This window comes from Apium graveolens, chromosome 11 (assembly GCF_009905375.1).
Source record: "Apium graveolens cultivar Ventura chromosome 11, ASM990537v1, whole genome shotgun sequence".
In the NCBI taxonomy this organism is placed as follows: domain Eukaryota; kingdom Viridiplantae; phylum Streptophyta; class Magnoliopsida; order Apiales; family Apiaceae; genus Apium; species Apium graveolens.
The window spans coordinates 173,780,380-173,850,023 of record NC_133657.1 but is presented as its reverse complement, the minus strand read 5'-3'; the positions used below and the strand labels follow the sequence as shown (position 1 = coordinate 173,850,023).

General features: G+C 34.2%; 2 protein-coding genes, 1 non-coding gene and 1 pseudogene across 6 annotated transcripts; 2 read left to right on the top strand and 2 right to left on the bottom strand.

The window, feature by feature from the left end:
- Positions 1–9,009: 9,009 nt before the first annotated feature.
- LOC141699550 (small nucleolar RNA R71) lies at positions 9,010–9,116 on the bottom strand. The gene has a single exon (XR_012566002.1). It is a non-coding gene; the product is annotated as a small nucleolar RNA R71 (small nucleolar RNA).
- Positions 9,117–22,694: 13,578 nt separating this feature from the next.
- Positions 22,695–28,051, top strand: LOC141696863 (putative receptor-like protein kinase At1g49730). Its single transcript, XM_074500996.1, has 7 exons — positions 22,695–22,959; positions 25,006–25,261; positions 26,191–26,243; positions 26,317–26,384; positions 27,228–27,317; positions 27,464–27,521; positions 27,594–28,051. The coding sequence occupies exons 1-7, from the start codon at positions 22,899–22,901 to the stop codon at positions 27,905–27,907; spliced, it is 900 nt and encodes a 299-aa protein (XP_074357097.1). The 5' UTR covers positions 22,695–22,898; the 3' UTR covers positions 27,908–28,051.
- A 214-nt stretch (positions 28,052–28,265) lies between these two features.
- Positions 28,266–33,602, top strand: LOC141696862 (glycosyltransferase BC10-like). Of its 4 annotated transcripts, none has more exons than XR_012564514.1 (3): positions 28,266–29,530; positions 31,500–31,585; positions 33,483–33,602. XR_012564514.1 is itself a non-coding variant. In XM_074500995.1 (2 exons), exon 1 carries the CDS (start codon positions 28,466–28,468, stop codon positions 29,516–29,518), a length of 1,053 nt encoding a protein of 350 aa, XP_074357096.1. In that variant the 5' UTR covers positions 28,266–28,465; the 3' UTR covers positions 29,519–29,530; positions 31,500–32,690. The 4 variants fall into 4 exon arrangements, 1 of the variants encoding a protein (XP_074357096.1); XR_012564513.1 differs by lacking the exon at positions 33,483–33,602 and adding an exon at positions 32,752–32,985; XR_012564512.1 differs by lacking the exon at positions 33,483–33,602 and adding an exon at positions 31,766–32,696.
- On the bottom strand, positions 33,098–36,199 carry LOC141696861 (aluminum-activated malate transporter 2-like; annotated as a pseudogene).
- Positions 36,200–69,644: the final 33,445 nt, after the last annotated feature.

The window sequence follows — 69,644 nt, the reverse complement described above, 5'->3', positions numbered from 1 at the left end:
TAAGAAAGTAACCATAGTTACTTCACAAATAGTGAGCTAACCATAGGATGATCAGCAAGCTAGCCAAATAGTGTGCTAAGGAACCTAACACATGTTTAGCTTGTAAGCTAGCAAGCTACTTAATTTGTCCCCAAGATTGCAACAAGGAATAAAACCTAGGATTCTATACTAGGAAGAATAAAAATCAAGTGAAAGATATCATACCCCATTTCCTAGAAGCAACCAAGAGAAGCAAGCATAACCCCCCCCCTTCCACATTGCTTCATTCAGCCATTTCATCCAAGCCAAGAAATCCAATTCAAAATCTCAAGTTCTACCATGGTAAAATCATCCATATCTCAAGCTTCCTAAAAATTAAACTAAGGTAAGAAAAATTCTTTCATCTCTTTTTATCAAAGTTGATGGGTGAAATAAAATCAAGAAAGTCACTAGTGAATAGTATGAATAGTAACTCCTCTTTGGTTTCTTGATTTCCATGGGTTGGTTTCAGTTCCAAAAATCATACCAAGCACTTTCAAGACTCCTCATCCTCAAGAAATCGCAAGCTTTCAATAATGGTAAAAATCTTTGGCCCAACTTTATTTAAGATTCATTTTCAAGATCCATTTAGTATGTAGTTATAAACCTAGTTTTAGAAGTGGTAGTGATAAAATCTTGATATTTAGTTAAGTATATTTAAGTTTGTTGTTTTAGCCTCAAGAAACATGATGTTCTTGAGAGGCGGTTTGTGTGTTGATGATGAAATGAGATTGGTGTGGTTGTGTTAAGAGTTAGGGCGTAAACGAAACCCGATCGTAAAGTAATTTCGTTTAAAACCAACAAATCGTAACTTTAAGGTTCTGCAGAAATTCCGGAGATGTAAACTCCGGTTTCTGAAAACTAACCCTTTTTTTATGATAGACAATTTTATAAGAATGTTAGGCGCTTGAATCGCTTGATCCAATTACGGATCAAAAGTTATGGTGTTTTACTTAAAGTGATTACGCGACAAAAACTGCTACGAATTACGAACTTTGAAAAATATAAAGGGTCGACTTAAAAGTGTCATAAATCATGAAATTTTTACAGAGAGTAACATATGGTTCCTAACTGCCATAAAAAATTCAAGTAAAAATATGATTTTTCAGTTTTATAAAATATCGAAGCCGAGGCCACGCGATTAGAAATCTAGAATCCATAAGCGGAGACGACGACGAAATGAAAATGAACCTAAGATACTTAGAAAAATAAAGCGACCATGAGGTGAATAATGACTTAAAGGAATATAAGGGTAATACAAGTTGAGAGGGTGCATAATAAGTAGCACATGAGTACGAGTCGCCGTAAATTAGAACGGGACTAACGAAGCGAACTTGTGTTTATGGTTATAGATTTCCGAGCGGAACATAGGCATCCTCCACCTCGAGATACCAGGCAAGTTTACGAACCCAACTCTATTTTCTGTTATGTTGTGAAAGGATGTTTTACTATCATATCATAAATACCATTCTTGCCATGATACGTAGTTGCTGAATTTTCGCATAATGTAGCGATGTTGTACGATAATTATATATCGTAAATATGTAATTCCGCTTTAAGCGTGACGTATGAGTATAAGACCGAGAGTCGGTCGGGATTTAAGATGAAAACCGGATCATTTCGGTGATATTATTGGACGATTACAAGTCCATAACAAGTCCAAATAATGTTTTAAAGGGACTTAACGTCCACTTACGAAATATTAAAAATACCTCGAACTTTTACTAAAACGATTTCCCAAACGATCATATTCCCTCAACTATTTTATTGTTCGAATAATAAATACTATATACCATTCCTTTATTATGGGAGTAGTATACTCCAACGATTATTTCAAACCTGATTAAACATTAAAGATTATTAACTACGTACACATAAACTAGTTGGGGAATATTATTTTAATATTCTTTTAGAGAGTAAAATCATTCGAGGTTTATTATTTATTGATTATTATTTAATTAATTATTATTCATAAAGGGTTATTATTGATTTAAAAATCATAGATCCTGATTTAAAATATACTTCCTGATTTCGGAACATCATTCGAATAATTTCTGATCGCGGTGAATATTATCCCGACTTATTTTAATATTTGAATATAGTTTCAAGGAGAAAATTTTCCCCTTATTTAATTCTGTTGACAACGGTCAACTCACATCCTTAGTACTTCCTCCAAAAATCTCGGAAGTACGTATATACATATACACTTATATTTTAGTGAGATAAGTTGTTTCTATCAACAAGCAAAACGCTTGGGGAACTTTGATGTGGTTCGAGTTCTCGAGATTGATAGAATTCTTTAAAGGAAAAGGGAGGGTAGACTCTGGTACTATGTGTGCTAGATGGACTACCAAAGGTACTGCAGGCGAAGGTACTCTGTGTACTCAGGAACTTGTGAAGTATGTGTATACCCAAAAATGGGACATGTAGCCCGAATGCGGCAAGGGTGATAACCGGGATACGAATGTGTCGTCCTTCTACTAGTAGAAAAGGTTACTATTATCATATTACGATGATCATCTTATACTGTGGCTTCAACGAGTGCCCTAATTTCTTCCAATTAGAATTGTGAGCAATACCGTAACCCAAGCCTAGGTGTTGGGTTTCCTATTAAGGTATTCGCAGGATATAAAAATCCCCTAAAAGAACTGTTTTCATTAGAAGGTGTGTATCACCAAGGGAAAACTATTTTCGAATAAAACATAATTATCACATATGATGTTTTACATAGGTTATCATATAGTCATTTTCATATTGTACATTATTATGTTGGGCATTATAGCTCACAATTATTTTCTTAAATTAACATAACACAACAGTGAATCAAGATGCCTGCCATGAGAACCACAGCCCCGAAACGGGTAGGAAATGGCCAGCTGTCACGTAGATTGTTTGGTGTTATACCACAGGTAGTTCGAATAAGCTGGATTAGTTTTCAGTTATTTTTAGTTCGGCTTATTTATAAGTATGACTTATGTAAGGTAATAAACAAGAAACGTATATTTGGTCGGCGGACCAGCCTTACTTAAACGTTACTCTCGGTAAGACTTAATCACTTTTGGGTTGTAATAATTATCACTTGATGGTTGAATTACTCTAGTTATGAATGGTTCGTTTCCAAGATAATAACCTGTAAGTGTGTGTGTGTGTATGATAAGTGTGGGGTCGTGAAGCATGAGTATTTATATATGTGTGAGTTGTGTGGTTGTAGTAGTTTAGATGGCATGGCCTCCGAGATTCCTTACCCCGGATTTTGGGGCGCCACAAGTATCAAAGCTAGCCATCAGTGCATAGCATGTTTTTCATTTTTGGAATCAGTGGATTCCACCAATCCTTGCTTGATGTAATCAAGACTTTGTTCTTCCCTTTGTCATGCTTTGTCTTTTTGTACTCTGTAGCAAAGTGACCAGGTTCATCACAGTTGTAGCACTTAATTTTCAACCTGTCGACTTTTCCGGCTTTAGAGTCCTTCCCTTCTCTTCTTCCTGATGACTTCCTTTCTCCTTTAGTGAAATTTTCTTGAAGTTTCTATTCTTCTGAGACTTCCTGAATTGTATCTTCTTGAAGCCTTAGCTAGCAATGCAGCCATTTGCATGACATCAGAATTTGTCATGTTCTCGTCAGTTTTCAGAACCAGTATCATCATCAGGATTTGATGATGAATCATCAGTATCTGATTCTGGCAGATTGTTCTTTTTTCTTGTAGCTTCAACTGACCTTTCTTTTGAAGCTTTAGCATTCACTTTCAAAGCAACTGATTTTCCCTTGTTATTTTTCCTCTCTTTCCTTTGCTGAACTTCCAGATCATGAGTTCTCAGCATGCCATAGACTTCATCCAGGGTGATTATTTCCAAATCATACTGATGTCATATGATTGAAGTCTGAGTCTCTCATTCCTCATTTAAGGCTCTCAGAAACTTGATGTTTGAATCCTCCCGATCATACACTTTCCCACCAAGGATAGGTTGTTGAGAAGGGTGAGAAACCTTTCATAGATGTCAGTGAGGCTTTCATCAGGTTTGGACTCAAAATGTTCATATTCTTGAATTAGAACAGCCCTTCTGTTCTTCTTGATGGCCATGGTTCCTTGACATTGAGTTTCAAGGCATCCTAGATCTTCTTGGCAGTTTTGTAAGCTATAACCGTGTTTGACATCACAGAATCATGATTGTTATGCAAATGTTTCTTAACTTTGCATCTTTCAGCACATCTACTTTCTTTTCTGGTGTCCACTCACTCTTCTCCTTAAACTGATAGTGTTCAGCAATAGTAGGAGTTGCAGGCACCAGTTTTGTTGGCATGTAGGGTCCATAATTGATTACGTCGAGATAGTCTGGATCTGTAGCCTCCAGGTGCATGAGTATCTTCTCCTTCTATGTAGGATATTCATCATTTTTCAGAATGGGGATTTTAATACTTTCATACTTGTTTAGAGTCATGTTTAGATCGTTTCTGATTGTAAATTTATCAGTTTGCTCTGATACCAATTGTTGCACAGTAATGATATAATTATTTAAGGGGGTTGGATACAATTGTATAAATATTTCGAATAAGTATAAAAATATAACAGTTCTTTATATTTCTGATAAAAACTGTTACAAACTCTCTCAAGAAATACTGATGTTCTTGAGAGCTGCTAGGTCGTACAATGCTCGAATTAATCACTATGTGATGACCTAAACTGTGTTTATATAATACACAGCTACTACAAATCAGTTTAGGATATGCATTATCAATTACTAATAGAAAATGATACATATCTTCAGCTGAATACATAAAGTCCAATCACTTAGAACGAAGAGATATCCATCTCTCAAAATAAGGAACATACTTAATCTTCACAACAGACTATCTTCAGATGATGATGTTCTGCAGATACTGATGATGCATTAAATCTTGATAGCACATCAAATCCTAATGATATCCAAAATAGTCATATCATGAGCTCCTCCTGATAATTGAGAATCAGCACGTAGCAAGACAATTTTCAGGAGAAGAGGATAATGGTCAATATAAATGACTCTGCGGTAGATAGGTGTATGCAGGTATCCCTCAATTATCTTATCTCAAGGAGGGCATCTGAGTTGGATATTCTGATAAACAAAGTCAGAGTTGTGATTTATGAAGACACTTTATTGCTAGCTGAACTGAAAAATGCTCAAGTGGCTGCTTTTCCAGAAGCATACCTACAGCCAAGCAATGGAGTGTCATACATCTGTCCTACCACCAAACACTTTAAACGCTTTCAAATCCCTAAACAATGTGTCATGGTCAACAAGAATCTAATCATGACTTTGGAAATTGCTTCAAAGGTAAAGAAGAATAAGTATTTTGAAGATGAAGAGATGATTAAGCTATTGGGGAGATATCTAAGGGATGCTGAAGCCAACTTGCCCAAAACTTAAATCAACAAGGATAACTTGGATGATGATGAGCAGAAGAAAGATGATAAAAAAAACCTTCTGGCTCAAATCCAAGTCAATCCAGTAAGGCAATTGGAAGCAAGGGTGGAGAGAGGAAGGAAGATGAGAAGAAGGATGGTGAAAGTAAGAGGAGAGGTGAAAAAAGGAGCAAACAAAGACATGATGGCTCAGAACCACACCAAACCCTAAAAATCCAAACACAACTAACTCAACCTTTGGCTCAACCTTCAAAGTCAACTCTCTCAAACATCAAACCACCTCAAGCCTCTAAGCCCAAATTTTTATACAGACAAACTGCTAACTCTTTTCTAAAAATTCCAATCACCACAAGCCAAACATCTCTTAAGAAAATCTCAACCTTACCTTTTGTCAAACCATCACACAAAACTCATTTCAAGTCTGTTGGGAGAAAACCTAAGAAAGCTAAGCCTACTGAAAAAGTTGAAGTTACTGAAAGGGCCATCTGGAATTGTTTCAAACAAAATGATTTTCTATCCTTAAAGAGGTACAGTTTAGATGAAGACTATTTTCAACAACTGACTGAGAAAATAGTTGGAGTCTGGGTTGTTACTCTAAAGGAAGTAAGAATCTACTTTCAAGATGGGTCCTTTACTTTTCTAGGCAGCAATTTGATGGACACTCTCTCTCCAACAGAAATTAAGAGAGTGATAAGTTTGTTGAAGGACAAGGATACTGCTGCAAGAGCATGAAGATCAGTTCTAGATGAATGGTTGATTACAAGGAAGGAGAGAAGAGCAAGGAGTGAAGCAGAATATGAGGAGGAAAAGGAGAAAGTATGATGAGGAGACTGAAATATATATCAAAAGATCAGATAAACTTAAAGCAAAAGAGATGAGCAGAATCTCCAAAGATGGAAAATTATTAAATATAAAAGTTGGCTCATTTTCAAATTTCAGAATTGAAATGTTAGATGGTTATCCAAAGCAAGACAGACTCAAACTGATAGAAGCTCTAACAGGGACTCCAATCATAGAGGAACTTGAAATTCTTGTATATTTAAAAGACCTCATTAGAGCAAAATCAGAAGTACCAATCTTTTTCTAATGCTTGTTAATACTCAAACTCAAAATCATCTAATGTACAATTCTTGTAATTGTGTCAATTTTTATATTAGTCTTATTTTCCATTATAACTTGGGGTTAGTCTTGTTAACAGGCATAAATTTATGTTAAGCAATCTTCTCACAAATTGGGGGAGATTGTTGTGCAAGACATGCCTGTACAATAACAAGACTAAGTCAAATTGACAATTCTAAGTAAGTTGTATTGTAATCTTAGTTTCTATTTTATACTTGTAATATTTAAAGTCTATAAAAATGTTAAAAGAGCAGACTGGAGTCTTTTTCTTTAAACAGTATCAAGCCTAAGAATTCAATCTGGAAGAAGATCATGCCTCAGAAGAATTATGAAAAAGCTTGGAGTTGAATAAATCTGTTTTGGGAAAATGTTTGTTAAGCGGCATTTATGTCCATTTATTATGTCCTATAAAGGCTTGAATTGGTGTTTTGTACTCCAGCTATTTGTGTTTTTGATGTGTTTTGTAGTATTTTTGCATTTCAGGCTTATATCAGAAACTCAGGAGAATTGGCTTTGTTTTGATGCTAATTTGGTGTGTCAAGAAGATTGCTCGTGAAAAGACCAACTCAAAACAGCAAGAAAAGCAGAAGTTAGGATTTTCTCCATAGAGTCAGCGTGCCCGCGCTGTATTAGCGCGCGCCCACGCCAGGATTGTAGAAGTGTAGCGCGCCCGCGCTGTAGTAGCACGCGGCCGACCCGGGTCGAATTTCAGGAATCTTGTTTCTACTCTGATTTTGATCCGAAAGACTTCTAATCTACATGGGCTGCTATATATACATAACTTATGATCATTTTTCATAACAAGACGTACCGGAGCTTAAGGAGAAGGCGTAAGAAGACCATAGAGCACAATTCAACTAAGGCGAAGAGGATCTAGTTTATTCTTGTAATTCTTTATTTTAAGTTGTAACTTTGGATGCTAGTTTTCTTACTTGTAAATCTATACTCATGTTTCATACTTGGTTTTATTATTTATTCAGTGTAAAGACTATGTTTAATACACCATGCTTTTATCGGAACCCACGTTGAAGATGAGTCCGATTATGGGCTAATCGTTATCGTGTGATTCTACCGGATTTACTTATGGATTTCTTTAGCTAATTTGTTTTGATGCCTTAGTGTGGGGTGATTGTATGATATCCTAGTATTGGTTGTGCTTATTCGTCTTATGAGTGTCGCGAACTTATAAGATAGCGTGTTAATCTTTAATGAAGCGAAAATGAATTTAGGGGTTTAGAACTTGCCATGCCACCATAGGTTCATGTATTTGATATGCATGATTCGTAGGTAATTTTAACCATCTTACTTTCCTTATGTAATCATGATAGATAATTGTGCATTAAATTGTTATATTGTCAAATTATATAGACATATAGGGTCTCAATATAATTGGTGTATATTCAGCTTCTATCTCTTTTTGGATGTTTGGTAGTATGGTATTCGTGCAACGAAAGTTGGCGTTTATCAGTTTCGTGTAATCTGATTAGTGTCATCACCATTGCATGCTAAGGTTAAAATAAAAAGGCTATTGAATGAAGTATTTAATGAAGTTAGAATCTCATGTTTGTGTTATATACTAATCAATCCTTTTTAAATCTCTTAGTTAATGTTCTTTAGTATAATATCTTAGTTAATCGTAGTTATAAACAACCTCAATTTGTTATTCGTTTTAGCATTGGATAATAACCATACCATTGTTGCATAAGTGCATTGATTAAAATTTACTTAAACCCGTCCTTGTGGGAATGAACTAGAATTAATTCTATATTGCGATCACGTATACTTGCGTGAATATTAGCGCGTGTTTTCATCCTAACAATTTTTTGGCGCCGCTGCCGGGGACTCGGTGTTAATATTAGTTTATGTGTTTGTCATCAGTGTTCGTTAAAGTTCAATGACTCATATATTTTACTTACTTGTTTCCTTGTCGTGTTCAGGTACTCTAGCGAGCGTGTATGCATACACGTTCTCGGTCTCGTAAGAGAACACTGGATCAAGGTGAGGAAGAAGTTGTAATAGTTAAGGAAGTTTTCGAGGAAGTTCTTGTCGAGGAGAAAGTTGAAGAAGAAGCACTTATTGCAATGGGAGAACCAGAAGCGAATCAGAAGGCTTTGATGGATTACTCTCAACCGAAGATTAATGATATTCAGTCTAGCATTATTCGACCAGCCATCTCGGCTAATACCTTTGAGATCAAGTTAAGCACGATTCAGATGATACAGAACTCAGTTTAGTTTGGGGGTTCTCCGACAGAAGACCCCAACACGCATATCAGAGATTTCATCGAGATCTGCGACACTTTCAAGTTCAATGGAGTTTCTGAAGTGACTATTAAGTTGTGGCTTTTCCCATTCTCTCTGCGGGATAAAGCTAAGTGTTAGTTACATTCTCTACCACCAGGGTCTATCATCAAATGGGAGGATCTTGCTCAAAAGTTCTTAACTAAATTCTTTCCTATGGCAAAGACTGCTGCAATCAGGAACGCACTTACTCAATTTGCTCAACAATCTGGAGAATCTTTATGTGAAGCTAGGGATCGCTATAAGGAGATGTTTAGGAAGTGCCCTCACCATGGGATGCCTGACTGGATGATTATTAACTGCTTCTATAATGGTTTGGTTGCTACTTCTAGACCCATGCTTGATGCAGCATCAGGAGGAGCCTTGTGGGCTAAAAGCTATAATGAAGCTTATGAATTGATTGAACTGATGGCTGCGAATGAATACCAGAATCCTACTCAAAGACTATCTCAGGGCAACATAGCTGGAATTCTGGAGTTAGATGCAGCTACTGCTATAGCTCCTCAGCTTAAGGCTTTGACGATGAAGGTGGATTCTTTGGTTTTTTATGGAGTTAATCAGATCACTAGTGTCTGTAAGCTTTGTGTTGTGCCCATGAGATGGAGTAGCGTGCTATTTTTAGTGAATCGGCTCAGTTCATGAGCAACTTTCAGAGGTCGCAGCAGCCTGTGCCAGCCACCTATCATCCTAACAACCGCAATCATCCTAACTTTAGTTGAAGCAATTCTCAGAATGCAGTTCAACAGCCTTATCAGCAGTATCCAGCAAAGTAGTACAACCCTCCTGGTTTTCAGCAACCGCAGTATGTACCAAGGCAACAATTCCAGCTGCAACAGTCCAATGAAAAATCTGAATTGGAAGAGTTGAGGCTCATGTGCAAGAGGCAAGCGGTTTCTATCAAGACCTTGGAAAATCAAATTGAACAAATTGCCAATACCTTGCTAAATCATCAACTAGATACACTCCCTAATGACACTGAAGTGCCAGGAAAGAGGGAAGCTAAGGAGCAGGTAAAGGCAATTACATTGAGGTCTGGGAAGGTTGTAAATCCCGAACACTCTCAAGTTTCGGATGAAGAAGCTGTGGCTGAAGAAGAAGAAGTACAGAAGGAAGATGAAGGAACTAAGGAAGACTACTGTTAAACACACTCCTCCTGAGGGTAATACAGAGGAGAAGCAGATCTATCCTCCACCTCCCTTTCCTAAGAGGCTGCAGAAGAAAAAGCTGGATAAGTAGTTTGAGAAGTTTCTGGAGGTGTTCAAGAAACTTCATATCAACATACCTTTCGCTGAAGCTCTTGAATAGATGCCTAGTTATGCGAAGTTTATGAAAGGTATTCTTTCTCAGAAAGTAAAGCTTAATGACTTAGAGACCATCGCTCTCACAGAGGAATGCAATGTTGTGCTGCAACAGAAGTTACCTCTGAAGCTTAAAGATCCTGGAAGCTTCACTATTCCTTGCACCATCGGAAAAGTGTCATTTGACAAATGCTTATGTGACTTGGGAGCTAGTATCAATCTGATGCCCTTGTCAATCGTCAAGAAGTTGGACCTACCTGATCCAAAGCCTACTTATATGACCTTGCAGTTGGCCGATCGTTCTATTACATACCCACGAGGCATTATAGAGGATGTTTTGGTCAAGGTTGATAAACTCATATTTCCTGCTGATTTTGTAATTCTTGATTTCAGGAGGATAAGAAGATTCCAATAATCTTGGGAAGACCATTCTTGGCTACTGGCCGAACATTGATTGATGTGTAGAAGGGTGAGCTTACTATTCGAGTGCTGGATCAGGATGTGACCTTCAATGTGTTCAATGCCATGAAATTCCCCACTGAAAATGAGGAGTGCTTAAAAGTGGAGTTGGTCGATTCTGTGGTTACTGCTGAACTTGATCAATTGCTAAGGCCTGATGCCATAGAAAATGCCTTGTTGGGGAATTCAGATAGTGAAGATGATGAAGGTGATGAGCAGTTGCAATTTCTGAATGCTACTCCTTGGAAGTGGAAGATGGATATGCCTTTTGAATCTCTTGGAATTGAGGAACTGAACAAATCTCCAAAACACCTCAAGTCATCTATTGAGGAGGCCCCTACATTTGAGCTTAAACCATGGACTGAACATTTAAGGTATGATTTTTTAGGTGATGCATCTACTTTGCCAGTTATTATTGCATCTGACCTTTCAGGTAGTGATGAGGAGAAGCTCTTAAAAATTATGAGAGAGTTCAAATTGGCAATTGGATGGACTATAGCAGATATTAAGGGAATCAACCCTTCTTATTTCTTGCATAAAATTCTGCTAGAAGAAGGTAGCAAGCCTACTGCTGAGTAGCAGAGAATGTTTAATCCGATCATGAAAGAAGTTGTGAAGAAGGAAATTCTCAAATGGCTAGATGCAGGGATCATCTATCCCATTTCTGGCAGTTCTTGGGTGAGTCTAGTTCATTGTGTGCCGAAGAAGGGAGGTATCACAGTTGTTGCTAATGAGAAGAATGAGCTCATTCCTACTCGAACAATCACGGGGTGGAGAGTTTGCATGGACTATAGAAAGCTGAACAAGGCCACGAGAAAGGATCACTTTCCTCTTCCTTTTATTGATCAGATGCTTGACCTGTTGGCTGGGCATGAGTACTACTGTCTTCTGGATGGCTATTCGGGCTATAATCAGATTTGCATTGCTCTAGAAGATCAGGAAAAGACTACTTTCACTTGTCCATTTGGTACTTTCACCTTCAGAAGAGTTTCTTTTGGTTTATGTGGAGCACTTGCCACATTTCAAAGATGCATGATGGTTATCTTCTCTAACATGATTGGTCAGAATATGGAGGTGTTTATGGATGATTTCTCTGTATTTGGTGATTCTTTTGATGAGTGCTTGCAGAATCTTGGCGCAGTTCTTAAAAGGTTTGTTGAGACCAATCTGGTTCTCAATAAGGTATCTAATAAGGGTCTTGAGGTGGACAAAGCCAAGGTGGGGGTCATTGAAAATCTTCCTCCACCAATTTCTATTAAGAGAGTTCGCAGCTTTCTTGGTCATGCGGGTTTCTATAGGCGGTTCATCAAGGACTTCTCTAAAATCTCTAAACCCTTGTGAAATCTTCTAGAGAAGGATGTCCCATTCAATTTTGATGACTAGTGCCTAGCTGCTTTTGAGTTCTTGAAGAAGAGTTTGATCACGGCACCTGTCATAACTACACCTGATTGGAATGAACCTTTTGAGATGATGTGCGATGTAAGTGACTATGCAGTTGGAGCAGTTCTTGGGTAGAGAAAGAACAACATATTTCATGTGGTCTACTATGCTAGTAAGAGCCTCAATGGTGCTCAACTGAATTATACTACTACTGAGAAAGAACTTTTGGCCATTGTCTATGGTTTTGAGAAGTTTCGATCTTATTTGTTTGGGACGAAGGTGACAGTTTTCACTGATCACGCTGCAATTCGATATCTCATCTCGAAGAAGGACTCAAAGCCTAGATTGATTAGATGGGTTCTTTTGCTTCAGGAATTTGAATTAAAGATCAAGGACATAAAAGGTACTGAGAATCAAGTCATTGATCATCTCTCGCGTTTGGAAGACCCAAGTACAACTTCACAGGATAAGACATTGATAAATGAGTCTTTTCCCGATGAGCAGCTGTTTGGGGTACAAGAAGAAGAACCGTGGTTTGCAGACATTGTGAACTACCTTGTGAGCAATATCATGCCTCCGGATTTATCTTATGCTCAAAAGATGAAGTTTCTTCATCAGGTGAAGTGGTACATGTGGGATGAACCATATCTGTTTAGGCAAGGAGCTGACCAAAATATCAGGAGATGTATTTCATACAGCGAAACGGGAGGGGGGGATCTTGCAAGATTGTCATTCGACTATTTATGGAGACCACTATGATGGAGAGAAGACAACAGCTCGTGTCCTTCAAGCGGGATTCTTCTGGCCTACATTGTTTAAGGATGCACATCAGTTTGTTTTTAAAGTGCGATCGATGCCAGCGTGTAGGCAATATGTCCAAGAGGGATGAGATGCCTCTTAATGTGCTTCTCGAGGTTGAGGTCTTTGATGTTCAGGGAATCGACTTCATGGGGCCGTTTGTCTCATCTTGTAATAATCAGTATATCTTGTTGGCAGTTGATTATGTATCGAAATGGGTGAAAGTCAAGGTTGTGCCGATAAATGATGCGAAGGTAGTGCTTAATTTTCTTCATAAGCAGATATTCACACGATTTGGGACTCCCAGAATCATAATCAGTGACGAGGGATCTCATTTCTGCAATCGCAATTTCACTGCTATAATGTAAAGGTATAATGTAAATCATCGCATTGCTACATCCTACCATCCTCAGACTAATGGTCAAGCTGAGGTGTCTAATAGAGAGATCAAGCGTATACTAGAGAAAGTTGTGTGTCCATCAAGGAAGGACTGGTCTTTGAAGCTTGATGAAGCTGTTTGGGCATATAGAACAGCATACAACACTCCGTTAGGTATGTCGCCATTTCAGTTGGTGTACGGTCATGGTTGTCATTTGTCTGTGGAGCTCGAGCATAAATCGTATTGGGCTTTGAAGAAGTTAAACCTTGATTTGGATGCAGCTGGTAAAAAAGAATGCTTCAATTGAATGAACTCAATGAATTTCGACTTCAAGCGTATGAAAACAACAAAATATATAAGAAGAAAGTCAAGAGGTGGCACGATAGGGGTCTAGTGCTCAAATTATTTATGCCGGGGCAGCAATTTATTTTGTTCAACTCTCGTCTCCGTCTTTTTCCTGGAAAATTGAAGTCGAGGGGGTCCAGGTCTTTCATAATCAAAACCATGTTTCTGCATGGAGCTGTGGAGATTTTTGAGAATGATCTAGGCCAAGCATTCAAGTGAATGGATAGAGATTGAAGCACTACTATGGGGATACGAAAAACCGTGAGGTGGTTAGTGCTGTTTTATTGTCTACCTGATCTCAAGATTTTACGTCAAGCTAACGATATAAACCAAGCGCTTTTTGGAAGGCAACCCAAGCTTGTTGTACATTAGTAGATAGAGGAAGAAGGAAAAAAAAGAAAAACACAAAAAAATCAGAAAATCAGAAAAATTCAGTGCCAACTACAGTAGCACGGCGCGCCCGCGCTGGGTCCCTGGTTCTAAAAAAAATATTAAACAGAAATTCGGGAATTTGAAGGCAAAATCAATTCCTACCCAAATTTTACTCTCCCACATCCTATATTTCCCTCTCCAAATCAAACCCATTATTCCCATAATCAATTCCCACTCCTTTTCCATAACTAATTCTCTCCCAATCTCCTATATATACATACACTTATACACAACTCCTCCATCACTTCTCAAACTCTCAAACACACAAATCTTTCTTATAAACTTATATTCTCTCAAGCTTATTCAATATCAATGGCACCAAAAAGACAACGAACCCAAGTTAGCAGCAGCACCACTGATTCTTCAAGTGCTAGGGGTGTGAGGCCTGGTTTTGCAACTCCCGAGGCTGAGGCAGAGTATACGAGACTACTTTCGAAGCCTATACCCAAGGAGCGTGGTTTTCTGCCATCACGGAAAGATGGTAAGTTGTTGGAGATGATCTTGGAGATGGGCTGGGTTGCTTTTTGCGAGACACCCGCTGCTATGCGCATGAGTGTGGTGCGTGAGTTCTATGTGAATGTTAAGGCGGGGAAGAACGGTTTCACGGTGGTTAGGGGAATGACGGTGGAGTATAGTGTTGAGGCTATTCATAGGGCGATTGAGCATCCCGAGAGGAGGCCAGAACAGGAGAATTGAAATGAGAAGACGTCGGAGGAGTTTAACTTGGATTTGATTGTTGCTATCCTGTGTGTACCTGAGACTCATTGGAAGTTCAAGAAGGGCACGAACGAGTATGCCACTTTCCATGCATCGTGCATGAACAGGTTTGCACATGCATGGAATTCTTTTATTTGTGCTAACATCATTCCATCTTCTCACGTGCATGATGTTACTATGGAGCGTGCATGTTTGTTGTAGTGGATTCTTCAGGGAGACTATGTGGATCTTGGGATGGTGATTCATCAGGGTATTCTGAGGTTCTTGCGAGGGAGTACTACAGGTTCGATACCCTATGCGTCCATAGTGATGAAGCTGTATGTTGCAGCTGCTGTGTGAGACTCATTGGCCCACACATGAGCAGCTGCAGCTCCCGAGTGCTCCGGTTGATAGTTCGACACTGTTGAGTATGCATGAGTGATATGATGGTAAGCCCGATCCTAAGGGGCTTGGATATTCTTATGACCATCTGCCAGGTGGAAGGCCAGCTCCTCAGGCATATGCCGGTAGCACAATGCAGGCGAGTAGAGCAACTTGGAGAGCTGAGTTGGGTGAGGAGGTCGGTCCTTCGGGATCACAGCAGCAGCAGGAGGAAGCACAGGGCAGTGCTAGGATGAGTTCAACGCAGTATAGGCGCTTGTTGAGGAGGATGGATGTGATGCATGATATCCATAGTCGCTTTGCACATCACCTTATCCAGGCATTGGGGAATGCATTCAGAGCCACAGGAGTTGACATCCGGTGGCCAGTATTCGGTGAGAATTCTGTATATCAGCCTCCAGACACTCCTGACACTCCACCCCTTGAGGGTGATGAACCTGATTCTGAGTAGGTATTCCTGAATCCTTGCTATTACCTTCATTGAGGACAGTGAATATATTAAGTTTGGGGGTAGTAGTTAAGGATTATATGTTTTGTGTGAGTCGCATATAGTTTGCATATTCATGCTAGTTTAGTTCATATAGTTGCATATTTTCCAGGTGGTAGTTTTTTTTTGTAGTTTTTTTATTATGATAGTTTGTTCATATTGTTTCATGAATTTGTATTATAACATGATCCCTTAGATATTTTTCCGATTGATTTGTGATATTAATGCTAGTGTAGTGATGTCGTGCTTAATGACGTTAAGTCTTACCGAGTTGATTTGCATGCTAGAGACAATTGTATTTCACTAAGTCTAATAGGTTGCTTGAGTGCTAGATCATGGTCATGGTTTGTTTGTTTGTCGAGGTTTAATCGCTTGTTTATATTTAGAATTTAGGATATTCTCCTAATGATAAATTAACATGGATATTTAAAAATTGGAGAAAATTGGATTCCATTGCTAGTTGTTGTGGCTAGGTGTCAAATGGCTAGTAGCCGACTCATTTTATATGAGTAGTCTAGGGTTGAACGAGATGGAGCGAAACACACTCGTTCAGAAATTATGTGAAAAGAAACAAAAAGAAAAAATTGTGTTTATGCATAATTGATCACGAGTGGGCTCTTTAATACTCGAGTTATTAAGTTCTTAGGGGACTTTGTGCCTAGTGACCTAAGGCTTTTTAAAGTCTGGGATCCGCTAACCTAACGCTCGCTACATGGATATTATTGTATAAGTCTTTTGTGAACCTCACTCATTGCACGGTCGAATAAGCATATTTGTGTTGTTTATGTGTTGAGAATAAAAGCATGTATCCATGTATAACTCCGATATAAGAATTGAAGTGTTATAAGTTATTTGAGTTTAGATTTTATTCTATTTATAATCTTGTGATTGTCTTGGTGAGTAGTGAGTCATGATTATTGATCTAGTTGCGATAGTATATCTGTAAGCATTTGCACACACGCACGTTTCTGGCTTGTAAGTTGATTTGTGGGATTTGATTGATCTTTGTGCGAATAATTGCATTTGTTGAGATGTTGCTTGTCGGTTGGTTAAGTTATTCTATGGGGATCGTTGCATTCATATAGTTTGCATTCATGTATTTTTATTCCTTATTCTTTGAGTCTGTTTATGCTTGAGGACAAGCATCGGTTCAAGTTTGGGGGGTGCTAAGTGGCATTTATGTCCATTTATTATGTCCTATAAAGGCTTGAATTGGTGTTTTGTACTCAAGTTATTTGTGTTTTTGATGCGTTTTGTAGTATTTTTGCATTTCAGGCTTATATCAGGAACTCAGGAGAATTGACTTTATTTTGATGCTAATTTGGTGTGTCAAGAAGATTGCTCGTAAAAAGACCAACTCAAAACAGCAAGAAAAGCAGAAGTTATGATTTTCTCCAGAGAGTCAGCGTGCCCCCTCTGTAGTAGCGCGCGGCCGCACCAGGATTGCAGAAGTGCAGCGCACCCGCGCTGTAGTAGCACGCGACCGTGCCGGGTTGAATTCCAGGAATCCTGTTTCTACTCTGATTTTGATCCGAAAGACTTCTAATCTGCATGGGCTGCTATATATACATAACTTATGATCATTTTTCATAACAAGATGTACGAGAGCTTAAGGAGAAGGCGTAAGAAGACCATAGAGCATAATTCAACCAAGGCAAAGAGGATCTAGTTTATTCTTGTGATTCTTTATTTTAAGTTGTAACTTTGGATGCTAGTTTTCTTACTTGTAAACCTATACTCTTATTTCGTACTTGGTTTTATTATTTATTCAGTATAAAGACTACATTTAATACACCATGCTTTCATCGGAACCCACGTTGATGATGAGTCCGATTATGGGCTAATCGTTATCGTGGGGTTCTAGCGGATTTACTTATGGATTTCTTTAGTTAATTTATTTCGATGCCTTAGTGTGTGGTGATTGTATAATATCCTAGTATTGGTTGTGCTTATTCATCCTATGAGCGTTGCGAACTTATAAGATAGCGTGTTAATGTCTAATAAAGCAAAAGTGAACTTAGGGGTTTAGAACTTGTCATGCTAACATAGGTTCATGTATTTGATATGCATGATTCGAAGGTAATTTTAACCATCTTACTTGCCCTATGTAATCATGATAGATAACTTGTGCATTAAACCGTTATGTTGTCAAATTCTATAGATATATAGGGTCTCAATATAATTATTGTCTATTCAGCTTCTATCTCTTTTGTGGATGTCTGGTAGTATGGTATTCGTGCAACGAAAGTTGGCATTTATCAGTTTTGTGTTATCTGATAAATGTCATCACCATTGCATGCTAAGGTTAAGAACAAAAAGGCTATTGAATGAAGTATTTAACGAAGTTAGAATCTCATGTTTGTGTTATATAGTAATCAATCCTTTTTAAAACTCTTAGTTAATGTTCTTTAGTATAATATCTTAGTAAATCGTAGTTATAAACAACCTTAATTTTTTATTCATCTTAGCATTGGATAATAACCATACCATTGTTGCATAAGTACATTGATTAAAATTAACTTAAACTGGTCCCTGTGGGAACGAACTAGAATTATTTCTATATTACTTGCGATCACGTATACTTGCGTGAATATTAGCTCGTGTTTTCATCCTAACAATGTTATAAGTCAAGGTCTCTACAAGTCACAAATTTATTGTTATAGAGAAGTCATTTTAGAACTCCATAATGACTTATAGAGAACTCAGGAAAGCTACTAGAGAACTCAGAGATATCGACAAGTCGAATTGAAGACATGAAGATTGAAGATATCGATAAGTCAATTCTTCACTAGAGAACTCAGAGTTATCGACAAGTCAACATTCATTAGAGAACTCTGAGTTATCGACAAGTCAAATTCCACTAGAGAATTCAGAGATATCGATAAGTCAAAGTGAAGATATGAAGTGGAGAGATCTCGACAAGTCAAATTCTCTTTTAGAAAACTCAGAGACCTCTACAAGTCAAATCAACAATAGAGTAATTAGAGATCTCGATAAGCCAATATACTTATCAAGATGTCAAGTTCTCTATATGGTTAACTGGAGATCTCGAGGTAAAATCTCAAAGTACAAATTGCAGACCAGTTCAATATCCAAGATTAACAATCAACAAACAATCCAACCAGTTAGATTGACAAGTCTACAAAAAGCCGCTTGAAGAGTGTGCAAGATCAAGGGAAAAGATTAACTGACAAAGGAATATCAAAGTTAACACAATATGCAAAGATATGCTAAGTCAGAAATGGAAGATATACTTTTCCTAAAATAGAAATGATTAGTGACAGTTTAGTAAAGTGAATAGCATCTCTTATTGTACACTGTGTAAACCAGCAGTTAACTAAAATATAAAGTTAACACTGGTCCTTAGTTAGTAAGTAACAATTAGATCAAGAATTTTTGTATTCTCTTAAGATTGAAGCTAAGCTCTTTAACAACAAAGAGCCTAGAAATTTTGTAGCAAAATATTCTTAATTTTAATATAAAATTAAGTAAGTTTTAAAAGATCTGTGTTATTCATAGCTGCATGTTTAATTTCTGTTATAACACATCTTACTACAAGATTTGGTTTACTGTGTTCAAAACCAATTTAGTTCAAGAAAAGCATAAAAACACTAAAACACCTTCATCCCCCCGTGTATAATTCATTACCTAATACAATATGCATTCGGTCATGGGTTTGAATGTTATATGTCGTATCTTTTTTATTTATGCAAAATCACCTAAATTTGTCTTAGCAAAGTATCGAACCAGTGACCCCTTTTTTAGAATTTCATGTCAAAACTGTTGTGTTAAATTGAGTTTTAAGTTTGTTTTAAAATTCTTATTAGTTAAATCATAATTTTCCTTTAACTTATTTTTTTATTTTAATTTTTAAGTAAATAAAAATTTAGTTTGAATTATTTATATGACTCAATTTTGTTTAGGTTTTGTAATTTTACGTATAGGTATGTATTTAGTTACAATCTCGTCTGAACGAACTAACCCGACCCTTTTTGGTAGATTAAACGGCTTAAAAAAATAAATACGTGGTTGGTTAAAAGGGTTGGTTATGCGTTTTATGTTTTTTCTGCCAACCCAACTTGAATTATATTTTATATTTTCTTCTACTACTTAATATGTATTTATATCTTATCTCTAGTTATACTCTGTACAAAATATTACACTTATATTTGTAATTTTGTAATTAGATATTATGCGTACACATGGTACTACAATATAATCAACATTACTAAAATTATATTGTTAATCAAAAATAAAATACTAAAATTAACATTATAAATAATAAGTCTTTCAGTTTTTATGTATACAATTATATTCAAATTTTGTAAACATATCTAACTTCTTCAAGTTAACCCGGCCGAATACAAAACGAAAATGAAGAGTTGGGTTGGGTTATTAGTTTATTTTTCATTGTTTGGTTTGCAAAATTTCAAATTATTTTAGTTAGGTTTGATTGTAAAAACGGTTTCAACCCGACCAATCTGATCCGTGGACACCTAATATATATTTATGCAATTATAAATTAATCAATCACACACTACATTTTTCAAACACATATAATTTTAACTTCAAAATTTTAAAATAGGTGATATCGTAAAAAGCGGGAATCAAAGTTAATCTATGCCAACACCGTTAATGAATTAATTAGATGATTGAAGATTGATTGAATAATTAATCAAAAACTATCTGAAATCAATTTTTAATATATATTCAATAAATTTATTAACTTAGTTATGCATATATAATTATCATGTGGTAAAATATATTTAGAAATATTATTTATTTTTAAGTTATGTTTGTTAATGTGGGATTAGATCTTATTTATAAATTTATATATATTATGTAATTGACTTAAATATGCCATTATTGATTTTATGTATAAAAAGGAAAAAGTAATAGGAACCCCAGGATTTATTTTTATATAATACTAATTGATTGTATCGTATGTACACCATATAGTCCTCGATATATTTAATAAATAATCTATTATTTCGTAAAAATCATATAAGTTTGCATATGTCCATATTCATGTCAAAATAAAAATTGGTTTAAAATTACTATAAAAAGTTAAAATAAATTTGAAATTTTATTCTTTAATGTGTTTTTAATTATAGAATTATTTTAATACATATATAGGTTCATTCGAGAAATATTTTTTGTTTATAAACAGACCCGTGTCTCGCACGGGTTTTTACGCTAATTGTTCAAAATATTTAGTAAATTTATTTGAATTCATATTTATTAATTTTTTTTAGTTTGTGTAGTATAATAAAACAATACATTTTTAAGTTTAAAAAATACTATTACTGTTAAACAAAATTATTCAAGTTGAATTAATTAATTTAAATATATATATATATATATATGTTTCATTCAAATATAAAAAATAGTAAAAATTAATTTAATCTTTATAAGTTTGTATATAAATGATTAATTATATTAATAATATATTATATACATTAAATAAATTAATGAATGTTTTTAAATATAACTTGATATGTTATGCGGGTTACATTCGGGTTAACTCTCGGTTAACTCGTAACCCGTGTTTTTTATTCGAGTCAATTTCAAATTCAATCTCGTATAAGGACAACACTAGTCCTTAAAATTAGTGTCAGGTTTGTATCGGGTTGTCGGGCTTAGTTAATCGACTAATTAGGGATGTCAAAGGATCAGATCTGGATTGGATCAACCTTAATTCTGAAAATCAAACCCACATTATTCATGTGAATGTTTTAGAAAAGAATTAACTTATGGATTATAAAATGCATTAATATGATTTGCACAATTAGATGGTTAATCATACACAACTTGTCGAAGCACTAAAAGTACCTGGTATGCTATAGACTCACAAGGCATGATAAAAATAAAACTTTTAAATATGAGACTGAGTTTTACATTTGATAGCTGATGACGGTTATCAAATCGGTTTAGTTTTCGGTTCGATTTACACATAAAATTAGTTCTGTTCAGTTTTGAAAAAAATAGTAATTCAATTTTCGATTAATTAGGTTTGGTTCGGTTTCTAACCTAACCGACCGAATGCTCAACGACCAGTTTAGATAAATTTTTAGATCATATATTTAAGCAACCACTAAATTAAAATAAGATTTACATATTGGAGCCTAATCTATGTGACACCATATTACCATATTAATTGGTATTGTAAGGACATCTCGAACAATAATCTAAATATTCAAATTTGGGGTAGATTGTCCTAAATTCTTCTTCAACAGTAATACAAATGGTGATTCAAATTTGGATTAGTGAATAGTATTGATCCAAATTAAGATCACCATTGTTCATTGATCCAAATTTAGTTTAATAAAAAATAATAGTTTTCTTATTAATATATTTGAGTTTATTAGATTTAAAATTAATTGTGAATAATTAATGAATGTTAATAATGCTTTATAACTTAATTAATTAAATGAATGTGTTTCTCATAAATTACACATATAATTTTTAATTATTTTTTACGTATATTAAAATTTGTTGTCTTTGATTTAATTAATCTATCAAATATAATATAAATAGTTGATAATGGTTATACATTAAATTTAAAAATAAGAGTTTAACATAATATATATGTATTATAATATGTAAAATATATTTTGGATCAAAATTTGGATCACATGGAGTTCGTCAGAAATTTGGATCAAAGTTTGAATCAATTCGTGATCTAAATTTAGATTTTTGGATTAAAACCGTTAAAGATGACCTAAGACCTTCACCTGTCTTGTGTAAGGAATTTAGTGTTAGAAATTTTAACTAATATACATGTTAGTATTTTATATGCATCACATATTTTATATATAATTTATTATATATATAGTATATAGTCGGATTGGATCGTTAGCGGATCAGATCGGCTTAAATCTATATTAGTTACTTATCAGATCAGATCGTTATTGAATCAGATTCTTTTAATCAGACTTATTTTTCAATGATCCATATTTGCTCCACTAATTTTTGAATCGAATGAATCGGACCGAATTTCCAATTGATTGACGGCCATAACACGAGCCTAACCACGGTCTCACCTTTTCTTTTGGCATCTCATTCCTTCCCTAAGCATGAGTATGAGAAAGCGTGTGACTGTAAGTAGAATATAAATCTGTTACCGACCTCCAACCAAAAATATAAAATCCCCTTTTAATATTGTTTTCTTTTTACGAAGCATCGTGTGGCAGACTGACTGTGGCCTGTGGGAGAGCGGGCGTTAAAAGGACAGTTGTAAAAAAAAAGAGAGAAAGTTTCCATATATCCAAAATCTCAACACACACACACAATGAGTCAACTTCACAAGCCTCCAAATTACAGTTAAAAATTCATATCATTAAATGCAAATGCCACTTCTTTTCTGCTGCTGCAGATCCCAATCATGGAGCCTCTTAAGAAGAATAAGCTCTTCCAATTTCTCAATTTCCGATCTCATCATTCCGGTACTCTAAACTCCTACTATCTATACATACATACAATATATATATATATATATATATCTATTATATTCGCGCTCAATTCTGTTACTGCGTGTGTGTTGGCGCTCAATTCTGTTTTAATCTACTTGCACATCTTGTATGTAGTATACAGTTTGTGTTTGTATTCATATTTTCATTGTTGTTTGTTTGTTTTTCGATGATTTCTTCGATCGTAGTTGAATTGTTGTATGATATGACGTTGTCATAGATTTAAGGTAGAAGACGAATGATAATTTTCATATGCCGGATAATTTTGGTTGAGATCCGTCGAAATTTTAATATAATTTCGCATTTAAGCGAAGAATTTATAGGTTAATGTGATGTGTTTGTGTGGAAAACGCTTATTGAATGTGAGTTACTTGAGGTTCCGAGTGAGTGATGGACGATAACTTGCTTTTTGAAATTTTTCGGTCCATATGTAATGAGAGATTGTATGCGAATATTAATGTACTGCTCGTTTACGTTTTGTCGTCCTTGTGTTATGAGGATTTATTTGAGTGTATTGGTTCGGATGCAGTGATTTTAGGAATCTGATGCCCCTGTTTTGAGGCCCCAAGATCCCTTGATTGTGCATTAAACCTGAGAAAAAGTAGGATTTGTATTCCAATTTGCAAGTATTTAATTTGAAGCCACGGGATAGGGTTAAAGCTCATCTAAATTGTACAGTAACTTGCTTAATAGATTTCTTAAAACTGTGTGTAATTCATATTACTAGCAGTCGGTCCATTTCCAATCACGTGAGTCATTACTTTAATCTCACGAGCAAGTGTTATCTTTTACCTTTGCTTCTCATTTATCCATACTTCACCCACTGTGACCTACAAGGAAGTTTCTTCTTCAATAATGATTCGTGGTATTTACGTTTTTTTTTACTTCGATCACACTCTACCCCTGGATTCTCAGGAAGCCATGGCTGTGTAAGCCTATTGATGGTGAACAAAGAATTATGCAATTATTTGTTTTAATTTGTTTTGTTATTAAACAAGGATAAATTTAATTTGAACAGTTAAGTATGGTATAATAACATCTAGAGTTGATGGTTATTTTTTCTACAAGATAGTAGTTTTATAGTACTAATATATCTAGGATTTAATAATGTCAAAATAGAATGGTCGGAGTTGCTTATATCGTTGTCTTAATAGTACTTTACTTTCATTAAAATTTGACTTGATATGAGGTCATAAGATCTCTATTTGATTTGTCTATGTATATTTCATTATTCAACTTGAACTACTATTCGTTGAGATCAAAGTTTGGTGGATTAAATGTAACTTTCATAAATTGCATGCAGGGAAGAAATTCCTCATTTCACTCTTCATATACAATGTGGCGTTACCTAATAGGTTATTAGCATGCTCTGAGTAAAAAGAGCATGTTGAGGACATTATTCTGCAAAAAGTTAAATGAAGAAAAGATGGATCAATTAATACATGATAGTGTATTCTGCTTTGACATGCTCTTGTTTTCAGTATTCTGTATTTTAGTGGTAATAACTATGGCAAATACCATGAACTCACCGGATTGATACGATAGTTCTGTTACTTGTTGATGCTAGATGCTAATACTTGCACAGCACTGTCCTTTTCTGTATAGTCAATTTTTTAATTTTAATTTTCTAATCTTGCATCCTTAACTTAATATTTGAGCATTTTTATCATCCTCATATTTTTTTTTTCTAATAACATTCAATATGTAAGAAGCGTCTTTCATGATCAAGAGAGATAACATATGCTTAGATAGGACACTGATAAAACCATCTTTAAACAATATATCTCATGACAGTAGAAACAGCTTAAGTTTCTATGTTAACCATGTACAGATCCTTTATACCCAAGACAGTAAACAGAAGCGTTAAATTGGGATCCCCAATGGGTGAATGGAATGTCTGTTCGAATTTGAGGCTTACAGTTCTGAAATAACTCCCGTTATAGAAATTTTGTCTACATTTATATTATTGTATGCATCATGAACCTCTTCCATGTCTCTGGAGCTAAAAGTTTAAAATTTCAGGTCCAGTTTCTTTTCTGAAGCACTTCTCATATAAAGACATAAAGAGGGCAACAGATAATTTCCGCAGGATCATTGACAACTCTTCTTCCGGCGTTGTTTATAGAGCCCATTTTAAAGGTGATAAAATTTTTCTGGTAAAAGAAGTAAGAGGTTTTAGTGAAGAAGATGACGCCTTCTATAGGGAAGTTCAGCTTTTAGGGCGCATACATCACCGTCACATTGCCGTCCTTGGTGGCTTTTCTACCGGACGTAAGAGGTTTGAATTTGGCATGGTCTTGCCTATATTATAACTCTTCTTTTCTGGGACATTCGAAAAAGAAAAACTGAAAATACTATAAGAGTAGGGGGAGAAACTGAGGAAGGTAGTGTGCAACACTGAAACCAAAGTTTTAAAGGGTAGGAGTAGGTCCAAGGAAGGTTTCTTAAGCATTCAGCTGCCACATAGTTAAATTTATAATAATCAGTCATATAGGTTTCTTGATGCATGGTGATTGTAAGTCATGCACAAAGGGAGGAGGCATGACAAAGGGAGGAGGCATCAGGTTAACTGTAGTGCAAAAAACTTTTCTGAAAAGGCTGAGTATTTTTGCGGATTGAGAAGATAATTATACTCGGTGCATAATTCGATTTTCTTAAGCATTCAGTTGCCACGTAGTTAAAATTTTAATTATCAGTCATATAGGTTTCTTTATGCATGATGGATGTAAGTTAAGCACAAAAGGAGGAGACATCAGGTTAAGTACGAATACTTTTCTGAAAAGCCTGAGTGTATTCATGGATTGAGAAGATAATTATATTCAGTGCATGATTCGATTTTCTGCACATTATGCAGGACAATAGGCAGAATGCAGAAACAGGGAACTTTTTTAGCATAAAATAGGTAGAAACTCACATACGAGAAAGATAACAAGCACACGTTCATATTGATAGTTTTTTGAAAAAATCTAACTTTAAAGTGCTGGTATGATAAGAACCGCATCTTCAGTGTTTCTGGGTATCATCTGACAACTCTTACATTATTCAAACGATTATGAGCGAATTTTCTCCATGACAATAATATTCTGACGACACTTGACAAAGTTTGTTTAATAAATCTGTTTGTTTCTTTTTTTGAATAATAATATTTTTTTAATGTAAAAGCGATTATAATTATTTTGTAAATTTTTGGTTTTGGGCTTCTTGCAGGTTCCTAGTGTTTGAAAATATAGAGAATGGGAGCCTAAAGGAGCATTTAAATGGTAAGAAGGCTTGTTACAGAAACTTAATGTGTTTGGCAAAATTGATTTTCTGACAGATTTTGGCACTTTGCAGATCCTTTGATGACTCCTTTAAACTGGAGGACAAGGCTAAAAATAGCTATCGGAGTTGCAGCTGCACTGGTAAGTTTCAAGAAATATTGGTCTTGTAAACATAATGTGTGCCAACTTTTATCTCTATTTCCTGTAATGCTTTTGTCAAAAGTAAAGATGAATAACATGAAAGCGATATGATATATACAATTTTAATTGAAATGTCATAATACTTTATTCTATTATTTGCATGGGTCTGTGATATTTATCTGTTGATTCTTGGAACTCCCCTATAAATATTTGCTTGTATACAAGTTGTGTATCTAACTAGGGAAAAATATATTGAATTTGTCTGTCACAGATTTGATTGCATTTTTATGTTTCAAGGCTCTAACGAATATGTTATTACTTAAGAATACACACCTGTAGGGTGTAATGTGTACACACACGTTTGTGCACAAAAGCCTTTGCAGTTAGATGCTTCACCAGTTTCTTTTATACTAATCTTATGACTTGATTGACTTCTATTCTATATACACATACTCTGATAAAATCACAGATTGCCATAGGCATGATGAAACTTATGGCAGGCTGCATTTTTTTCTGTACTGCTTTTAGACTAAAAAAATGTGTAGGAGTTCAATAATATATGCATAAATATTTTACTAATAAGATTATCCTTGTACATACCTGCTTCGAGATACAATCTTATTGACATCTCCTAATGTCGATGGTTGGTATACTCCAAGGTTTAAATTTTGGATATGGTCTGGGGATGACTTGTTCAATTATTCCCTGGAATCAGCTTTCTTGTGTATTTAGTGAGTACAGAGTTACTGGGAATTTGAAATGCAATCTTTTTCTGAAAGTTCTGGCACTAATATACTGACATTTTCACCCAAAATATTTAATTACAACAGTATCCTGTTGCAGGAATATTTGTTTTACTTTTGTGATCCACCAGTGCACCACATATCTATCAGTTCTAGTACGGTCATGTTAGATGAGAACTTTGCCCCAAAGGTAATGTATTTTTCATTTCTTCTTTTCTAATCTGTTATTAGCACCAATGCGAGTCTTTTGTATATAAGATGCAAGTATATTACAGTTGCACATCAAAGTTGTGTTATTAGTATTGTGCATACTATTCAGTTTTTTTTCTGTCTCAGCTCTCTGATGTTGGCATATTTGGTTCTGCTGGGACTCCACACTCTTCCTGTCCCAAAGGCAAGTCTAATAATTTCTTGAATCAGTGATTCTGAACTGTACAAGTCGTAACTCACAATTAGGATGTTTCAGATTGCACCAGCCAACAATGTGGAAATATAGTCTTTCAACTCGGGGTGCTAATCCTCGAGTTAATAACCGGTCAGTCATCAGGAGAAGAGGGAGGTGTCGACTTAATTGAATGGGTCCAAGAATCTTCATTTCAAGACACCATACACAATATGATAGACCCAGATCTTGGAAATAATTATGATTCAAGAGAGCTAAAAGGTCTTTTGGCAGTCGCTAGACTGTGCGTAAAATCATCAGACAAGCCAACCGTTTTTGTTTCTCAGATATTTTGGTATCTCCAGAAGAAGTTAGGCATTACAGATGAATTAAACTGATAAATTTCTTGTGTTTATAATAGTGTATAGACATTGTACATTCATTACATATGGAAATTATTGCGCCATTGCAATATCTGTAACATTTGTTTGTTGAGTAAAGTTCCACAAGAGTTGAAATAGTTCAGTCATTTATTTGGAACAGTTTAGTTGACAAATATGGAGTAGTTGATAGTTGAATACGTTTGGTTTGTTTCTAATTTCTGGCTGACCATATCAACCTGCTTATAAGCAAGAAAAAGAGTAATTAATAACTTTGAACTTGTTCATTTTAAGATTTCGCAAAACGAGCCTTTTACATCACACGGTTGGAAATGTGAATACAAAAGGTATAAAACCAATCTACCAAGCAATGAATAAACTTTGTTGATTTCACCCCAAGACAACCCACCTCCAATATCCTACGCAGACATAAAACACACAGACAAACTAAACACTACCAACTCCATCTCAGTCTCTCCACTCACTCCTGTCTCAATCCCACTTCTTTATCACCATAAACCCCAAAATCAAGAACTCTCAAACCCCAAACTAAACCCCAAAACACACACACAAACAATGATATCATCAACTCCCACTCCACTAATCCCCACACTAACCCTCTTCATTTCCTTCGCACTCATCCTTTTCCTCTTTGCCCCATCTCTTTTCCCTCTCTCCCACCACCCTTCCCCACCCATCCCTCTCTCCCACGAACTCTCCGACCTCTCTCTCTTCTCACGCGCCACCAAACGCGCCGCCGCTAAATCTCGTCTAGGCACCACTAACCCAAACCCCAAAATAGCCTTCCTCTTTTTAACCAACACCGACCTTTACTTTTCACCCTTATGGGAACTTTTCTTCAATAACCACTCTTCTTTGTACAATATTTACATCCACGTGGACCCAACTGTTCAAATTAGTGCCCCAACTGGTGTTTTCCATGGAAGGGTTATCAAGAATTTGCACAGGACTTATCGGGGCACGGCTACATTAATCTCCGCTGCTCGACGCCTTCTCGCCACTGCAATTCTTGATGACTCTAGTAACTTTTACTTTGCTCTTATTTCGCAACAATGTATTCCTTTGCATTCTTTTATGTTTGTGTATAATGCGTTATTTAGGCCGAATGTGGATTCCGCTAGTTTAGATAAAATTAGTTTTATCGAAATTTTGTCGAATGAATCGATAATGTGGGATAGGTATAATGCTAGAGGTAAACATGCTATGGTTCCGGAAGTACCCTTTAATAAGTTTCGAGTTGGATCACAGTTTTTTGTGTTGACACGGAGGCATTCGTTGATGGTGTTGAGGGATCGGAAGTTGTGGAGGAAATTTAAGATTCCGTGTATAAATGTACATTCATGTTATCCGGAAGAGCATTATTTTCCTACATTGTTGTCGATGTTGGATCCTAAGGGGTGTTCGTCTTATACATTGACTAGGGTGAATTGGACTGATAGTGTTAGTGGTCACCCACATACTTATTACCCACCAGAAGTGTCTGCACAATTGATTTGTAATTTGAGGGAGTCGAATTCTTCATATTCGTACCTGTTTGCTCGGAAATTCTCACCGGATTGTTTGGACACATTGTTGGATTTATCAGGGAAAGTTATCTTCAAGGACTGATCTTTTATCTTGGTAAGTTCTTTTTGTTATTTCCTTTTATATCGATTTTGTATGTCAGTGATTGTAAGTATATATATTAAAATTGGTGGTAATTCCGTGGCGTGAAATGTGTAATAGGTAGTCTGATCACAAATTGTGATAATTAAGTTATTAGAAGTCAGAGTCAAGGTGTCATTTTTTTGATGGTTTGATGGATTTGTTGAGATTGATAACAATTTTTCAAAAAGGTAATAATGACTGTTATCCTAAGAAGCAGGGACACTTGGTCGTATACCGAGTCCCCGTATCGGATTCTCGGACACACGTATTCCCGTATTGGACACACGGATTCTTCCAAGATACTAGTCTGAAATTTATCTTCAAAAATTGTAGTCAAAATCTATTTTAGCAAGCTACATTCACAAAATTAAGTATCCATGTCTATTAGTTACTATAAAAATATTGATTAACGTATTCATTTTTGCATAAACTAAAAGATTTTACTTGAATTTTTGTGTTTTAGATTAATAAATGATGCATTTGATCCACTTTCCATGCAATTTTTGGTTTTATTAGTAGGTTTTATTATGTTTATAATGAAATATATATGAATTTTTTGTTTATTTTTCCCGTTTCCCCCGCATCTGTATCCCCATATTATTTTATTTGTCGAATTCCCGTATCCCCGCACTACGCACCCGTGTCCTTGCTTCCTAGCTGTTATCTATATTTAATGTTATATTTACTTCTTGTTTATTATTGAAAAGGTGCTGAAAATATGTAAAATTAAAGATAAACCATTATGATTTAAGATATCTAGGAGAGAATAAGGGCGAAGGCTTCTAGGTTGTGGAAGTACTACAGTAATTACTCTACTCTCCTCTACCATTGTATCTATAATAGTTGTAGTTTGGATGTTTCTATAATATAAAATCTTGATTTTTACCAATGTACCAAAGTACTTTGTATTAAAACATTAATTTTGCTTATTCTGTTGGTTACTTATTGGTGATACTGAATTTGATTTAGACGTCACACATCTGAAAATATATCTGTAGTAGTTCTCTTCTCTTTTTTTTCCTTCGATTTGTATTGAAGGGAATGAAACCATGATAGCTTCTGATATTCGGGAATTTGTTGCTAAAAAATATAGAAACTGGGGTGTTGTTTCTGTGAACCTCTAGATTAGGAATTTTGGTTGCATGTGTTTTTGGCAAGAGATTAGCTGATAATATCAACAAGTTTTACATGCTATTCGATAAGTATATTTTGGTTTACCATACATGAGTTGTTAGTTCACAACTTGTGTGTTTATTTTATTTATTTCTCTCTTGTTTTTTTCTTGCTCTCTCATATGTTTTTGTGTTCTCTGTTTTTTCTCCTCTCTATTTGGATGAGGAAAATTTTCTGACTACTTCGATTGTTTAGGAATGCGACTATTATTTCTTTAGACATGGTTTACAAAGGATTTCAATTAAAATGATGCGTAGTGTTGAACTTGTATCCTCAAAGTTCAAACTTTGGACACCTGAGTTTCCACCAACTTTTTAGTGGAAATCTAGTTGAAATCACCTTTATATATCTGTTTTTTAATCATACTGCCTAGGTCCATATGTTTTTAGAACCCTTCAGAAGTTAGCAAGACTCCAAAGGGGCTGTCGGTGAATAAAAGGTTGCTCTGAATTTGGACAATATTGCAAAGAGTTGCATGAAAGATAATGCTATTTTAAAGATTTACTAGTTATAAATTTAATTAGAAGCAATCAAGGGCAAAAACAAAAAGTCATGTTGATTGTATTCTATTTTCAGCACTCTGACTACTTTATAATTACACTTTTGTATATAAAAGTTCAAATTTTATTACTTTTTTCATCAGGGGTGACCGCAACTTATTTTGATGCTGGACTTTTAAGTTACTTGCAGTTTATGTTTTGGTATATATCTAGGTGCTATCCGATTGGAATGACTTCTTAAGACTTAATGTTCTGATCAATTTTTACAGGTGAAGAAAGGAATAATCCTAAATATTAATCACAAACTTTTATGGAAGATGTTCATTGAAAGTGCAGCCAACCCTGTCCTTCCATGGTGAGTTTACGAATTCAACTTTATTTCAGAAAAATATTAGAAGGGGATATAGTCAAAAGAAAATGGTAATAGGTCTATATTATAAGTTTGGTGGTGTAACAATATTAGTTCTGGTAGTTACAATATTGAAATTGGCCTTGAATCTGGTCAATTTTGTTCTTATTTGTACATATTGTGCAGTTCATGTACTGTGAATAGAAGGGAGGAAAAAAAATCAAAGTACTGCTAGAGCACTTGCCTCTCCTGTATCACTGAAATTAGAGATTAGATCATAAATCATTCAATAATTGCATCCAAACATGTGTCCACCTAATATACTACTATTCTAGCTATTTTCCAGATTTAAGTGATTGTAGAAGAACAGTTGGGCCATCAATATTTTTGACCTGCCTAGCTATTTGTTAAAAAAGTGGCATATATGCCAAAGATGGTTGGTGTATCTGTGTTACTTTTGCTAATTTATATCTTTTCACCACTGAAGTTATTTGATTTTTGGACAGATTATACTATTATTCTTTTGGTGTGAAGGTTATAATAATATACCGTGTCACTGCATGCTGGTGATGAGTAATAGTAAATTCTTACATAAAAAGAGCATCAACATGACCAAGTCTTTCATTTGTAACCGACATCTGTACACACTACACAGCCATCCAGTGAAACGAATCCCGCTCTGAATTAGCTCATACATTTACAAACTGATATACAGGAAAACACGTAATATCTTACATACTAGCTGGTCAATCACTAACCTAAGTGAAACGTTAAGTTACCCCAAACAGGCTCAGGCCATAATACCCATCAGAAAATCAATCACCTGAGGCAGTCAAGCGTTTTTCTCTATGAGATCAGCCATCTCAATTCTTAAGTGCTTCATTTAATTTCATCAAAATTTATACCTACATGCATTTCAACATTGGGCACATGCAAAGCAAGAATAATATAAAAGATGCGTGTATTCCCAGCCAAAAAAGTTATCATGGCCACATAGATTAATTTACGCTTCTCTATGTTCTTTTTAGTGCAAGATTAAGGATAAGAAGTGTGATATATGGTGTAAAAATGGAGCTATTTAAAATATTCAGTTAAAAAATCTTTAGCGTGTATATTTTTTGTGAAAACTTGGAATATCATTGGTTAAACTTCCATTATGCAAATATTTGTAGTTAGCTTGCAAATTCCATAAAGATGTGCCATATTAGCAATTAGCAATGAATGAAGAACATTGCAGAATGCCACTAGACAAGAGTCACAGACAGACCAAGAAAAGAAGAGAAAAGAGACAGCTTGATTTTCCTGTACTATGCAAATGCTCATCATGGTTGTTTAGTTTATGAAGATTCGCTGCATTATCAGAGACCACGTTAGGGCCTAGGCTCCGTCCGCCCCCCCAATAAAGTGATCTGTTTGTTCTTGCAGCTACTTCTAAGTTCCAACTCTTCAGCCATTTAATAATTGAAATGTGAATATATGATAGACGTTATAAAAGATATTGTTCCCAACAAATCGATATAGTACTGCCAAATAATTTATTCTTCTTATATTACTTAAATTTTAGTTTATCATCTCCGGTTCTAGGTCACCGGACAGTAGAGACAATGAGGGACAAACAAGTAGTACTTGGGTTGACAATGAGGGACAAACTGCTTCTACAAACAAATTTTATTTATAACTTACTGCATAGGAGTTTTTATATGATATACACAACTTCTTTTGGTACACCCGTACACCAACTAGCAGAGTTCAGTACTCTGATCTAGACATATGCCTATACGCTCATTGCGGATCAATTTGATTTATGTCTATCAAAATTATGCCTCAATTGGAATAGCATGATGAGCAGATAGATTTGATGTTCCCCGATGAATGACTTTGGGTTTGCGGTTATTTGATGCAGTTATAACTTTAAAACGTGCTAAAGTTGCTAACTGATTAACAGCTTCTCCAAGATTGGCAGTGCAAGTAACAACATCTACTAGTAGCGAAGCTACTGTAACAGCTGGGAGTATTTGTAGCAAGTCTGTTTCTGGCCACAAGCCTGTTTTTAGCGAAGATTTCAGGCTTGTCGCAGCAATCTTGGCTTTTAGAGTATGAGAATCTGCAACTGATGACCTTGTCATTGTTCGGATTGACAATTGCTAATTGCGTCAATGCAAAACTAGACTCTGAGCTCATCTTAATGCAGTGTTGTTGAACTTTTTCACTGATTTCATAGGGTATCTGTGAAAAATATCCGGGACATGTTAATAAGGAGATATCACTGTGAATTGCAAAGCTTTTGAATCACAAGTGACAAGCTTAATACCTGGTTTTCTGATGCAAGGTGTCCATTTAGTGCTTCAATTGAGTATGCACACTGACGAACGAGAGCTCCAACTTTTAGGTACTGGTCCCATGGATGTCGGTACCTGAACCGACCGTGCCGTGGTTCCCATTTTGCAAAATTTGCCTGTGTATAGCCAAATTAAATTAGAGCTGGTAACTTAACATGATAGGGGAGTTCAGTAATCCCATAAAAGGTTAATTCAGATTGCAATTAGAAATATTTATTTCTTACCAAGGTTTCTTCGGTGCCTTTTGAATTGAGAACACTTTTGTAGGCTTGTAGCGATGCCTTTTTATCTTCTGTAATTTCAGTCTCTGATATCTGGAAGAACTCATCACCAAATCCTGTAAAACATATTTTAATTTTCAAATCATTTAGAATAAAATCTAAAGAATCATATACACAGACAGAAGTAAGCCCTAAATATACCTTCAAGAAATGTTGCAAGTTTTTCCATGTTAGTAGCAAGTTGTTTGTGAAGATCATCACCAGCCCATGCCGGGAAAATCAATATGCATATAAGAACAGCAGTAGCGCCACCAATAAAGACAGCAGAGAGTCTTTTATGAGCCATAGCTATCACCTCATCGTCGCGATAGCCCGATACAGATATCAAACAGAATGTTAATATGAATATGACTAGCCCATAGTCATATCTGGCCTTCATCTTTGGAAAGAATCTTATGAATGTCATCAAAGCAGCTGCACCACGTACAAATTTCATTGTTATTAGCAAGACTCTATGAAGCTGAGCCAGTTCCTGAACACATATATGAGCACAATATATAAAACTGGAAAAAAATTATTTACCTATTAAGAACACTGTGGTTCCAATTGCAAAGGGCTCAAGTTTGTCCCCAGATAAAACAGCTAAATGATGAGCACCAACACCTAGTGTTCCAGCTAAAAGTGTAGCAATTGCTCTATTTACACCTTTTCCAAGTGTTGCTCCTGAAAAAATCAATCAAGCCAAACGATTTGGTAAGATTTCAAAAAGTATATGATTAAGACAATCTTGTTTCTAGTATATGTGAAAACTATAGTGACATACATACCTACTGAGAATTCGAAAACTACTACAACAGTCAAAACAGCCCACATTGCAGCAACACCGAAACCATCATACAGAGTGTTGAAATAGAAAAACAGAGAAACTAAGGTTATGGCCAAACCAACTTTACAAGCATGAATAATTCTTCTTGGATCATCTTCTCCGAGTTTCTTGGCTTTGCAACCTGTATCAGATATTTTGAACCATATATTCACTGGTAAGGCTTTAAACCAAGTCCATGCACGAGCAAATGGTCCTGTAATTTGTTCGTTTATATGTGTCATTTTCACATCAGAGTTTAGCTGGTTACTAAACAAACTACAGAAAGATGTGATATGTCTGATATAAGAGCTAGAAAAACTTGCTAGCTCAAGAAATGAGATGAAAGAAAAGATGGATAAATGTCTGAGCTAAGATCAGATCTATGAATTCACTTATTGGAGAAACTAGGGAGATGAACATACATAAATGGGTTATTTATAGAAAGCAGAATACACCTTGGAAGGTAGTAGTAAAGATCAGTGACTCGAGAAAACAGATTTTATGACTACTATATGAGTGATCACGTTTTCGTGCCTTCTATGACCTGTTTCCTGGAAGTGGACTAGTTTGTCGAGTTGCTGAATTTTATGTTTTTATCTTTTCTTAATAAGGCGTTAAAAGGAAATTTGAACTAAATCTCATATATTCTAACATTTCTGGCCCTTGCTTTTGGAGAAAGTAGAACTTGAGATCCAGCTAATTATAACTTAAGTAAATAATAACTCACCTAAAATCTAAAAGTGGAAAAAAAAGTCCATTTTCAGATTTCGCCAACTGTAACTTAGGTAATAAACTCGTCTAAATCCTTATAAGTGAGAAAGGGAGTCGAAGTTGAGAATCAGCCAACCACAATTTTCAGGTTAAATAACCAATTTATTATTTATCTCACATCCAAAACCCTCAAGGTGAAAAAGGTCGAAATCGGATCAAACAACTTTAACTAGTGAACAGATAAAATACTTACTATTTTCAAACACCGAAAACATAATTCCGTTTACGACAAATTAAAACAATATCATATACAAACACAGCTAATGGTGGCGATGAAACACCTAACCACTCCATGCAAACGCTCGCCGTACAGCATCAGTGTAGTCAAAAACTTCTGTAATAGGTTTGTACACGTTTACAGTTTACTGATATATAGTATCAACTTCGTAAGCCTGTGAAAATGATGGAGACAAGAAGGTAAGAGAAGTGCTGAAATTGGCTTTTCGTGATGTTGCTATTGATCATATTATATATTTATATGCATCATAGATTGGATACAGAGGAGTTGTTGAAATGATAACCGGCCAACTTTATCAATTATATATTCGGGTCGGGGAGGGTTGCATGTGCCTATGTTAATATTACGGATAGAGATGGCCATTAGTGCGGTTCTGAACCGCCCGCTCGGGACCGGACCGTACGGAAACCCGAATTTATTCGGCTCGAACCGGACCGGTTCAAACCCGTACAAGTCGCTGAAATAAACGAACCGAATACGAATATATAAATCAGGAGTTCGGACCGGGCCCGGCCCTCACTAACCCGCACGACCAACGAGCCGCACGAGCCGCACATGCACAGCGCGCCCAGCCCACACTAACATTCATTTGATTGCTTAAAATAATTACTTCCTAGTAAATATTGGTAATACTACAAAAACTTAACTTCCTTAATTTATGGTGTGTAAGAATAACTAACAAGATGATTACTTAATTCATACATTACATCATTTTTGCAATTTTTTTAAATAAAAAAAATTATACAAGGTACCGTCCTCTTTTAAATTAAAAAATTAAAATAAGAGAATTAATCAAATATTCATTTGAGTAATTAAGTTAATCAAATATTAGAAATTAATCGAATATTTAATTTGAGAATTTATCGAGTATGCAGTGCTAGGAAATGTTAGGAATTCAGACATATAAGCTGCTAGTCTTGGATTATTCAATCACATTCTGCTAGACTGCTATTGTCTATAATATTTAAATAATCAAAATTTGCTTTTGTACTATTCAAAGCATATTCAGCCCGCGTGAACCGTCAAATTCGGCACGCACGACTCGCACAAGCACGCGAGCTCGCGAATCTCAGTGCCGATTACGAGTCTTATCTTCTTTATTCGAGCCCGGCCCGGCCCGGTTTGTGAATCATATATGCCGGTTCAGTGTTCATATTTCACGAGTTCAACCCACATTCAGCCCGGCCCGGCCCGCACGGACCGCCCAACTGGTCAGCTCTAGTTACAGATGTTCGGTGAACTTACAATTTCAACTTAATGATTGAAAACAAATAGCATTATTTTCACCAACCAAAAGTTTCCCGTCAAAAAAAAAATAAAAATAAAAAATAGACCAAAAGTAATGTAGTACTCCCTCCGGTCTTAGTTATTTTTTTTATAATTTATAATAATTATGAGATTTAAAGTACGTATCAAATGTCGTTCTCAAATATAAAAAATTGGGTGGGGCGTGGACCATATTATCCTATCTGCTATCATAGCAAATCATCACAACCCACACATGAAATAATTAAAGAATGGAACAATTATATATTTGAGCACTTGAAAGTTGAAACCATCACTACAGCCTCTATAAGCTGAAATCATCACGATAAAATAAAAGTTAAAACCATCACTATAATCTCTATAGGTTAAAGTTACTAGGGACCTTTACCCGCACGCTACGCGTGCTAGCAATTTTTTTTTTAAATTTTTACGATTCAAACCAAATAAATTTTTTTACCATTTTTTATAATTTAAATAGTTTATTTTTCGCTGAAACATAATGGTGTCGAGTTTAGGTAAAAGTCTGTCAAATAATATTGCCATGAATAGTTTACACAATACCAAAATTAAATAATGTGATTTAATATTATGAAAAAAAGGTATACATACAATACAATAGTCACTTTCATTCTTAGATGACTTCATATATTCTGCATCTAAAAAAGTATATATATCGGCAATTATTAAAGATTTTTCAAACGTATGTACTGTATTGATATAAAATATAATTATAAAATTATTTGATTTTAATAAAAATACATTAATAGAGCATTTATATTTCCATACAATTTATAAGGAAAAGTATAATGTCAATTTAACATATAAAAGTATGTTTTTAGGATGGACAAAATACTTGAATAATACCAAACATATTTCAAAAACAAAAAGAAAAAGCAAATTAGCATAGGGTGTACAAAACTCACTTACAATTTATACACACTCTCTTTCAATTTGAATCAGACAAAACTCACTTACAATTTATACACTCTCTCTTTCAATTTGAAGCTGATTAAAGGAATTTATGGTTAGAGCTTGAAGTGCTGCATTCACTACTATAACTAATCCATAGCATTTCATCGGGGGTACTCATTCTGAAAGAGGTAAGTTGTTCAATTCTCTTATAATTTTCTCATTGTTAGAATAAAAATTTGATGTTAGATTGATCATTGAATGTAAATTGATGCAGAAATGGATATAAAAGAAGTTCATATATGTTTTGTTTGTACAAATATGGGTGATTTTTACAGAAAGGGGGAATTGGTATATATTACCATGTATCTCTGTACTTTGTTAAAGTTCAATTGCTCATTATGTGAAAATTGTAATTGTTATAGTAATTGTTATATATTAGAGTATTTGTTTTTCTTACTTTATTTAAATTATGCAGTTTCTGCCATTGCCATTTTATGTAAACTATGGTAGTCACCTCCCTACTGAGGTTAAGTTGCTAGGACCCTTGAATATTGTTTGGACGAAAAAATATCTGAGAAACTCTAAGAGCATCCAAGATCTGTTTGATATGATGAATTCTACTTAATGAAGCCCTACCACATGGTTCCACAAGAATATGAAGGAGGAGCGCAGTTCAAATTTCAAGTATATAATCAGTATGTGGTGGAAATGAAATATACAGAAGTGGCATGGGATCTTGACTTGATCTGGACTGATACCGAGCTAGAAAGACTAGTACCACTTTTTGTTATAATGCTACAACTAATTTTTGCGCTGTTCATTACATACTTATTGAAGGCAAACATTTGTTGGGCACATCATTCACAGAGGTAACAAATAGACGTCCATATTTACATATTTATTTTAAAAGATTGTGATTTTTTAATGTTGTCTCTAATAGTTTTGTACCTTCTAGGTTATCAATTCAGATACTTGCGACAAATTTGGGTTATGTAAAAAGTCTCCAGTCATTACATTTTATTTTGAGGATCAAGAATGGCCTATCCATGTAAAATAGGATCCTAACGCAGTGCTTTTTACTAATGAGTGGAATTGGTTCATTCGAGATACACAAATTAAAATTGGTGATACCATTGCTCTCAGCATACTGACGAAGCACTGAAGTTTAAAATATGTGTCTTCGATGACTCTGTCATTCCAAAAGAGGGAACTTATGGAGGTATCTTGTCATTAACGGCTTTTATTTAAAAACTTGAGATTTTGAAATTGTTTCCCATGTTGGATTTTAATAGGTGAGGTAGATAATGTTCAGCATTATGCCAAATTTTTTAAGGTTATTACAGATCATACGTTAGAGTTCGGAGCACTGGTATGTTTGTATTTTGTTCTTGTTTTATAAGGAGTCAATCACTAAAATGAGGTCTTTCAGTAATTAATAACCTTACTATGCAGGAAGTACCACATGTGTTTTACCGTCATCATGGTACAAAACTTGCCAATAACTTAAAGATCTTTCTCGATGGTGGAATGAGTGCAAAACTTAAATTCTGTTTTGCGGAGAAGAAGATTTATGGGATGAATCAGTTTTTATGATTATGATAAATTCAGAGTATTTATTGTTTATCAGAGGTATACGATTATGATACCCCTCGGTTTCCCAAGGAAACAGTATTGGATATTGCAACTGCATGAAATGTGGATCTGTTTCATATATCCTCTCCAATCCTTCTTGTTTGAAATTCACAACCGTGTCTCTAAAACCACCGGTATCTGTACCATCACTAACGAAAGCAGCAACTTCATCAGATGGGGGTAAAAGATTGAGATGATATGAGGACTAACTTAAACTCATCTAGATCTTCATTTTCAAACCGATTCTGAGCCATGCGAAAAGCTTTAACTAACTCATTGTTCTTGTCTAACATACTTAAAAGTTCCTCGATAATATCTGGATCAACATTGTCAGAAGCACCTCTCATTGCATTGATTCTATTCTCAACCTCATTATGCGTGTCGTATATGTAGAGCTGGCAAAATTTGGGGCAAGATCCATCCAACGGTACTAAACTCCCAACCAAATGATAGTTTTGACCTTGTAAGCGAAAACAATATGGTGAGCTACCTCTGTTTATTGAGTTATCAATCTTACCACTGGTGGAAGTGAATAAAATGCCTTGATTTCTCACCACCAAGTAACAAAAAAAAGTGGTTCTGGTGGCAGTCTTTCTTTTGGCAAATATATTTGACCATTACGACAACACAAAGAAAATGTGGCCTCTTTACGCGGACATGATCTATTGTTACGCTCTTCGTTCCACATAATAACACCACATTTATTGAACAAATTTGACAGAGGGCCAAGATCCACATATCCATGCCACAAATTCTGATTCGATATCACACCATCCAGGTCATCATGGTACATATCATCAATTCCAACATCTGAATCACTTGACTCTGAATTATCAATTTCAACCATATTGTCAAAATCTGAAATCAAATTCTTGTTCTCAGGAGATGCTTGACATATATTCTTTCCTTTACTCTTTCTTAACTCTGGTTCATGGGGATTATGACAACTTCTACGTAAAGGAGACATCACAGGTTGACTAATTCGCCCATGTTCGAAGATGGGATTCGAGTTTGAAGATGCGTCACCGCTATTTACAGTGGACATACCAGGTCCTTTACGTTTCAGAGATGCATAACAAACAAATACTTGAGTATACATCTCCTTTGTTGAACAAAGTGGCATTAATAAATTACATTCTGTAAATTTTTAAAAAAAATTACAAAACATGATATTGAATGTAATGTTAAACATATAGCAAAGGCAATAGAACATACAAACTTCGTAATTTCAGTATCAAGTTATAATATAACGTAAACGCCGCATTGGTAATATCTGACAATGTAGTAGGTTGTTCCATGTTCTTGAAAGTTGGAGTGTCATTTTCTTCAAGTGTAATCCCCGAAATAGGTGAAATTGGTACACTGCAAAGAGTGTTATTTGATCCACCAATAGGTTTTCATCTCACACTTCTCCTCATATGTTTCAAATCTAGCAATCAACAAATATCACAGACAGTTAGATTATACATAACATCATACATCTGCACGAAACATTGGTACAGAAAGAGAACATCTGCACGGAACATTTGTAAAGAAACTACACATACCTGTGAAGGAAGATCTGCTGCTTCTATTAGACGAAATATCAACAACAAAGTTAGAAGGTTTGTGGGGGGGGGAATCACGCAATACATTTGTCTTATTTGATAATGGCTGTAAAGGAGACCTAATTCCCACTATAAATTACATAGGTTACACATGAGTTTTAAAATTAGTTTATGTAACGGATAAGATATGTATGATATGGAAAACTTACCAGACGATACTACAGCACCTGGTGTCTGTATATTTGAAACTGTAACACCGGGACTGAGATTTTCTTGGCCAACACAAATATTTATACGCTTCACAACTAAGTTCATGAAACAAATATAAGAACATGATTTAGATTCAAATCTACATACGATAACAAAAAACAAATAAAGATACAATACTCGTCGAGTTAGAAATATTCAAACTTGGGATGGGCTGCAACACAGAAGATTGATTTGCGTCCTGATTTGATGAATCTCGGCTACGAATCATACGTTTCAAACCTATGGATAAAGACACAAACCAAACAAATCAGATAACAGTTAACGTGCATAATGATTAACAGGAGTTCATAATGAAAACAAACCTATAAGTGAAGTCCTTTCAGAGGTTATCTGAGAGCGTGGATCCATGATTAACAACAGATCACCGGGGCATGGAAAATGAGAAGATCAGAGGAGGCTGAAGTTATGCAGCAGTCTGAGAGAGACAGAGAGAATAATTTAAAAAAATCAAACATACTATTAGGTTGTTACAATCAGGGAGTGGGTTAGGTGTATATTAGGTTAGTTTCTAAATGGGTTATAATGAATTTAAATGTGAAAGATCTATGGATATGTGTATAATAGAAAGTTTTATGTGTAAAAAAATAAAATGGATCATTGGTCATGGGTAAATTTATGGGTAAATCTTGTATGGGCAATAGTAGCCTTTAAGATTATTTAGATTACACGCTCTTTAAATTAACTACTTGCCTTCCTTGGAACATTTCGAATACGACAGCTCCGATCATAGCAATATATTTTAACAAGAAGCCAATTTTGACAAGTTTTTACTATCCCGATATTATCTAATAAATTCAGATAGTTATTCTATTTCGAGCGTATCCTCAATTATTATTAGACTTGCATTGTGATTTTTGGAAGTAATAATATGTAGTAACATTTTTATTTATTTATTAAAACAAATATGTGGTTATAGAAAAAAAATAGGAAATAAGAAGCCTGATTAAGGGTAAGTTTACTAAGATAATAGGAGGATTCTGTTAAGACTTGCCGGATTACTAACAAATTGCCAACGAAATGTATAATATTGAAAAATCAACATAATAGTGACGAAGGCCAACAAAACACTAACATATATTTATCAACAAAAAATTTTGTTGGAAAAATGAAAAGGAAAGCTATCCGCACAAATCTACCAACAAAATTGTCAATGAATTACCATCAGATATTCGTTAACAAAGCTATGTTATGAAAAATAGGTCTATGAAAAATAAAGTAAGTACATTTTCTATTGAAAATATATTTGATTCAATTGAGTAGGACTCTGAATGTGCACACATACCTATTTAAATTAAATGTATATTTGATTCTTTAAAGTAATTTATGTCATCTTTATTATAGCCGCAAATGGAGAGGTTTAGGAGCCCAGCTGAAAATGTAATGGTTCATTCTGGGAAGGCCGTACCAGTTCATTTAGGAAAGTTTGCACAAGCTGAATTTAGACAACACGTTCCCTCTCAAACTGGATAACGTGTTCCCTCCAAATCTGGATAACAGCATGTTCGTACTCATTCTAAACAGTTTATTGGACAATGCATACAAGCTGATACCTAAAGAGCTCTTGTACTTTAAAGAATCAATTCAACAGTACTTACAAAAAAAATGAAAAAAATGAAAAAATCACACAATTAGAGATATTTTAGCTAAATTATTCGGTCCACTCTTGTATTTTATACTAGTTGGTGTTAGCAGTTTTCAAAACTTATATATATGTAATGCCTTTAGATGATTTAAACGTACTTGAGTTAGATTGACTTCATGAAACTTGTGTCGAATTAAGAGTCCAAGACGGCACATTTGCACACGGCCTTTGTAGATAAAATGTTTAAGGAAGTTTTCGATATTTGAGACAGAGCACACATGTTGAAATAACGTCAAATCAATTTTTTGCGGAAAAAGAAAGAAAGGAAAAAAAGATGCTTGAATAAACTACTTTCATACCCAATATTTCTCATAAAAAAATTCAGATGATGGGCACAAGTAGTATAATTAACTAATCTTATTTTATGGTCTTTGTTACTAAATTAATTAAGTTCGTAGGTAAATTTCAAAACCTAGTGCCCTAAGACCAACGGGTTTAGGAGTCATTGGCCTAAAACTCGGTATATGGGTAACAAAGAAAGCCTAAGAAAATTGACATTGCACAGTCAATTAAAAAAATGTGATTCTTGGCTAGATACTTGTTTTGACAGAATTTGGTCCATTTAAAATTGGTTGAAAAAGAGAAAATGTACTTACTCAATTACTTTTTCATAAATTTACTTTCATGACTCACCTTAAAATTTTCTGTGCACATTCAGTATAACATCCAAGCCCACAACCGAATGCGTACCGGACCCAACAACCCATCAGAGGTCAGTTCGAAAAAGCTAGTGATTTTGGTACACATTGGTTGTTTACTTGTATCTATAAAGGTCACAAACACTCTTATTTTTATTGATGTGAGATGTTACAAACACCCCATCTTATAGGATCGACGTCCTCGTCGATCTCACAAACATACATACGGAATCCGGCAGTGCATCTGCACTTCTGGCCGGGCAGAGCTCTGATACCATTTATAACATCCAAATTCACAACCGAATGCGTACCGGACCCAACAACCCACCACAGGTCAGTCCGAAAAAGCTAGCGATTTCGGTACACATTGGTTGTTTACTTGTATCTATAAATATTACAAACACTCTTATTTTTATTGATGTGGGATGTTACATTCAGAATCCTGCCGAATTGATTCTCTAAATACATTTTCAGTAGGGCTCCTTGACCTCCTCATTTTCATGACACATCTTGGGATATTTGAGATTAGGTGCCCGTACCCCTATTGAAAAATATACTTAAAATATGATACATATTTTGCAAGTTTAAACAAATATTTTACTTTACAGGTACAAAACACTTGTTTTAAACATGTAAAATCTAGTGTTTTGCGTAAATTACATCTAATTATATTTTTTATTATATTTTATTGTTAAACTCCATCTTTTTCTTAAAAAGTATAATATTTATTTGTCAAATTATGTTTATATCATAAAATTATTAATAGGATTAAAAATGACATTTTTATAGATTTTTATATAGAAATCTCTTTCTGATTCGTGACGTATGTGAATTACATGTACAACCATAATATTTTGCACAAGTATGTTCAATTGGGAAGTTTTTGTTAGAAAGTTTAGAAACATTGTCACAATTTACTTGTTAATACATTTTATATAATTTTAATATAAAATTTAATGTTAACTACAAAATACTATAATTTCAATTATACTTTTATTATGTGATAATGTAAGTTTTTGCCGTAAAACTTTCTTAGGTCGTGTATACTTTCGATTTTATATAAATATTTTTTTGTACAACAAAATTTATAAGGTACATATTTTGAACAAATATTACAAGAGAATTGTAGTACTTCCCGACCGTTGTAAATCCTATCGATCAAAGTCAAATTATAAAATAAATCAGTCGCCTGACATAACAGTCGGTTTTGCAACGAAATCGACCTTCAAACCCGATTGAGACTTGATGTTGAAAGGAATATGTCCTAAGTCCAATCGTGTATTAGGATTTAGGAATAACTTCCTGTGTAATCTGTTTTGATTTCATTGATATTAATAAAAGACTTGTTTTGTTTTTATTACGGGCTTTATCTATTTAAGTGTTTAAATAAGATATACCATAGTTTAGAGTAAAGCTTTTTATGGATTATGATGAAGATCATAATAGTGAGACCTAAAAGATGATAACTCTAAACTTAAATAGTTCCTGGTCGTAAAAATTACTAACTGGTAATTAATAATCCGCAGAGATCGGTACATACTATGTTTGCTTCATTATGAAGGATGTCTGTTCTCATAGACATTTGTGTGGTGACAATATAGCTAGTATGTAGGTGCTTATTATAGAATAAGTTCACTGAACATGACTCGCCCAGCTGAACAACTGATGGAGTTCACTCACGTGTCAGCAGTTGTTCACATAGTGATAGTTGTACAAGTATCCTTAGACTTGAGGTCATCATAGTCATCTTGTGTACACTGAACTATACTTTGGTTTAGTTCTTAGTCTCCAGGGACAATTATTAGGGCTCTACTGGGTATAGGAATTTGTACACGAAGATAGTGTATGATCAATAAAGGATCTACACCTTCCAGTGAAGGAAGCGAATGTTCAAGGCTGATCCACTTATGCTAGTTCAGGAATCTCTGGCCAGAGTGAATGAAATTAGAAAGGAGTTTCTAATTTGCATAGAACTAAGCATAGTAATTGGTAAGCAAGTGATTAAGTTAGATAGGCTTGACACGAGATCCATGCCTTGTATTTAATCGGGACATTGTAGGGTAGAAGGAGTTTATTGTACGGTAACTATTCACTGAATAGGTTCTTGGTATTCTAAGCAGTGAATTCATGTTATCCGGATAGTCGCGATATGCTGAGAAGTATCCCTCACGATGTAGAATAAATATGATTAATTAATTAATCATATTTAATAAATTAGAGAATTTATATAAATAATGATAAAATAGTTTTATTATTATTTATTTCTACTACCGGCTTAATATTGAACCTACAGGGTCACACCATAAAAAGAGAATGATTTAATGGTGGAGGAATTAATTAATAATGGCTAATAATTATTTATTTGTGAAATAAATAATTAATTGGAAAATTTAATAATTGATTAAATGAGATTTAATTGATTATAAATTAATTAAGAAAAGTTCTTAATATTATTAATTAAGAATTTAATTTTTTGGAAATTAAATCAAGAGAGAGAATTATTTCTAAAGTGTTTAGAAAAAGGATTAATAAATAAAAGGTGTTTTAATTATTAATAAGAATAATAAATGGGTTAATAATAATAATATTTATGGGAAAATTTCAGCTGAAAATTTTACCTATAAATATACTATTATAAACCCTATTTTCATTCTAACCCAAAATCCCAAAATTTTATAAAACCTAATTCTCTCCACCTCCTCCTCCTCCTTAACGTCGTTTTCTTGGTGGATACCGGTGGAGTGCTTCACGTTTGAGGAGCATCTGCTAAGGATCTCCGATCGTTGCTTTTGGATCGCATATTAAAGGTTAGTATTCGCTCCCTATGTTTTAATCACGATTTATATGCTTTTATTTGGATTTTATATGTGTAAAAGTGTTTTACCATGCCTCCGCTGCGATTAAAATCCAACAATGGTATCAGAGCTTAGGTTGTATGCATATAGATCTGTGGTAAAAATTTCAGAATTTTATGTGCTTGTATGAATTAATTATGATTTTTACAAGTTATATCATGGATTAATTTTGTCTGATGAGAAATCGTTTCTCAGAATAATTTTGAATGTTGATCTGGGTTCTACAAGTGTTGTGGATCGTCTGGGTATTTTTTTCATAATTTAATGATGTATAGATTATTTATTATGAATTTTTGAAGTTGTTACAATTAAATTCGTAATTAAATAATCATATATATATATGAATTGTAAGTATATATATGTACATCTGTTATCTGCTGTAATCTGTATTGTTGCACGGAAGCAGAAGACAGAGAAGATGTCAGGCGGCACAGATTTCCGTGCGAGAAGCTGTCAGGCAGAAGCGGTACGGCGCGTGCAGCGCAGGCAGAAAAATAGGGGTGTCGCGCATTCCAGGAATGCGTTACACCCTGTGGCGCATTCACGGAATGCGTTACACCTTTTAATGGCTTAAAAGGGTTGTAACGCATCACCGGAATGCGTTACAGGGCTTGTAACGCGTTCCTGTAATGCGTTACAGCCCGTCTGTTATTTTTAAATTTGATTTCTGGGAGTTTCGTAACTCCGTTTTGGGCGTGCAATATATCGTTGGATTCGTTTTTCCGAGACGGATCTAATGGAGTGATCAAATTTTAGTTTATATAAAACTTTTGAACTTTTTATATTTTCGAAAGTGTTTTAAAGCTGTTTTTAACTGTTTTAATTGCTTTTAAATGCTTCATGTGATACATAGAGATGTATAATGCTTAGAATAATATACTAGATGATATAACATGCCTACCTTGATGTTTATTCATGTTTATATATGTGATATATGCTTAGTTTATCATGCGATGATAGATTTAGGTGAACTTAAATGAACATAAGGCGTTTGTAAGACAACCTAGTATAGTGAAATTGTTTCATAACCTTAATAATAATATTATGAATACAATCATGAGATTCTTGTGTTTATGAAACACGTAATTGAATATGAATTTTCGATATGAGAGAAAGGATGATTCTGTCAACAACAGATTTCTATCTGTAAGAAAGGGTTATTAAGTGACGCCTCTTGACAATGCTCCACCCGATCTGGGAATCATCTGATTATTGATTATTGATTTGAAATATTTAATTTAAAAGGAAGAATCTCTTTATAATATGATTATGATTGTAACGTAATATAATCCCTCTAAAATTAAATAATATCAAGTAGTAATTGGCCAATGACACAACGGGCTTGTGTCGATCATAGCCTTCCAACATGATAGAAAGTAGTTCTTATTTTTAAATCATTGTCGTTTCGTGCCACAGCCGAGGGCTTTGATTTCGAAATAAGTGTTAGGTCTCAATGTGTTTGTAGAAGGGGGGGTTGAATACAAACAGTACCGAATAATCGAATAAATGCGGAATAAAAAATGTGAAACAAAATTCAAGTTAAATAAAAATATTATTAAACTTGAAAGGTGTTACAACAACTGTATCGATTACAAGGAATTAATCTCAAATTAATTATCACAAATTTAGAATAAATTCGACATGAACTTTTTCTATTTTTGCAATAATTTGAATCAAATGCTAAACGCGATTTGAGATTAAGTTCTAGGGATTTTGATCCGCTAGATTGTTACACAAGAACAAGATAAAGATTTCTAGTTGATTGGATTTAACTTTACAATCTAGAAATTGATCTTGAAGTTGCAGATGAGATGAAATATTTGTGTCTGCTTCTTTTTCTTTGTTCTCGAGTTCTGTGTTCTTGATTGGATGATTATTTTTCTTTCTGCTGCTTCTATGTCTTTTTAATTCATTCAACAGAATTGAATTGAACTGGAATGACAATCCTATAGCTGGCAAGACTTTTGGTAGGACAATGGATTGAACTAGCAAGACTATCTGATTGAACTACAATGACTTTCGGTATGACAATCAGTTGAACTAGCAAGACTATCTCCTTCCCAGTAGAACTTTCGGTAGGACAATTGGAATGACTTGGCATGACAATCGGTATGACAATCCTGATTGTCATGCTAGTTCATTTTCAATTGTCTTGCTGATTTAAGATTGTTTTTAATCCAATTTAAATTCTGAAAATCCTTAATATTAATTCTGAATTAATTAATCCATTAATTTAATTAATCAAATAAATTAATCTTTGCAGATATAATTTATTTTCTTAATTAAATTATATGACTTAATTAATTAATAGAGAATTAATATTAACCCTGAGCAGCAACCAATCTTCTGAATATCTTCTGAAAATCACTGAGAATTATGAATCAATTCCACCACTTCAATGTTGACACTCGATGTACTGTCTGGTTCATGAGTGACTAACTTCCGTGACGTTTCTTCATGTCTTTGACTTTGATACTTGATTTTCTTCAGATTAAATCCTTGTAATTAATGATACTCTGACGAGATCTCTGTCACTTGATTAAATCCACACTCTTGATTTATATCACTGAGGCATGATCAATTTCTTGAACTTCTTCCAGTGTATTAATTCCTCAAGTCTGTAGATGAACCTTGTTTCTGAATCCTTTGACAGATATTACTCTGTGAGATCTCTTTTGACGGTAGATCCACTATTTACTTATTACATTCTTATTTGAGTTGAGTTGAATCCTCGAATATACAAATAGGGTATGACATATGACTTACTATCTCCCCCTATTTGTTTGTTAGACAATAACACACAAATACCTAGAGGATAACTCAACTAACAAATAAGAAAAAGATATAAAAAGAAATGCAAATTCAATAGTAGAAAAGTTCTGGACTAGATTTAACATTTTCCAGATTCCAAGTAGATGTTCCTCTAGACTGAACATATCTTCAAGTAGTTCCATCTTCATTTGTACAACTACATTTCCTGTTGAGAAGCCCATATCTCTCTTGCTTCTCCCCCTATGAGAATCAACTGATTAAAGAAGATCGCCTTCGTTTACCACCTCTCCCGTACAATAGGATCCACAGATAAAAACCAATGGTACTCCCCTAACAGCTTCTTCCCTTATTAGAAAATCACCTTGTGTTTACCACCTCTCCCGTACAATAGGATTCGTAGTTACAAACAACAATGGTGTGGTGTAGTGTACATGTAGGATCTTTTTCTTACTCCCTGCTATTTCTCCCCCTTAGTTGAGGAATCCTCCAAACTATTACTTAAGCTTTTATCTTCCCCTTAGTGAAGGAATGTATGCCGTCGTCTGAAGAAGTTCTCATATTTCACTTGGTTGGAAAAGAAATAACAAGTAGTTTCTCTTTCTTCCTCACTGTGAGTGTGTGATTCTGTTTAGTGTACCTCACATGTGTTTTACTCTTCTCTCCACTCGTGTTTACACTCATTCTCACAAGTGTATCACTCCTCTCATAGCTCCAACATTCAGTTGTACCTGCAAGGAAAATCACCTTAGCCATCCTTAAGGAGGTCACAGGTGGTGCAATGGGAGTTCACAAATCCCCATCCTTGTTAAACTCGTCAGATGAATCTGAGTCATAATTTACAAGTTGCTAGTTTCCCTTTTAGGGTTCCAGATTTGAATTCTGGGAAGGTAAACAATGATCCAACGAATTTAGCATAAAGATCAAAGTTCCCTTCTAATGTCTGTGAAGACATTTCCTTGTGACTCATCAGGTAATATCTGAATCATTGTCAACAAGTTGCCGATCTGCGCCTATGTCAGATCCACTATCCGCAGATGCATCCAGGGGATTTAAGCCTGGGGAGGTAGACACTGACCACTGACATATGGCTTTTGGATCAGTATCCTCTCATAACACCTGTAAAGGCAATTGGTCCATTAACGAACCTTAAACAATCGAATCTGACCTTAAAATGGTCGAAACTCTTGTTTCCGTCAACTCATCCTTTGTGTGTGTAACCTCTCCTTGTGCATCAATAATTATTTATATTTGAAGTGGTGACACTACATCGGATGCCTTGGCCGACAGGCAAAATTCAATAGACGCACCCTGTTGAGAGAATGAATCTAGTAACTGTTTTTGTGCCTTTTCAGTCATTACATCTTTTTGAGAAGATGTATGGGGGCTAGCAGTTGTCTCGGTTTAAATACTACTCATCTATGTAGGAGACAGAGCTACTGGGTTGACTACAGAACCTTCCTTATGTGGTGCACTAAGGCACTATCTCCCTCACGCTCATTCATACTACATTTAGTGGTAAGAGAGTGTTGGTTGGTTCTGTTTCTGTGTTTGTCTTTACAGTCTGGGATAGATGTTGTGGGTTTTCAACCTCATGACTGTCAATGAAAGAAAGTCATTGGAGACTGAACCTGTAACACAGAACATATGGTAATAGAGAGAAAATGATTTACAATAGTGATTTCAAAGGATTTTACATGAAATAAGAAATCACTAATGTAGAAAGAAGTTTGATTTTGTTTTTTAATATGAATGAGTTTTTGATAAAATATTGATCACTTAGGGTAAAGTCTAAGTAATTCTCATTCATGTAAAAAGCTTACAAATATCTGCAACATAATGTTAACAACATATCATTGACCGATACTTGTCAAGTACTTTAGATACTAATTGTTATGTTGCATAATATTTAAAATAAAATAAAAATAAAATAATACAATACAAATAATAATAATAAAAACAAATATCAATGAATTAAATACCAAATATCTATCAACAAGATATCAGCATTCAATTTCATATATCATACAATATTTACAATTACAGAAAATACAAATAAAAACTTATATAAATATTGCAAAAATATAAAAACTATTTACAAGTTCAAGATAACATTACCAGCTTGCAAACAGCCATATCCCTCGGATACACCTTTGCTGTTATCTCCAAAGGTAACCATGGGGCCAGCTTTCTCAACCACATTTGATAGCAGGGCTCTATCTCCGTTCATATGTCTTGATGATCCACTGTCAAGAATCCACACTACCGGTTATACCTGTTTAATGCCCTACACTACAAATGGATTAGACCTTCTTCGGAACCCAAACTTGGTTGGGCCCGGCATACTTGTAGAATTGTCCTTTGTCAGACAAAACAACATTTTTAATTTTAATTGTCTCAACTTTCTCAATGACTGAACATTTGACCTTGTAAACAGCCTTAACAAATTTCTGTTTAAGCTTAGGCACAAATGTCTCCTTTCTAGCCTTAGAAGGACTGGAAGTCTTAGACCTATCATGCTTCTTGTTATTCACATGCTGACGAGGAGTAGTCTTATCATTAGAAACATGCTTACCATTAAAATAAGCATACATCATATTAAAAGCACAAGACATACAATTAGAAACACCACATGCTTTATGAGAGTGATTAACAGCAGGCAATTTATGCATGGTAGACATGACATTTTTGTTATCCAACTCATGTGTGTCTGAGTTAGTCTCAGTTGCTTTCACAACTTTGACTGGAACTTTCGACACACTTGACTTGGAAACAACCTTCTCATTAGCAAGATCTTCAGCACGTATTTCTTCTTGAATAACAGAAGAGGTCGCATCAAATGGTTCAGCAATTGATGGTTTATAGAGGGGTTCATCAACACCCTTAAGCACATGTGGTACTTCCCTCCCTTTAGCACAGATACGAGGAGGGGAGTTTATGCCTAATTCTCCAATAGCAAAATTGTAATCATAACCTATTCCAGATGTTTGATTAACAGATTGCTTACTGTAGAACTCTTTAGCCTTCGAACAAGAATTGAAGTAGGCTCTAACCTTAGTCTCAAGACCGGTGATCTTGTCTTTGAGAATAGTTTCGAGTTTTCTATAACAGTCAACTCTATTCTCTAGAAAAGATACTTGTTCTTTTAATTTGTCTTGATTAATGTGCACAAGTCTTAATTCATTGACCTCTTTCTCAAGGTCTGTGATCTGTAAACTTAAGAGTTCATTATCACGACGTGCACAATCTAAGTTACCTCTTAGATGATAAACCATTTCAGCATCAGAAAGTTTTACCTCTATTCTTGACGATGAAGCTTTTCCATCAATAGCCATAAGAGCAAGATTTCCTTCATCTTCATCTTCACTGTCAGTATCATCCCAGCTTCTTCACTTTGCCAGATAAGCCCTTTCAGAGTTCTTTCTTACTTGCTTTGGCTTCCTACATTCTGTGGCAAAGTGTCCCAACTCATTACAGTTATAGCATCTAATGGTGTTCCGATCAACCATCCCTGTTTTGTATCCACAACTGCTGGTGTTAGAGGATGAAGATCCACCTTTCTGGAATTTGTTGTAGTTGGACTTGTACTTAAGCTTGGGATTCCTCTTGAATCTGACATGGGAGAATCTCTTGACAATTTGGGCCATTGACTCGTCTTCCAATTGCTCCAGCTCTTCCAAGGAATAAAAATCATCACTTGATTGATTTGTAGTAGGAGGATCATATTCTGCTACTAACATATTTTCCTCAGCCTTGGAACACTGTACCATTCTCTCCAATTGTTGAGATTGATGTTGTTGTTGACCTTTAGCTACCAGTGCAGTAGATGTGCTGACCATTCTATCCTTCCCGTAGACTTCCTTCTGTTGAATCTGCTCCAACTCATAGGTTTTTAACACTCCATAGAGCCTGTCCAAAGAAATCTCACTCAGATCTCTAGCTTCTCTAATGGCAGTGATTCTATGTTCAAGATGAGTTGGCAGTGTTAAAAAGAACTTTTTGTTGACCTCCCTGATTGAATAATATTTCCCATATATGTTCAGGTTGTTGATCAACGCATTGTACCTCTCAAACACTTCAGTAATTCCTTCTCCTGGATTTGATTTAAAATATTCATACTCAGAGGTTAGGATCTCCAACTTGTTCTCCCTATCTTCCTCTGTGCCTTCATTGATCACCTCAATAGTTTCCCACATATGTTTGGAATTTTTACAGTTCATCACATGTCTGTTCATCAAGGGATCAAGGGAATCAATTAAAATTAACTGAAAGCTGGCATCCAAGGAGGCTTCATCTTTTTCAGCAGGAGAAAAATCCTCAGGATCTTTAGGATAGGTTCTGGCTTTGGTGATCACAACATCATCTACTATCACCTCCGGTTCAATAACCATCGGAGTTCTTATCCCCTTCTTTAACAAGTTTGAATATTTGGGATTTGCCCCTTGTAAAAATAAGAGCATCTTCTTCTTCCACATAATATAATTCTCTTTATCAAATTGTGGAATTTTAACGGTTCCAACTTTTTGTGAAGACATTATGAATTTTTGAATGAATAAAAATTCAAGGAGTTGAAAAATCACAAAAGTCTAGGATCTAGATTTGTTCGTTAATCAGAAGGCTCTGATACCAATTGTTAGGTCCCAATGTGTTTGTAGAAGGGGGGGGTTGAATACAAACAGTACCGAATAATCGAATAAATGCGGAATAAAAAATGTGAAACAAAATTCAAGTTAAATAAAAATATTATTAAATTTGAAAGGTGTTACAACAACTGTATCGATTACAAGGAATTAATCTCAAATTAATTATCACAAATTTAGAATAAATTCGACATGAACTTTTTCTATTTTTGCAATAATTTGAATCAAATGCTAAACACGATTTGAGATTAAGTTCTAGGGATTTTGATCCGCTAGATTGTTACACAAGAACAAGATAAAGATTTCAAGTTGATTGGATTTAACTTTACAATCTAGAAATTGATCTTGAAGTTGCAGATGAGATGAAATATTTGTGTCTGCTTCTTTTTCTTTGTTCTCGAGTTCTGTGTTCTTGATTGGATGATTATTTTTCTTTCTGCTGCTTCTATGTCTTTTTAATTCATTCAACATAATTGAATTGAACTGGAATGACAATCCTATAGCTGGCAAGACTTTCGGTAGGACAATGGATTGAACTAGCAAGACTATCTGATTGAACTACAATGACTTTCGGTATGACAATCAGTTGAACTAGCAAGACTATCTCCTTCCCAGTAGAACTTTCGGTAGGACAATTGAAATGACTTGGCATGACAATCGGTATGACAATCCTGATTGTCATGCTAGTTCATTTTCAATTGTCTTGCTGATTTAAGACTATTTTTAATCCAATTTAAATTCTGAAAATCCTTAATATTAATTCTGAATTAATTAATCAATTAATTTAATTAATCAAATAAATTAATCTTTGCAGATATAATTTATTTTCTTAATTAAATTATATGACTTAATTAATTAATAGAGAATTAATACTAACCCTGAGCAGCAACCAATCTTCTGAATATCTTCTGAAAATCACTGAGAATTATGAATCAATTCCACCACTTCAACGTTGACACTCGATGTACTGTCTGGTTCATGAGTGACTAACTTCCGTGACGTTTCTTCATGTCTTTGACTTTGATACTTGATTTTCTTCAGATTAAATCCTTGTAATTAATGATACTCTGACGAGATCTCTGTCACTTGATTAAATCCACACCCTTGATTTATATCACTGAGGCATGATCAATTTCTTGAACTTCTTCCAGTGAATTAATTCCTCAAGTCTGTAGATGAACCTTGTTTCTGAATCCTTTGACAGATATTACTCTGTGAGATCTCTTTTGACGGTAGATCCACTATTTACTTATTACATTCTTATTTGAGTTGAGTTGAATCCTCGAATATACAAATAGGGTATGACATATGACTTACAATAAGAAATACTTGTCTATTACATAGAGATGTGTACATTGAATAAGAATCTAAAGGTCGTTATGTGCCACAGCCGTGGGCCTTTGGGGACTGATTCAATTGTATGGAATGTTGGGTTAGACTTGACTTAATATATTGAGTTTGTCGTGCCACAACCGTGACTCAATTATTCAAGAGGCTAAAGTTTGATTAGGGAATAACATTAGATAGTAATTGACAAGAGTTGTCTGCCTATTGAATATTACATGGCGTTTCGTGCCACAGCCGGGGTTGTGTAATGGAATGTAGGATCCCTATTCCTACTAGCATTATGAATGCTTAATTTTTCACGTAGGGGGTTGAATAAATTAGGTAAACTAGTGGGAGCCACTTATGAATAAAGACCCGATTCATATAGTGTTTTAAAAATGAAATCGAATATTAGCTAAGTGTTGTTATGTGTTTATCATTTACAGATTTACTTTGTACGTCATGTCTTCTGCACTATCACTCAGGAGCATACTAGATGCTCACAAATTGACTGGTCCTAATTATGCTGACTGGCTTCGAAACTTGAGAATTGTTCTCAGGATTGAGAAGCTGGAATACGTGATTGACTCACCTAAGCCTACTGAACCTGCTAGTGATGCATATAATGATGAACATGTTGTGTATCGTAGGTGGATAGATGATGCAAATGTTGCTCAATGCATCATGCTAGCTTCCATGAACATTGAGCTACAGAAGCAACATGAGCATATGGATGCTCACACTATCCTCATGCATCTACAAGAGTTGAATGATGTGGCAGGGAGGACAGCTCGATATGAGATATCGAAGGAGCTATTCGGTTGTAGGATGTCTGAGGGATCATCTGTGAATGACCATGTACTTAAGATGATCAATTTGATTGAATGTCTTGGACAACTTGGTTTTGCCATGGATGGGGAGCTGAGCCAAGACTTGGTCTTGCAATCGCTTCCGAGTTCGTTCTCGCAGTTTATTGTGAACTTTCACTTGAATAAGTTGGATGTCAGCCTGCCTGAACTCCACAACATGTTGAAGACTGTGGAATCGAATTTTCCCCTTAAGAAGAGTTCTGTTCTTCTAATTGGTGAAGGTTCCAATCCTAAGAAAAGGAAGAGGAACCCTTCCAAGAAGAAGAAAGTAGGTGAGAAAACGCCGGTTCCACCAAAAGCTGAAGACCCCAAGAGCAAAGTTGTTTGCTTTCACTGTAACAAGGTGGGGCACTGGAAGAGGAACTGCAAGGTTTACCTTGCAGAATTGAAGAAGAAGAAGGGTAGTGAGACTACCGCTTCTGATTCAGGTATGTTCATGATAGAAGTGAATATGTCATTAAATCAAATTTCTACTTGGGTATTAGATACCTCCTGTGGTTTTCAAATCTGCAATTTGTTGCAAGGACTAAGGAGAAGTAGGACTCTTGAAGAAGAGGAGGTGATTCTACTGATGAGAAATGGAGCAAGAGTTGTTGCTAAATATGTAGAATCATTTCATTTATATATGCCTACGGGCAAGACTATTGTTTTAAATATTTGTTATTTTGTTCCCTCGATTGTGAGGAATATTATTTCTATTCCCTTGTTAGACTTGGCTGGATTTTCATTTATTATTGAGAATAATGAATGTTCTATTCTTAGAGATAATATTCTTTATGGACGTGGTACTTTAAATAATGGTCTATATGAATGTGACATAATTTACTTCAGATTGAACAAACTAATAAAAGAAAAGGGATGATGAAAATCTCACTTTATTGTGGCACTGCAGTCTCCATTTAGTGGACATGGAGAGAGGGCTGCAAATTTGCTAGGAATGGTACACACAGATGTATGTGGACCAATGTCTACGCAAGCCATGGGTGGATTTTCATACTTCATTACTTTCATAGATGATAAATCTAGATTCAGATATGTGTTTGATGAAACACAAGTCTGAAGCCTTTGAAAAGTTCAAAGAGTATAAGTATGAAGTGGAGAAACAACCAAACATGGTATTATAACTCTTCGATCAGATCGAGGTGGTGAATACTTGAATGGAGAGTTTCTGGATTATCTCAAAGTAAATGGTATAGTCTCCTAGTGGACCCCTCCAGATTGGTATCTGAAAGGAGAAATCGAACTTTGTTAGACATAGTTCGGTCCATGATGAGCTATGAGAATCTTCCAGTATTCCTATGGGGTTATGCATTGGAAACCTCAGCATATTTACTGAATAAGGTGCCTTCCAAATCTGTTCCTCAAACTCCGTATGAGATATGGAAAGAAAGGAAACCGAGTCTTAAACACGTTAAGATTTGGGGATGTCCAACATATGTCAAATAAGTTGACCCAGATAAGCTGGAATATCGATCCGTAAAATGTAGTTTTGTGGGATATCCTAAAGAGACTTTAGGGTATTACTTTTACACCGATCATCGGGTGTTTGTCTCCAGACATGCTACCTTCTTGGAAAAGGAGTTTATCCTTGAAGGAAACAGTGGGAGCAAAATTAAACTTGATGAAGTTCAAGAAGCACAAACTGCTACGGATCAAGTGGAAACACCTGTTCTGACTGAACAACCTTTTGTGGAACAGCCCATTCATAGGTCAGGGAGAATGTCTCGCCAACCTGAGAGGTAATATGGCCTTGTCATTGAGAATGACAATGAGTTGTCGATCATTGATGATGACGACCCTGTGACCTATAATGAGGCTATGAGTAGTGTTGACTCAGAGAAATGGCATAGTGCCATGAAATCCAGAATGAAATCTATGTATACGGTATACAAAAGATAGATTATAGCAGATGGCCAGGTGTAGACCTATAAGGCCAGGCTTGTGGCAAAAGGATTCAAACAAAGGCAATTGATTGACTTTGATGAAACCTTTTACCTGTAGCCCTGTTAAAATCAGTTCGGATTTTGCTTGCGATTGCCGCTTACTATGACTATGAGATCTGGCAAATAGCCAGATGGTTTTCTTTCCAAGAGAAAAGAAAACCTAGTGTGTAAGCTGCTGCGAACCATATGTGGTTTAAAGCAAGCTTCTCGTAGATGGAACATCCGTTTTGATGAGACAATCAAAGAGTTTGGTTTTATCAAAAACGTAGATGAACCATGCGTCTACAAAAGGGTTAGTGGGAGCGCGGTAACATTTCTTGTATTGTATTGAAATAGAATTGACACACATTAACAACATAGCAGACCCACTCACAAAGCTACTTTCTGAAAGTCACTTTGATCGTCATAAAGACTAGATGGGTATTAGATACCAGAGTGATTGGCTTTAGTACAAGTGGGAGATTGAAAGGAATATGTCCTAAGTCCAATCGTGTATTAGGATTTAGGAATAACTTCCTGTGTAATATGTTTTGATTTCATTGATATTAATAAAAGACTTGTTTTGTTTTTATTACGGGTTTTATCTATTTAAGTGTTTAAATAAGATATACCATAGTTTAAAGTAAAGCTTTTTATGGATTATGATGAGATCATAATAGTGAGACCTAAAAGATGATAACTCTAAACTTAAATAATTCCTGGTCGTAGGATTACTAACTGGTAATTAATAATTCGCAGAGATCGGTACATACTATGCTTGCTTCATTATGAAGGATGTATGTTCTCATAGACATTTGTGTGGTGACACTATAGTTCAGTATGTAGGTGCTTATTATAGAATAAGTTCACTGAACATGACTCGCCCAGCTGAACAACTGATGGAGTTCACTCACGTGTCAGCAGTTGTTCACATAGTGATAGTTGTACAAGTATCCTTAGACTTGAGGTCATCATAGTCATCTTGTGTACACTGAACTATACTTTGGTTTAGTTCTTAGTCTCCAGGGACAATTATTAGGGCTCTACTGGGTATAGGAATTTGTACACGAAGATAGTGTATGATCAATAAAAGATCTACCCCTTCCAGTGAAGGAAGCGAATGTTCAAGGCTGATCCACTTATGCTAGTTCAGGAATCTCTGGCCAGAGTGAATGAAATTAGAAAGGAGTTTCTAATTTGCATAGAACTAAGCATAGTAATTGGTAAGCAAGTGATTAAATTAGATAGGCTTGACACGAGATCCATGCCTTGTATTTAATCGGGACATTGTAGGGTAGAAGGAGTTTATTGTACGGTAACTATTCACTGAATAGGTTCTTGGTATTCTAAGCAGTGAATTCATATTATCCGGATAGTCGCGATATGCTGAGAAGTATCCCTCACGATGTAGAATAAATATGATTAATTAATTAATCATATTTAAAAAATTAGAGAATTTATATAAATAATGATAAAATAGTTTTATTATTATTTATTTCTACTATCGGCTTAATATTGAACCTACAGGGTCACACCATAAAAAGAGAATGATTTAATGGTGGAGGAATTAATTAATAATGGCTAATAATTATTTATTTGTGAAATAAATAATTAATTGGTAAATTTAATAATTGATTAAATGAGATTTAATTGATTATAAATTAATTAAGAAAAGTTCTTAATATTATTAATTAAGGATTTAATTTTTTGGAAATTAAATCAAGAGAGAGAATTATTTCTAAAGTGTTTAGAAAAAGGATTAATAATTAAAAGGTATTTTAATTATTAATAAGAATAATAAATGGGTTAATAATAATAATATTTTATGGGAAAATTTCAGCTAAAAATTTTGCCTATAAATATACTATTATAAACCCTATTTTCATTCTAACCCAAAACCCCAAAATTTTATAAAACCTAATTCTCTCCACCTTCCTCCTCCTCCTTAACGTCGTTTTCTTGGTGGATACCGGTGGAGTGCTTCACGTTTGAGGAGCAGTTGCTAAGGATCTCCGATCGTTGCTTTTGGATCGCATATTAAAGGTTAGTATTCGTTCCCTATGTTTTAATCACGATTTATATGCTTTTATTTGGATTTTATTTGTGTAAAAGTGTTTTATCATGCCTCCGATGCGATTAAAATCCAACAGATGTGTTATCCAGTTTTAACAGAACTCGTTTGAGTTTGTTCATATTAACTATCAGTTTTTATGATCAATAAAAATTAATTATAATTCGATATACAATCGATTTTGATGGTCAATTTTGTTTTTGACCTATATGACACATATATTGGATATATATATTAACAATGACAGTCAAATTTGTGGGAAACCACGATCCACGTGACTAATATTGACTTATGTAGCTCTAAACATCAAAAAGGAGGTCTTATCAAATCTAATCGGTTTTTTTCAATACCATTGGGAAAAAATTGATCGTCATTTACGAACTGCCAACATTTTGGTAGTTGGTCTTGAAGCGATTTCTTATAGTGAAATTACAGGCATGTCACCACCTCATTTCATTTCGGATTGGACATGTGTAACTCTTGCTTCTTCTTTCCTCTGGCAAAGTTAATACTCTTTTTCGATTAGCAAGTAAATAAAAGTTTCATTCATTAATTCTCTTCCTAACTCGTTTACATTCATTTTAACATATTTTCCGATCAAAAAAATACTTGCACAAATCTATGTTATTCCCTTTTAAAAGTAAGTGGATACATTAATAATTATTAGTACATTTAAAAAATAGTATTAATAGTTTTAAACTATATTTATTTTAATATTTGATAGAATTTATATTAGATTTTGAAATATATTTATAGTAATACAGATTTCTCAAAAAAATATTTATTGAAAAATCGGGAAAACTAACCTAGTAAAAATCGGTCAGTTCAGTTTTTATTAGTGCGATTTTAAAATTAGTATATCTATTGCAATTTCAGTTTAAATAATATTTACAATAATAACATATTTGGGAAAGATTATCAAAAATACTATTTTTTTAAGTTTGTTTGTGAATTTAGTACTTTTTAAAATAATTGTAAAAATACGTTTTGTAAATAAAAACAATCACATATGCTTTTTTTTTTCCATTTTCTGAAGAATGCGGAATTTTTTGTTTACATTTGATATTGCATCGAGGTGTATTTGAGAACACCTGATCAAAAAATCGTATTTTTGTATAAAATGAAAATAAATCGTACTTTTATAAACAAAAACTTGAAAAGGCAGATTTGCAAAAAATATTTCAAGAAAGGTAAAAAAATTATACTGCCTCGTCTAAATGACTTCAGAAACTATTAGAGACCGCACCAGAGATTTTGATAGCAAAACCAACTTCATTGGAAAAGTACCTAGCCTAGAGATGGTCGAGTTAACTAAAATGATAAGTGGGCTTGAAATTTTAGCTGAATTAATAATATTTATTATTTCATTCTAGGCCGAAATTCAATACACTGACTAAATGCAACTGATTATACTTAGTTTGATTTAAAATTTATTTAACTTCGATCAATAGTATAATTTTATTTTAGTCAAGATGAATAAGTTATTTTGTCTTGTTTCAATGTCATTATACCCGCAAACGAATTATCTCTAGTTAAGTTTTGAAAAAAGGATCGTGAATAATATAAATACAAAAAGCAATCTCGTGTATTATATTAACCCGAGTACTATATAAACTCGAAAACAGTACCGATTAATCGATTACCAAATTTTTAATGTTTCGACGTGCAATGTATGAATGCTTTAAATAGTTAGAAAATTAAATTAAAGTCTAAAAAACAAAAATAATTATAGAGTTTCGTTTGATTTTATTTCGGCTCTACCTTGAGGTCCATTAATCAGATTTTGATGATTTTACAGCCCACACTAAGATCACGACGTAATGTTTAATTTAGTGATAGTTTAAAAAAATTTCATAAAAATATTATCCTAAATTTGAAGAAAATTAATAATTATGAATTTTACATTATTATTCTATTCAGTTTAGGATACCTACTTCCTTTTGGTTTAAATCATTAAAAGAGTAGGAAATTCTATTTACTTTAGAATCATTGGTTATATGCATTAATGTTTTATTTTTTATTTAACAGTTTTTTATTAATTCGAAATAGCTAAAAAATAAAATTAAAGTTCAAACAACCAAAAAATTACCGATTTTCTTTTGATTTAATTTCGGCTCTATCTTGAATTCTATAAATCAGATTTTGACGATTATACAGCCCACGCGAAACTTACGAAATAATATTTAATTCACTGATGGTTTAAAATTTTGGTTCAAAAAATATTATTCAGAATTTGAAAAAAAAAATACGAATTTTACATTATTATTCATTTCAATTTAGGAAACCTACTTATTTTTGGTTTAAATATTTAACAGGGTAGGAAATTTATCAATTTAAAATTATCTACCGTTGTGGAAGACATGCCTGTATAATAATAAGATCAAGTCATAATTGATAGCCCTCAGATTAAGTTGTTTGATAATCAATATTTGTATTCTGTAATTATATTCCTTGAGTTTGTAAAAGTGTTTAGTAGATTGGACTCGGGGATTTTTCTGTGAACAGTTTCATGCTAAAGAATAAACTCTGGAAAAAGATCAAGTCATGATCATGTCTCAGAGAAAAGTTGTAGAAATTTGGAGTTAAATAATGATATTCTATGAAAATGTTGTAAGTCAAAATATCGACAAGTCACAGATCAAGGTATATCGAGAAATCATTCGAGAAGTACAAAATGACTTGTAGAGAAGTCCAAAATGACTTATAGAGAAGTCTCAGAGATATCGACAAGTCAAATAAAGATGTAGAGAAATAATGATATCGACAAGTCATTTCTGCATGTAGAGATCTTAGAAATATCGACAAGTCAAATATAGATGTAGAGAACTGGAGATATCGACAAGTTAATTTCTCATATAGAGATCTCAGGATATCGATAAGTCAAATGGTGTATATAGTGATCTCATAGATATCGACAAATCACTTCTACATGTAAAGATCTCAGAGATATTGACAAGTCATTTCACATATAGAAAACTGGAGACCTCGACAAGTCAAATATACTCATAGAGAACTCAGAGATATCGATAAGTCGTTATATTTATCGATATGTCACTTCTCTGTAGAACAATTAGAGATCTTGACATACTATCTCAAATTCAGAATACAGATAAGTACAAGATTCAAGATTATCAGTCAACAAAAAATTCATTCAATAAATTGGAAAGTCTACAAAAGTCGCTTGAAGAATACAAGATCAAGGGGAAAAATTCATTGGACAAAGAACTGGTCACAGACCTGCAAGATTCTACACAGATTTGCCAACACCAGAAAAGGAAATAGACAAGGTTGCTTTAGAAAATGGTTTAGTACATTTTAGTGCAAGTTTTGTAAACCGTGTTGCTAGTCCATAAAGCATGCACGAGTCCTTAGTTTACAAGTAGAAAACATATCTAAATTTTCTTGTATTCTCTCAAGATAGAAGTTGAGTTCTTTGTTTTTGATTCTGTGTGTTACATGTGATCTTGTGAAATATTATACCTCTAAAGTATTATCTGCTTTGGTCATAATCCAAATAACCTTAAAATAAAGAAAAATCTAAGAAATATATTCACCCCTGTGTTACATTTCATAAAATTCAATATCTAACACCTACTTATCGTTTCTTATATAATATTACTTTATTTTAGATCTAACGGCTATGATGAATTTGTTTAAAAATCTAACGGTCTATATTAAATTGGTAGTAACTACCAAAAAATTGGATAAAGTTCCCTTATGTAAATTATATAATAAGAATATAACTTGTAGTATATATTTTTATCGTTCATATATTTAAAATACTTGCATTTTTTAAAAACATTTGATTTAAATTTATTAATACAGGGCAAGCAGTAGAAATTTTATTTAATGAGCTTCGGTCAATTATATATAACGACTATCAAACGAAAACACAGATAGACTACTTAACATTGAGAGTAATGTTGTCGTCATAAAAGAAGTTAAATAAAAAATTGTTAGCAAATCACATGATGATGTGACAGTACTAATTACTAATTTAATTGTGTTGTTGGGTGAATATAAGGGTTTATTTTAATTTAGCGAACAAAAATTTAATACGTGATCTTTTTAATTATTTTAAAAATCATTTTTTTACACCTAATATTTTAATTGCTCTAATTTTAAGTTCTAATTTTGCAGTCAATTTATCGAAACATACTAGCATTTATAAATAAATAAATTTATTAAAATATTACAGTAAAATCTCGATAAACTAATACTCGATAAATTAATAACCTCGTTAATTTTTTACAACTCGGGCCCTTTATGCTAAATTATTAATTCGCCAACTTTATAAGATAATATTTTTTCATTAATGCATATAAGTCCCATATAATATATAAATTAATAATTGAATATTACATCAAAATTATAAATTTTTAGGATGCACTTTTATAGTAATGCTCAATTGTAATATGCTTCTTTTTAAAATTGATGTCATCTTGTACTTCATCTTAAATCTTTTTTAATGCATTATGGAACTCTAGCTTACTAGGTTCATATTACAAGAGGAAATTATTTAATGTAATTGTTGTTTTAAGGATATCAACTTCAGGCCATTATGTAATCTAATTAAATTAGTGAATCTTTTCAATTTACTTAAATTTATAAATAAGTGCTAATCACTTATATACCAAATGTAAAATCATCACCACCTGCAGTGTAACCAGGATGAAGCTTAATTGCAGCACTAAAGTATCCAGACCTATATGAATTAAGCGATTTGAATCCGCTTCCTATATCCATCCCGAACAAGAAATTAATACACAAGCAACAATATTATAGACAGAAAGGAGAATGTAAATGAAAATTTAGAGAACTATGAATTAGGTACCTGTGCTTTCATCAAGCCAAATCGTTACGGTGCTTCCATTCAAGGTCTGGTGCTGAGGACTCCATAGATTACTATATCCTTTACTAAAACTAACTGAACGAAAGTTCGAAGAAGGTTTGTAACCAGGTGAAGGTGGTCGCCGTTGTGCATTACTCGAGAGAGGGCACAATATTATTAGAACTAGAACATAAAGAGGTAAAGCCATTGCTAGAGAGAGAGTACAAATTAATAATGAGACAATATAGGTAGAGATAATTAAACTGAATCTATGGTTGTGAAACAGACAACTATGTTTATTTATAGAGTGAGAACTGTAGACATAACATATATTGTAAAAAATGCATATGCAGATGAATGAATTAACTTGCAACTTTTAGTGTCTATGGCTTACTTTAATTTGATTGCAAAACATAAAAGAATGAAGAGGATGAAGTACATACTGAATCTATTCTAGAATGTTGTTCAACTCATTTAATAATTAAAAAATTAATTATGCTCCACAACTTGCTCATTCTTCCCTATAACCTGGTTTGACAAAATTTTATACTATTTGATTATCTAATTTACTAATTCATGACTATATGCTTTGTTCAAACAATGATAGAGTTAATTAGTTTATTCTCATTTCAGTGATAATATAAGAAATTACTAACTAATAACATGCATAATTTACAAATTGAGTATAAATGATCAACCATCCAACTTGAAAGAGAATATATAAAAAGGAGATCTGGAAAAGCATACTTGCATGTGAAGATTGAATTGATTAATCGTATACTTAAATTACACACCCTTGCATACATGAACACAATGAACACGAAATGAAAATGCGTGCAGCTTTTCAGATTCGTACTTAACATCATAGCTTCAACACTACAAAAAACAATGATCTAGTGGTATTTTATAAACAAATATTTAATTCCTAGGTCAACTCCATATTAAACCAAAAGTCCTTGATGCGCATGTGATGCAAACCAGCCTGCGCCATAATTCTCCAATGCCTAAACCCTGAAAACTTGGGTCAAATATGTTTTTGTTGGTTGAACAAAACATCTACAAATTGAAAGATTAGGGTACAGTATTAGTTCTTCCAACTAAAAGAGTTGATTATAAACTTCTATTTCTTCAATAAGATGGATTAGTGTCAACCGTAATTAAGAGGAGAATAATAAGAATAAAGTAGTATTATACATAATTCATCCGTAATCTAAGGATATAGTTGTATATAATAGAGTGTAATTGATGCATAGACGTGTATCATAAACATAGATTACAGATGTGCTAATAACTTCTAACATTTCCTAATCTCGTTGCGGCTAACTTGAGTTAATTATAAAACATAGGGAGTCTCTTAGCATCTACATGAATGACTTCCATTTCTTGTTCAGCTAATTTCATTTCATAATCTTGGTAAGGTATGAATTATGTTTACGCAACTACAATAATGAAAACCAAACAACCAACTTCAGAGAGGCTAATCAAAAGCTCAAGATAATCTCAGAATGTAGACAACTTGCATAACAATTCAATAACATTACTACAATCCGACTCAACACTAATATCACATCTAATTTCCCTGCATTTCAATTACATGTATTTTTGATAAAATTGTTGGCTTGTTTTTCGTAGGAAGATTGCTTTGTTTAGAGTGATGTTATATCACAAAAGTTTTTGTCGCATGTTCGTAACTGCGTTGTGTTATAGACGAAATTGGGCATTGACATCTTTTCGGATCAAATGCAGGTTAATTAAGTTTCAATTCAGACAAAAGGTGAATTAACTAAATTTTAAGTTGCAGTAAGGAAGGTTAAGCACCCTTAGATGATGGAGAACCCTAACTTAGGAAGTGCAAAAAATAAGTTGTATAGGCAAATATTGGACCAGGTCCTGCCTAGGACAAGTAAAAACAGTGTTTCATGAAATCAGGAAGATGAAAAAAGTGTTTTAGTTATTTTTTTATAGCTATTCTTTGAAAAATTCCCTTCTTTCGTCGGTCAAGTAGGGAGATGTTTCTAAATACGAAGGCCTTTAATAGTATGACTGATGTGGATGAGGAGTAAATTTTGGTGTGTGCATAAGTAAAACCATTCTTCATTCTAATTCTTCTCTTAATATGTTTCAACCCGAAGCAAGAAAGCTCATGAAGAAAAAGCCACATATATCAACTCCTAAGCATAATCTGATTTAAAATGTCATTCCCAAAAGAATCAATTATATTCCACTTCTTTGCCGCCTGCCGAAGGTCATACCACAATGTTTAATGCAAGGCCCTTCTTTCGTTATTGAACACAAAATCACCGGAATTTGCCGTTTGTTCTTGGGGTTGGCCATATTAATTCCAAAACCATTGAAGTCTTTTGTGTCACTCGCTTGTAAATTTATGATACGATATACTTTGCTCATAAATTGTACAATGTTGAACCAATTATTTATAATAAATTTTTATTATTTGAATTGTTTAGACTCAATTTTTAATTATTAAAATACATACCTCAACCTCACAAACATGTAGGGAAGAAAGATGTGACGCCCTCCGAATCCGGGGTCTAAATTTGAGAGTCACTAACTGATAAACAATATTATAATATGCACAGCGGAATAAAGTAATAAATATGGACATATTGCATGCAACTGGATCGTTCACAAGTTATAGTATGAAACATGCACTACTAAAAATCGAAAGTTATTACAACCCATAAGTCTATTTAGTTTTACAAACTATTCATATTTTATTACAACCACTAGACTCGTCAAACGTCTCAAAACAAGTCTACCTGGAAGACACACCAAAACCATTTACAAGCACACGACTCCCGATCAAACCTGAAACTCAGGCCTGCTCTGGCCTAGCTGAAAGATCATAATAATAAACAAGTATGAGCGAAAGAAATGTTCAACAAGCAGTATATAACTTGTAATTGGATAACAATAACAATATATCCGAAGAATAAAATCGAACAATAATATCTGAACAAAATCAAAAGCTAATATAAGCTTTAATGTTTAAACAACATTTTAATTAAATTCGATTATACTGTATGTTGTTCCTGATGATCAGTCTCGAAACAACACCGGTATCTGTTAGCCATACCGTAGCACTGGCATCCCGCAGCTATACTGTAAATATAGGATATCCAAAAAGGCATATATTCGCCTTGCAAGATATTATACATTCATGTAATAACTCGCGATGGACCGGTGTCTCGGCCTCTTACACTAACCAGTAACCAATCCATAAAACATTTTTATTAAAAAAGTCGTATTAATGATATCCTTATCAATTTAACTCCCCATTTCGCATGGTCCGGAGTAACCGCAATAACTGATGGCAAAATAACTAGAATAAATAGTTATTCGCTAATCTCATAATAAAGTTTCACTGTCTAGAATATATCTGGATAGTATAGTTATTCACTATCTATCAAATAAAAGATTTGTTCTAGCAAAATGAGTACTAGAATCAAAGGATTTCAATGAATTACTAAATGTCTGTATGAAATGCATTACTGAGAATATTTATAAACAGTTCTAATATTTTGAATATGTAAAACTATAAACTATTCTGGAATTAGAATAGCTAAAGAATTCTTGCATAATCATAATTAAGCAATCTGATATATAAAACATTAAACTATTCTGGAATTAGAATAGTATAGAAAACTTGCTTGGTGTACACAATAACTCCTCACAATAACCTCAGCTTATAACTGATGGCTACCAACTTAGTCTAACATCTGAATGCACTCCTTGCCACTCGATTCTATAATAAAACTACTATTTCAATTAACAAAACAAAACTCAATCGACGTAACTATACGTCTCAACATCTACCCGATCGTTTATATCTAATCATCGCACTGAAAACTATAAACAGATAGCATGTGGATCATATAGCCACATAATCACGTTATCCATATAACACGTAAACACATAATTCATGTAACACATAAGTCAAATCGTCAAAAGACAGGTTCAGTGTTTTTGAATTCAAACTCGGGTCAAAAAAATATAATTTATCGATCAATTATCCGACTCAGACGACTTGCAAATCAAGCGACCTTTCGATACAAAAGGATTTATGTCTCGAAAGTATTTTTATTGGAAGCGGAATATTTTTCTGAGTCTAGACGCGTTCGTTTCGTATTAAACGGACAAACGGTCTATTTATTATGAATACAATACGAATAATTCAATTAATAATTATATTAATTGAATATTCCATACATAAATATAATTTTAAAAGATCAAAAATAATATTTTAGGAATTATTTAGCTTAATTATAAATAATTATATTTTATTTAACCATTTATAAATAAAATGAATTAATTAAATGAATTAATAAATTAATTAAATTCATAAAAATTAATTAAAATTAATTATAAATAATTAAATCAAATTTGAATTTTTAAAAATAATAAAAGAAATAGTTATTTGGAA

What these genes read in the sequence shown, in the direction of transcription:
- LOC141696863 (XM_074500996.1), top strand. Translation starts at nt 22,899, where the DNA reads ATGGAGCCTCTTAAGAAGAATAAGCTCTTCCAATTTCTCAATTTCCGA. An exon ending in TTTCCGATCTCATCATTCCG is followed by an intron (nt 22,960 to 25,005) that starts GTACTCTAAACT and finishes TTAAAATTTCAG; the next exon opens with GTCCAGTTTCTTTTCTGAAG. An exon ending in TTTTCTACCGGACGTAAGAG is followed by an intron (nt 25,262 to 26,190) that starts GTTTGAATTTGG and finishes GGCTTCTTGCAG; the next exon opens with GTTCCTAGTGTTTGAAAATA.
- LOC141696862 (XM_074500995.1), top strand. Translation starts at nt 28,466, where the DNA reads ATGATATCATCAACTCCCACTCCACTAATCCCCACACTAACCCTCTTC.